Raw genomic sequence first — 72089 nt, 5'->3', positions numbered from 1 at the left:
CCATTTCAACCAGAAAGCCTCCTGGTAAGCTTCTTCTCATTCTCCAATGCTTCAAAAATCCCTCCTATACTTGGTTAACCAGAACTACATGCAGTTCTGGAGACGTGCCCTAACCGGAGTCTTTTTAAAAGCTGCAACATCACCTTTTGAACTTTGAGCTCAATAACTCAGCTAGTAAGAGCAAGCATTTGATAAGCATTTTGACCGCAGATTGGCCTAAGTAGTCACTTTCAATGAGCTATAAACTTGGACCTCAAAACTCTCTGCTCAGCAACGCTGTTAATGGTCTTCCCCTTAACCCTTTACTGCTTGCCTTTGGCCTAACAGGGTGCCATACTTCACATTTATCTGTGTTCAGCTCACTCTGCCATTTCAGTGTTCTTCTCTGCGAATAATCGACATTGCGCTGGATTCTTTGCCCTTTTTCTTCACTATCAACAGCTGCACCACTCGTGGTATCATTCAAAAACTTACTAAACCACCCAACTACATTTTTATCTCGATCATTTTAATATTTCAGAAATAGCAGATCCCTGCAGAGTGCCATGAATTACAGACCTCCTGCTCGATTTAGTCTCTTTAAACACTTTCTTTAATCGAGGGACTTCGTTAAATGTTTTAGTAAAATCAATGTAGACAACATCATCAGCTCTACCTGCATCTATGCCTTTCGTCACATTGTCAGAAAACTCAATCAAGTTGTGAAGATGGGACCTGCCCCGCACGAAGACATGATGGCTCTCTCTTAAGCCCTGGCTTTCAAAAGCTCATGTACCCAATCTTGAAGAAGTTTCCCGGCAAATTTTGTACAACTGACGTGAGACCTACCGGTCTACAGTTCTGAGGATTTTCCCTTTTTCCCTTATTACACAGAGGTTGAAAATTCTCCACTCACCGGTCTTCTGACTACGCGTCTTTGCCTAGGAAGGTTCTGAAGCTACTGGTAAAGACCAAAGCAATCTTGTCTCTTGCTTCACTCAAAGGCCAAGGTGTAAACCTCATCAAGCCTCAGGATGTTATTAACCTTAATACACATTAGAAGAACCCAATACTTCCTCCCCCATGACCTCCAAAATCCCTAACGTATTTTCTCTCTACTATCTACTGTCTACCAATCCACATCTTTTCCCTTTTGTAAATGATGAAGCAAAGCACTTATTATGTATTTCATTCATATTCTCCGGATCTAAGCCAATGTTCCCCTCTTTATCCCAGTTGTCCTCCTATCTGGAAAGATGCCGAGAGCCTTGGGATTTACCTTTATTCTACTTGCTAAGGTCATTGTGTGGTCCCTCTTGGCTTTCGTAGATTCCTTTCTTACTTCTTTTTCTGAATTCTGTATAATCTTCAAGTACCCCATTTGATCTTAACTTCAAAAACCTGATGTACGTTTACTTTTTATTCTTGACTAAATTCTTCCCTTCTGTGGGCAACCAAGTTTCTCTTCTATATCCATCCCTGTCCTTTGTTCTAACTGGAATATACATTTCCTGTACTCTCTACAATTAATCTTTAAAACAACTCTCCACATGTCTGATGCAGATTGACCCGATTTTTTTTCTGATTAACCTTTCTTAGCTCCTACCTAATGACCTCCTAATTTGCCCTACTCCTATTTAAAGATATCCCATCCTTATTTACAGCTATCTTGAAAGTGAGGGAGTTGTGGTCTCAGTCGTCTAGCCTCTCAACCAGTGAGTGGACAGTTGCCTGAATAGGCTCATTATCCAACACCAGGCAGTGGTACAATCCCATTTGTTTGATAGCACACTTTCTGGTCTTCAGTTCCCATCAAATGCACTCAGTATCTGAACCCTCCCCTGTGTGTGGTTGTCAAATTGTCCCTGATTAGTAGTCCAACTCGCACCTCTTTTACAAGCTTCTCTATCTTTTCAAAAACTTCAGAAACCTGGTAGATTAATGATGCATGCTTGCTAACTTCTCAACCAATATTATCTTACAGTTCCATGTACTGATCCATGTTCTGTGTTCATCACCTTTACCCATTATATCCCTGACATTCAAATACACTCCATTCAAATTATATGTCTCATCATACCGGTTAATTTGATTTTGTCTGTACATACTTCCATTGAGCTCTACCTTTCGTGTATACTCCTTCACTTACTGACCTTGTGCTTCGATTCCCCGCCCTCTGCAAAATCAAGTTTAACCCCCCCCCCCCCCGTTAGCATTAACAATCCTCCCAGCCACTATATTACTACCACTTCAGTTCAGCTGCAACAGGTCCCTCTTCGAAAGGTCCCCCCTTGCCCAGAAAAAAATTCTAATGATCCAAGTTTGAAATCCTGCTCACTGCACCAACACCCCTGTCAATCATTCATTTAGGTTATCATCCTATTCCTCCATGCACAAGTCCATGGCACTGGGAGTAGTCCAGAAATTACTACCTCGGAGGTCCTTCTCTTTATCGTATATCCTAACACTTTCTACTCAGTCTGTAGAACTTCTTCCAATTTTGACAATGGCATTGTTGCTAATATGCACCCCGACCTCTGGCTGTTAACTCTTCCCCTTGAGAATATCCTACAACCGCTCTGATGCATCTGGACCCAAGCACACCTGAGGCAACACAAGATCCTTGTATCACATTTGTGAACATGATACCTCCTGTCTGTCTCCACTAACTAGTTAGTAAACTGTCTCCATCACACTGCCTGACTTTATCCTTCCCTGCCACAGGGGAACCGCCAGCGTTTCCTTAGCTCATTTTGAAATTCTTAGAATAAGGTGCAGGTAAATGTCCCCAACAAGTGTTCGTGGACTAAGGCTGACTGTCCGAGAACCTTGCTTAAAAACATGCTACACTTTAGACATTAAAGATTAAGAGATCAGGCACAGTGGCCTAGTATTGGCTGCTGTACATAGAAGGTGACCGTACCAGTTTCCTTCCAGAGGCAAAGGTGAAATGAAAGGTGCGTTCACTTGCTGTAAGATTCTGTGATTTGTGGACACGAGTAACCGAAGAAAAGAGATGATATGAGGCAGGGGAGTTACCATGGTCAGGGTCAGGACCATATCCCTGACAGTTATGTCCTTCACCGAGAAAGTCCGAGTTCATGGCCATGGTCTAAATAACATTGCGAAGACACAGGAATCATTAAGAAATCACCCTGAAAGCACGTATCATGGGGCTTAAAGACAACATTTACCGTATTGTTATGAGACTAGCAGTATGATGAATTATTGGCCTCACAATCTGCCACATAATGAATTTGCACCTTATTTAGAGGCTGTTCTACATTGTTCTGCATTCTGTTAGTGTTTCCACTTATACTACCGCAATACCCTGCATTATTGTTTGACCCAGTATGTTAATAAACCAACAACAGGGGAGGCCTGTCTAGAACTGATATTCTGCAGCATTCAAGGGACAGTTTTGAGCAACGGAATTTGTGAGCCTCCAGGAACAAGTGATCATAACATTGTTAGTCTCGAAGTATTTTGGGGGAGTAGATCAGTGAAAACGAAAGCTCATAAATTTCAGAAAGAAACACTTTGTGAAGATGTGGCAAAGACGAAAGAAGGCTAACTAGAAGAAACTACATGACAATGTGTAAGCTGAGGGACATCCCTCCCCGTCCTTGCTTCTCCTATCATTTCGGATCTCCACTCCCCCTCCCACTTTCAAATTTCTAACTATCTCTTCGTTCAGTTAGTCCTGATGAAGGGTCTCGACCCGAAACGTCGACTGTACATCCTCCCGGAGGTGTTCCCTGGCCTGCTGCATTCTACCAGCTGTTTGTGTGTGTTGCTTAAATTTCCAGCATCTACAGATTTCCTCGTAAAGTGGAAATAAAAGTATCCTTGTCTGGATGACTGCCAGTGACCGGTCGATTTCCGCAGGGATTGATTTTGGTGACACTACGTTTTTCTGTATATAAATGATTTGGATTATAACAATATAACAAATACAGCACAGATACAGACCATCTCGGCCCTTCTAGTCCATGGTGAACGCTTACTCTCATCTCGCCCCACTGACCCGCACTCAACCCATAACCCTCCATTCCTTTCCTGTCCATATACATATCCAATTTTACTTTAAATGACAGTAACGAACCTGTCTCTACCACTTCTACTGGAAGCTAATTCCACACAGCTACTACTCTTTGAGTAAAGAAATTTCCCCTTGTGTTACCCTTAAACTTTTGCCCGTAATTCTCAACTCATGCTCTCTTGTTTGAATCTCCCCTACTCTCAATGTAAAAAGCCTATCCACGCCAATTCTATCTATGCCGCTCATAATTTTAAATACCTCTATCAAGTCCCTCCTCAACCTTCTACTCACCAAAGAATAAAGACCTAACTTGTTCAACCTTTCCCTGCAACTGAGGTGCTGAAACCCAGGTAACATTCTCGTAAGTCTTCTCTGTATTCTCTCTATTTTGTTGAGGCACACCATTAGTCACCGGCCTCCAATCTGACAAACAGTTATCCACCACTACTCCCTGGCATTTCCCATCCAACCTCTGTTGAATCCATTTTACTGCTTCAACATGAATACCTAATGATTGAACCTTCCTAACTAACCCTCCGTGTAGAACCTTGTAAAAGGCCTTACTGAAATCCATATAGACAACATCAACTGCTTTACCATCGTCAGCTTTCGTCATAACCCCTTCAAAAATTAAGTAAGGTTTATCAAACATGACCTTACAAGCACAAATCCATGCTGACTGTTCCTAGTCAGACCCTGTCTATCCAGTTAATTACAAATAATATAAGAATACTTTCCATTAATTTATCCACCACTGACGTCAGACTGACAGGCCTGTAATTGCTAGGTTTACACTTAGAACCCTTTTTAAACAATGGAACCAGATGAACAATACACCAATTCTTCGGCACCATCCCCGTTCCTAATGTCATTTGAAATATTTCTGTCAGTGCCTCTGCAATTCTTCTTACATTCTTTATATTCCTCAAGCACCTCATTTACTTCATGCTGCCTATGTTTATTGTAGGTATCTCTCTTTTTCCTAACCAAGTTTCCAATATCCCTTGAAACCCATGGCTGTCAAACTTTTAATCATTCCTTTCACCCTAACAGGAAAGAAACGATTCTGTACCCTCAAAATGTTACCTTTAAATGACCTCCATTTCTCTATAACATCCCTCCCATAAAACAAATTGTCGTAATCCACTCCTTTCACATTCTTTCGCATCTCCTCAAGGACAGACGGACATACTTTAGTGATCCCGAGGGAAATTGGTTTTCGTTCCTGCCGCACCAACCAATAATAGTGTAGAAATATAGCAATATAAAACAATAAATAACTAAATAATAATAAGAGCAAACGCGAGGAACTCTGCAGATGCTGGAAATGTCTGTCCATGGCCTCCTGTACTGTCAAGACTGATATGTCTATCCATGGCTTCCACTACTGTCAATATTAAGCCACACTCACGTTGGAGGAATAACATCTTATATACCAGCTATGTAGCCTCAAACTTGCTGGCATACACATTGCCTTCTCTAACTTCCGTTAAGGCCACTCCACCCATTCTTATCCCATCCCTGACAAATTTATTTGTTCGTTTTTTTCTCTCTCTCTGCCCATTACTTTGCCTGTTCTCCATCTCACTCAGTTGCTCCTCCCCTCCACCTTTCTTTCTCCCGAGGCCTCCCGTTCCGTGATCCTTTCCCTTCTCCAGCTCTGTATCACATTCGCCAATCACCTGTCCAGCTCTTAGCTTCATCCCACCCCCTCCGGTCTACTGCTATCATTTCGCATTTCCCCCTCCATCTACTATTTTCAAATCCCTTAGTATCTTTCTCTTCAGTTAGTCCTGACGAAGGGTCACGACCCGAAACGTCGACAGTGATTCTCCTTATGGATGCTGCCTGGCCTGCTGAGTTCCACCAGCATTTTGTGTGTGTTGTTTAAATAATAATATGTTAATCATGCCAAGTGGAAATAAGTCCAGGACCAGCCTATTTGCTCAGCGTGTCTGACACTCCGAGGTGGGTGTTGTAAAGATTGATGACCACAGGTAGGAATGACTTCCTATGACGCTCAGTGTTACATCTCGGAGGAATGAGTCTCTGGCTTAAAGTATTCCTGTGCCTAACCAGTATATTATGGAGTGGATGGGAGTCTTTGTCCAAGATGGCATGCAACTTGAACAGCATCGTCTTTACAGACCCCCGTCAGAGAGTCCATTTCCACCCCCACAACATCATTGGCCATACGAATGAGTTTGTTGATTCTGTTGGTGCCTGCTACCCTCAGCCTGCTGCCCCCGTACACAACAGAAAACATGATAGCACTGGCCAGGACAGCCTCGTAGAACATCCTCAGCATCGTCTGACAGATGTGAAAAGACCTCATTCTCATCAGGAAATAGAGACGGCTCTGACCCTTCTTGTAGACAGCCTCAGTGTTCTTTGACCAGTCCAGTTTATTGTCCATACTTATCCCCAGGTAGCTGTAATCCTTTGTAATCAGGTATTTGTAAAGTTAGCCTTTCTCCAATCTGAAATCTCAACCCTGGGTCGAGTCCTATTCTTCTCCATAATTATATTGAAACTGTAACTATATAGAATTATATAATTATGTGTTACGTATACAGGAAACAATACATATATGAGTTAGGCAAGAGTTTTTATAACAAACAACACGTTTATTAAACACTGAAAACAAAGCCCCCAAAAGTAAACAAACACTAACGTAACCGGAATCAGCTGCTGTGCGGCAGCTTAAACAGTTCTTAAAGCGATGTAGCTTCAAGCGATGTTGCAAAGACAGTTCTTTTAAGTAGGATTGCCACAAGTTCAAATTCTCATGGTTCATTTAAGGGAGAGACTTTTTAAGACGATTTAAATTCACTTTCACGTCGTTTTGCTTCGATCCCCGGCGTCGAACTTTTCCCACGAAGAATTTACGAAACGGAACGAAACGGCTTAAAGGCACTGACCTTTCCTTTATCACACTGTCGTCAATCTTCTGCATTCCCGCAGAGATTAACACGAGAACAGTCAACGAATACCTTTCGAATAAGGATTAATTAAGGTCGAAACCCGTTTCAACGTCGAAATAGATTCCCCTCGATCTTTAACTCCCGAACTCCGATCTTCAGTCTCCACTGATTTTCAAACTAGCAGTATTGTAAAGAAACTGCTGACAATGACCTTTTAAACTTTAGGCATTAGATAAAACTTCATCTTTCAACTAAACTGCGACATCACATTAAATCACGCAGTGGCATGAAGTCAACCTGGCAAATCCATTCACGAACTGCCCCTCCTCACAGGGTGGGGTCTTCCTTTTATAACCTGTAAAAAAAAACTGTCACATGATCTCTACTGGCGGGAAAATGACGTCACTCCACCAACACAAGACCATTACCTCAAGTCCAGCGTAGCTTCAACCCCAGTCCCGTGACAAGGGTACCACTGTCATGTGTCATGAGTACGTAACATATGAAATAGATGGATTTGTTGTTAAGTTTTAAGACGATATGTAGATTGGTGGAGGGGCAGGTAGTATTGAGTAAACAGGTAGGATACCAAAGCACTTAGGCAGGTTAGGAGAAAAGGGAAGGAAGTTGCAAATGCAATATAATGTTGGAAAATGCATTGTCTCGCATTTTGGTAGTGGTAGTAAATGTGCAGACTGTTTTTTAAAACGGGAAATAATCCAAAAACCTCAGAGACAAAGGGACTTCGGAGTCGTTGTTTGCAACACCCTAAAGGTTACCTTGGAGGTTGATTTTGTGGTGAGGAAGACAAATACAATGTGAACATTCATTTCAGCGGTGTAGATTACTAGAGCGGATATGTGATGCAGAGGTTTTATAAGGCACTGCTGAGGCCTCACCTTGAGTATTTTGTACAGTTTTGTGCTCTGCATCTCAGAAGCGATGTGCTGGCATTGGAAAGGGTCCAGGGGACATTCATAAGTATGATTCCAGGAATGAAAGGGTTATCATACAAAGAACATTTGATGGAATTTAGAAGGATTAGGGTCATTCTCATTGAAATCTGTCGAATGATGAAAGGCCGAGACGGAGTAGATGTTGAAAGAATGATTCCATGGTGGAAGACAGGAGAGAACAGACTCCGTATAGAGGGGTGTCAATACAAAACAGAAATATGGAGACATTTCCTTAGTCTGTGGGTGGTGAATATGAGGATATTCTTTTTGCCACATGCAGCTGCAGAGGCCAGGTCGTTGGGTGTATTGAAGGCAGAGGCTGATAGGGTCTTGTTTGCACTTGGCATCAAAGCTAATGGGGAAAACGTTTGGAAATGTGTTTGAGCAGGAGAAAGAAAGGACCGGTCAAAATTGAAGTTGGAGCAGACTTGATGGACCAAATGGCCTAGCCCTGCTCCTACGACTTCTATTTTTATGGTAAGCAGAAAGACAGTATGTGTACAGAAAGGATAAATCATGATTTACTAATACGTTGCAGGTCGATGAAGAGGAAGCAACAATTGATGATAACAATAAAGAGTTGATATCATTTACCTGGTCTTCAGAAGGATTTTGAGAAGGTACCCCAGAAAAGGCTAATATTGAAATCACAGGAGGTACAGATTCAGGGTGTGGGGAGCGAATGTGTTAAATCAGAAAGGGAAGAGTTATGGTGAGAGGATAATTTTCACACCCGGAAGGTGTTACAAGTGGGGTTCCACAAGTATCAGTTTTGGGGCTGCTGCTGTTTTTATTTACTTTACTGATTTGTATAAGCACAGAACTAATAAACTAGGTAAGTATGCAGATGACACAAAATTAGAGAAATGGGCTAATAACATTAAGGTAGCAGGATCAATACAGGTAGATCTATTAAAAATCCTTATGTGGGCAGATAAATGACAGGTGAAATTTAATGTAAGTAAAAATAAAATATTACTTTTGGGAAGTAGAAGTATTAAATGTAAATATACAATGGGGGTCTTGAATAAGAAAGTGCATTGTATGAGAAGGATTTGAGTCTCCTGGAAGACATCACTATCAACATCTAGGCAACGCACTGAAGCAATTAGGCAAGCTAATATAATGTTGGGCTATATAATTGGCTCAGAAGAGTTCAGAGCTAGAGACATCTCCTTAAGGTGTTTCATGCACTTGTGAGGCCACGGCTTGAGAATTGTGTACAATTCTGATCTGCATATTTTTAAGGGATGAGAAGGCACTGGAAAGAGATCGGAGAAGGGTGACTACTCTCATGCAGAACTGCAGGGTGTGAGCTATGGAGAAAGATTGAGATATTTAAATCTATTTGGCCTAAGTTGACATATAATGAGAGGAGATATGATAGATATTTTCAGAAACTTTTAAGGGTGGAGTTAAGTAGGATGCCAACTGCTACTTTAAAATTAATCCATAAACAAGAAAACGTGGAGACTGGTTAAAGGGAGATTTTACACGAACGTCAGAAAGCAATTGTTTGCAGAGGAATTTGACAGATACAAAATGAACTCAACACTCTCACACAGAAGCACAGTCTGACACGTACAGAATGAACTTCACACTCTCATACTGTAGCACAGACTGACTGGTACAGAATAAACCCCCCACACACAGTATCAGAATCAGGGTTATTTTAACTGGCATGCGACATTAAATTTGTTGACTTGAAATTAGTAGCTGCAGAGTGCAATACATAATTGTGAAGAGAGAAAAAAAGAAAATAATAGCAGTAAGGAATACAAAAATAATAATACTTAATAAAATGTTAAATCAATTACAGTAGAAATATCTTGAATGATTTAAAAACATGCAAAATCAGAAATACCGTTGAGTAAAAAAAGTGAGCTATGGTCCAAATATTTAAAGTCCGTGTAGGAATTGAATGACAGAGGGAAAGAAGATGGCTTTCAATCCATGAACGTGTGAGTTCAGGCTTCTGTACTTTCTTCCTGATGGTAACAGAGAAAGGGGCATGCTCTGGGTGCTGGAAGTCCTTCATAATGCACGTTGCCTTTCTGAGACACCGCTACCTCAAGATGTTCTGAGTGCTTTGTAGACTAGTACCCAAGATAGAGCTGACAAGATTTACAACGTTATGCAGATCTTTCGGTCCTGAATCGTATGACACTGTATTATACTTCTCACGTATGTGAAATATGTAAGTAATGAAGTCAATACAATTCGATATACACAAACACAAATGCAATAGAGAGACAGAGATCAGGATGGAAACGGTAAAAAAAAAGCACGTTGCTAACGTACAAACTCTCTCTCTCTCTCTCTCTCTCTCTCTCTCTCTCTCTCTCTCTCTCTCTCTCTCTCTCTCTCTCTCTCTCTCTCTCTCTCCCTCTCTCTCTCTCTCTCTCTCTCTCTCTCCTTCTCTCTCTATCTATCTATCTATATATCTCCCTCCCCGTCTCACTTCCATCAATTTACCTCACTTTGTCTTTTCTTTTTCTCGTTCACTTCCAGCCGCCATGCACCTATTTACTGCCAATTTCCAGTATTTTTATATTATTTAATAGACTACCCATTTATTTGCAGATCAAAATATTTATTCTCGATTTCTTTTGAACTTGGCCAGATTTGAGATACTCATTAAAGACTGTTACATCAGCAAAATAACACACATAATGCTGGAGGACCTATTGCTCATTATTACAAGGGGGTGATTCTTGTAACAGCGATGTAGATAAATTGAATGGACTCGCTCAATTTCAGTAACTATAATTTCAATGCAGCTCTATGGACAAGAAGGATGTAACTGAGTTTTTTTTTATATTTTTATTTCAAGAAGGGGAGATTTTTCCCAGTCCTGACACCGTTGCCACAAAAGAAAACAGGCTTAAGGTGCTGGGGAGTCGGTACAGAGGAGATGTCAGGGGTAGGTTTTTTACTCAGAGAGTGGTGAGTGTGTAGAATGGGCTGCCGGAGATGGTGGTGAAAGCGGATACCATAGGGTCTTTTAAGAGACTTTTGAATAGGTACATGGAGTTTAGAGAAATAGAGGGCTACGGGTAAGCCTAATAATTTCTACGGTACGGACATGTTCGGCACAAATCTACGGGTCGAAAGGTTTGTATGGTGCTGTAGGTTTTCTATGTATCTACATCACTCAGCAGAGTTCCTTGTGTTGCCCTGGATTGCCAACTTCGGATTTTCTTTTGTTTGTACGTTAGCAACGTGATTTTTTTTTTTACCGTTTCCATCCTGATCTCTGTCTCTCTATTGCATTTGTGTTTGTGTATATCGAATTGTATTGACTTCATTACTTACATATTTCACATACGTGAGAAGTAAAATTCATTACGTTATGTCTCTGTCTAAATGTGCAATGTGAAATTTATAGTAACTTATGATAAATAGTATGTACAATAGGATAGTCACTATAAAATAGAAATACATGTTTGCAATTGTTTGTGTGTGTGCGTGTGTGCGTGCGCGCGTGTGTGTGTGTGTGTGTGTGTGTGTGTGTGTGTGTGTGTGTGTGTGTGTGTGTGTGTGTGTGTGTGTGTGAGTGTGTGTGTGTGTGCGTGTGTGCGTGAGTGTCTCCAGAAAGAAGCTGATGGGCTGACGGACAGTTCAAAATGGAAACTGCAGGGACAGAGGTAGGGATCGGTCAGTGTCGTTGGTCTCCTTTCAGAGATGAAAAATTAGCAAACAAAAAGATGGAATCTGTAAGTGCAGCTGTATCTACGGGCCTATTTACACCAGAGACGCTGCTGAGGTATTTTGTTGTATTTGTCTCCAATCGCCCCAATATTTACCACAGAGAAAATGGTATTAAATTAAAATGTTTGTTCAAACAACTTTAACTAAGAAAGTCAGTGAGGTGTATAACCGTGTCTCTGGAGACAGATCCTCTGTATAAATCAGGGCCGCTTGGAATTCATCAGCTGTCTGCCGGAGCTGTGAATGCAGGAGCAGCAGAAATCACAGATTCTCACTGAAATGTTGTATCCGGTCATCTGGCGGATTGAAGACGTTTACTATCCTTTTATTTCAGCCTTTGGAATTCCCGGTAAGCCGCAGTGTCATCCGCCATGGGAGGATGTTGAAGTTTAATTCCAAAGCTGTGATTGATTATGCCGCTGGTTTAAACTGTCCCATTCCAGTGCCGGTATTCCGCATTTCAGGAATGGAATGGAAACACCCGGACTAGAGATGCTGGGATTTCTATCTAAAAACAAACCGCTGCAGGAATTCAGTATATCGCCGATTTATGTGGTACCTAGAGGGTCAGGGAACGTTCCTCCATCATTTTTGACTAATAGTGGGTTGTTTGTCTCTCTGCTTTTCGTCTTGTAGTAACTGCACTCTGTTTGCAAATATTGTGTTTATACAGCCCGAGGAGCTTATGCCAATTGATCGTCTGCATTTGAATGTGAGTGATTGTCTATTTAGGAGCAACAATCAAACCATCGACTCCAGTAACACTTTAGCAAATGTGAGGAGTTCCGTGTTGTAACACGAAACTATTGAGGATTTTTAGTAAATCACTTGCCGTATGACTGAACATAAAACAGTTAATGGACAACACAATGACTTCGTCGCAGAGTCAATTATCGCAACCGATATGGTGCTTCATAGTTATCAATAAATTGAAATGTATTCTATTTTATCTACATTTGACATTTGACTACGGCACTGAGTTGGAATTCCTCTCCCCTGATTCCCTGTGATGGATTCAGTGAGAAACACCACGTCAGTCTGTGAGGTTGTGTCAGAGCTGTATCTGTTCGAATCAGTCAATGTTCTCTTGTAAATTCAGTAAGGTGCTAAATGCCGGAATAGGAAACAAACTCGGGAAATCCTGGAAACACTAAGCCCCAAGCAGCTTGTATGGAAACATAAACCAGGTAACTCTCTTGTCAAGTGTCTCTCAGAGAACCGTTCTGAGGAAAGATACTTTAACTCTCTTTACTCATATTCTGTTATTTCCTGGATGAGTTTTTCAGGCATTTCCAGTTTTTGTTCCGTCCTTCGGCTGTTCTATCGCTGACAGGGTTCATCATGGAATTTGATGATTCTCTAATGGAAGAATCCCGCCATCAGCGTCCGGATTTATTCATTTTATCCCAACAAGATGCAGAAGGCGCCGGTAGAAAATGTTCCATCCAGTATTGATTGATGGACTGTGGTGGCCAGTGCTATCATGTGTGCTGTTGTGTGCTGTGGCAGCAGGCTGAGGGTAGCAGACACCAACAGAATCAACTCATTCATTCGTAAGGCCAGTGATATTACGGGGTTGGAGCTGGACTCTATGACGGTGGTGTCCGAAAAGAAGATGCTGTCCAAGTTGCATGTCATCTTGGACAATGACTCCCATCCACTCCATGATATACTGGATAGGCACAGGAGTACGTTCAGCCAGAGACTCATTCCACCGAGCTGTAACACTGAGCATCATAGGAAGTAATTCCTGCCTGTGGCCATCAAACTTTACAACTCCTCACTGGGAGTGTCAGACACTCTGAGCCAGTAGGCTGGTCCTGGACTTATTTCCACTTGGAATAATGTACTTATTATTATTTAATTATTTATGGTTTTATGTTGCTATATTTCTACACTATTCTTGCTCGGTGCGACTGTAACGAAACCTAACTTCCCTCGGGATCAATAAAGTATGTCTGTCTGTCTGTCTGTCTGATACTGAGGAGGTTTTTCCCCCTGTTTTACCTTTCCGCTGCCACTTTAAATTCTGGCCATCAGTGAGGAATCCGTATTCAGATCATATTGACTTCATTTTACTGTGTAAACTCCTTCTCTGTCTCCACCAACTCTCTCGACCCTCCCACCGTTAAATGCAACTGTGTTTACTTAGCTTTATTGCATTTTAGCTTCAAATAATTCGTTTGTAACTATTTTCCAGTTAAAGAAAAAGGTTGATAACTACGTTGCAGTTTGTTGAAGGTAATTTCATTATCAGTGATGCACCGCAGCACGCGATTACGTCACAGATGGTTTCACTTGTAGGTAAGTTCCGGTCTGGAATAACAAGAAGGCGTGGTCCTGCATTTGCAGGATCAACGCGAGAAAAGTTCCATTTCTACCGACTAATATACATCATAGTATCAAGCCGTAAATTCATATGGCAGTCAATATATTGAAGTAAAACTGTTAAAGCTGATTCCGTTAAAAGACATGACGGTTAATGAGGTTTATTTTCTTGGGCTATTGATAGCATTGCTGGAAAGTTTGTGTTGGAATCTTTTTAAAGCTGTTGATGGTGTAAGGAGATTCCGCCTGTATGTTGTAATTCAATGAGTCTTTAATGTAATAAAGTTTGTTGTAGTTTTACTGTTACAACTATTTATGGTGCAACTGTGATGCCAAGAAGGAAACAGATACCGTATATATATATATATATATTGTTAATCAACCATTTTCACCATACGTTAATGTGGAAGAGTGAACAGTAAACGGTTAATCGTACTGCGACTCTGTCTTCATTGGCGCCGGTTTATTAAGAGTTTCATCACACTGCACGAGAACACTACAGCAACAATAAAGTGGAAATATTGCAGTATCCCCTCAAACTGTCGCATTGGTACCTGCTCAGTATTTTCTCAACTTGCTGTTCCCTGCCTCTCTTCCAGCGAATTCAGTGGCAATTGTGGTCCTGTCCCGGGGAAAATGCGGTCTCTCCAAATGTGTCACATGCTACCTGGTGGGTATGGCAGCGGCCGATCTCCTGGTCGTTATCTCCGATCCGCTGCTGAGGTGGACTGCTGGCATTTACTTTTCCCGATCATTCCTGCGAATCACTCTTGTGTGCAGAGTCGGTTTCTGGCTAATTTCTGCGAGCACTGCGGCCTCAGTCTGGTTGACTGTCGCTTTCACCGTCGACCGATTTGTGACTATTTGCTGTGAGAAGCTGAAAACAACATATTGTACCGGGAGAACTGCGGCTCTCGTTATCGGAACAGTGAATGTACTGGCCTGTTTGGAGACTGTCCCCTGGGGCTTTATCTACCGGCCTAAATACATAATTGATGGTGTTCCCTGGGATTGTGTTCTTACACCGAGCTTCACAAACTCACCCTCATGGGTTGCATTTGACATGTTTCACCTCATTTTAACCCCTGGTCTCCCATTCTTTCTGATTTTGCTGTTCAATATCCTGACTGTGAGGCGGATTCTAGCAGCCAGTCGAGCCCGCAGGAGGCTCCGGGGTCAAAAGAGTGGAGAGAATAACAAGGACCGGGAGATGGAGAACAGACACAAATCCATCGTTTTGCTCTTCAGCATAACCGGTAGTTTCATATTGTTGTGGGGAACGTACGTGGTATTTTCTATCTATCAACGAATTTCAAAGAGTTTTGTTAATTCTGTCACGGATCCCCGTTACATCACACAACACACATCGGGAATGCTGCAGATTCTCAGTTCCTGCACCAATACGTGTATTTACGCACTGACTCAGAGCAAATTCCGAGAGGAACTAATGAATGCGGTGAAATACCCACTGAATTGGACTTTGATACTCATGAAACGTTACAAATATGTGGTGTAAAATATTACAATTCCGTTGCCTTCATGCTCGCTATTTCATCACGTGGGTAAATGGAAACAATATGATTTACAGAGTTAAAAACATACTGGAGATAATCTACAGATGTTCGAAAAACAAATTCAGCAGGCCAGGCAACATCAATAGAAAGGATTAGAATGTCAACGTTTATTGTCAAGTTGCCCCATCAGAGTCCCGTCAACTTTACTTATTTCCAGTTGTGTCTGTGTCTCTGTGTGTGTGTGTGTGTGTGTGTGTGTTGTTTTCGATGTTACAACACAGCTGTTTACACTGTCCCCGGCAGCAACACTGACCTCACCATCCCAGAGACATCTTTATTATACCTCACGTTACTGCTTGTTAAATTGAAGCTTGAAGCGAACCTGTTACCCGTGCTTCCCAGTTCTGACAAATTTGCCTGATATGAGCGTATATTTTCTTCTGAAGCAAACACTGATGCTCCCATCATAACCCCCCCCACATTCGTACACCCTTTCTTTATCCTCCTTCTCTATCTGTAGGTTTTCCTTCTCACTGCCAACTGAAACTATCTTCCTGTAAGAGAATGTACCTGTTTTACAATTGAAGACAAATTACCGTTACGTTCACATGTCTCTCTGTGAGAGAAAGTGAGACAGAGAAAGTGAGTGGGTGCAGGAAACAGAGCGAGGGGTGAGGGCGCGAAGGAGAGAACGAATGAGACATCGCGAGGAAAGGCGCAAAGCGGATGGTGCTATGGAGATGAAGCTACAGAGTGGGCGATCGAGAAGGCGTAAGGGATAGTGTGCAGGAGAGGGTGAGGGTGAGTGTGAAGGATTGCGACAGAAAGGGCAGCGTGAGCGGCAGAGCGCAAAAGAGTGTTGGCGTGAGGAGGGTGTGCGAAATATAGCACGTGAGGTAGGGCTTACGGGATAGGACACGAGGATGATGACGTGAGAGTGAGAAGAGGGATTGGGCATGTGGGAGAGGCAGAGAAAAATAATGAGAGAAAGCGAGATAGTGAAGCGAACAAGAAGTCGTGAGGGAGACGGAGAGAGAAAGAGGAAGAAAAAAAGAAAACAGGCTGTGTGAAATCCACTCTGTCACTGAGATCGACTTGTTTTGTGGGTGAAAAGTATTACTTTGGATTGCCTACAGCTACTACGCCAGATATTTTTTTTTGTTCCATATTAAAATTGTACGATTTCTAACAAATTGTGTGGTTTCAAGATGTGTGCAAGCTCCTTTGATTTCGATTGCATATGTAAGTACACCGAGCTGAATAAAAGAAAAATACAGTGAATGAATTATGAAACAATTTTTATTACAAAGAGGCTATTTGAAGGCACATTAATACGCAAGATGGAATGATATAAATCAAATAGAGCAAACACTTTAGCGGGGATGGGGCATGAGGACAGACAGAAGCATCTGTGGAAATGAGTGAGACAGCAGGATTGTGCGTTACCTCCATCATGTCAAGGACAGGGATGTCTCTGAGAAGATACGGGCCATTCTGAAAGGGCAGGGTGCACCCCCCAGGAATCGTGGTTCTTATCAGAACTAACAACAGAGAGAGACAAAGTCCTACAGATAATTTAAACAGTTAGGCTGAAAGTTAAGAAGTAAGATATCTGTGGTGATGATTTCAGATTTCAACATGCTTGCCAGGTAAGAGATGGTATGTTGGTACAGTTAAATGCGTGGCTAAATATCTGGCGCAGGAGGGAAGGCATCAGGAACACAGATCGTTGGGCTGTCTTCCAGGATAATTGGGACTGGTGTAAGGAGGATGGGTAACCGTGAAGAGGAAGTAATATTGTCACAGGGAAGCTTGCTGGAGCCACACTGTCGATTTTTATCATGTGGCATATGGAGGAAGTGATGGAATCCTGAACTATAGGTCAGTGAGTAACTTTAAACGGAAGGTAGAGTTGTAGTCGAGGAACCCTAATGAACACAGTGGCACCGAAGGGCACAAGTGAGTTAATTTCAGTGCAGGGTGTGGAAAAGTTAACGCAGATGTACTCAGAGCCTGGATTAATACATTAGTGATTCATCCAATACAAAGGTCTAGTTGAGAGAATGTCAGAACTGGTATCTAAACATTCCAGGATTCATCAGATTCAGGCAGTGCAGAGGGAGGTAAATGAGATTGGGGAGCTTCATTGCTCATTGGGCAGAACGTCACAGGGTTGAGCAAATCCCGGAGGCTCATCCAGTAAGACAATGTGGGTGGAACTCAGGAATAAGAAAGGTATATGATACGACTATACTTTTGGACTCCCAGTAGCCAGTGAGGGAGAGGAACAGATAAGTTGAGCTGATGTAGAAACAATGGAGTAGCCCAAATGGGTGAATAATCTCCCCAGAATGACTGGGAAAACACTTATCACCTGAGGATTGGATGGGGTATAATTTATTAGTTGTGTTCAGGAAGGTTTCCAGAAACAGTATGTTGATGGTCCACCAGTGAGGAGGACATAATTGGTATAGTAACGAGAAATGAGCAAGATGATTGAAATTTCATTGGGAATGATTTACGGATTATAATTCAGGAGGTTTTCAGACTGTTATTGAGAAGGGCAAGTCTGGAATTTCAGGTGGATCAATGTAAATTTGTGGAAGGAAAATTACAGCAGAATTGGGCAGGAATGATAGAGAGTAGTCTGGGAGCTGATGTTACTGGTTAAGTCCATATCTGACATGTGAGTGTCACTTTCAGTCAAGCTGATCAGTATTCAGGACTTCCCCATCCCTGTGAGCAAGGTGGAGAATGGCGATGTCGTTCAGGAACTTAGGGTGATGAGAACTACTGCATTTGTTTAAAATTGTAAGAGGAGTCAACTGTCAATACAAGGAAAATGAAATTACACAGGGCCTTGGAGGAACATACAGGAAGCAAGGAAGAAGTCACACTGTGATCAGGCGAGTGAAGAGTGAGCAGGAAATATCCTCATGCAGGAAAATCAATGAGAATACGAAGGTATCTTATGCACACACAGAAAACAACAGAGGAGTGGAGTGGGAAGGGGACATCACCACTCTAGCACAAAGGGGGGAGTTTTTGCCCAGAGCCAGAGTTAGCATGCGAGGTAGAAAATGGTGATAACCAAGGAGAAGGACAATAGGAAATCGTGATGAAAAAGGCGGTGTGGTGATATTCTCTGGCGTGTTGATATTAAAGAGGAGGTGCAGTTGGGACTATCAAACCACTTAGACGGGTAAAACCTTTGGAAGATTTAGTCCATTGTGGGACACAGACCACATGCCGTTAAATATGATTTAAACTACCGGAACCGTACTGCAGGAACAAAGATCTGAACAACATCTTACCCATACTTCAATAGAAGTGAACGGTCTGTCTCTGGTATAACCATTCCCTGTGTATACGACTGCTCAAAAACAGTCAACATTTGACTACAGGTAAAGTGAACTTTACAATAACTAGAGCTTCACTACTAGGGCACAGAACAATAAAATTCACAGCACTGTGCTGAGAGCACACGGATTTGTATACACCCAGCACTCTACACCACCGTTCAATTCTAGAACAATACGAGCAATTCAAGGATAGAGAACTGTACAACCGTGATAATGGTCTACAGTTCCTGGACAATATCTATCCCCTCATTTCCTTAGGATGTAACAGAGAATTGACAAACGAGAAGCTTGAATGATGTGTGCTTCAATTCCAAAAGATTTTTGAAAAGCTGCTGACATAAAGAGGAACAGAAATGTAGGAAGATCCTGAAAAGTTCTTTTAAGAACAGGATAGTGTGTAAGTGTAATTTCCCCAACATTGACTGGGATCGGCTTAGTGTAGTGGCTCCGAGGAATGGAATTTGTTGGCATGGTGACATATATATCCGTTTAACTCCAGTCTACTGCCTTCATCCCCTCCTTGCTTTTGTAAAAAAAAATCGCTATTTGTCATATTTGCCTGGAAATGCAGTGAAAGACAGCTTTATTCCCTTTTTTGTTTGAATCCTGTCTATTTGCTTTGATCACAAGGCAGTAAATCATTAGAATCGTCAATTCCGCGAAAACTTTATTGGAAAGCACAAATACAGAGATGGATCCAAGAATATTTCCATATCACTGAATATCCCTTGAAGTACAGTTAAAACCATCATCACAAAATGGAAAGACCGAGGCACAGCTGTAAAACTGCCAAGAGCAATCTGTCCTCAAAACTGGAAGATCGTGCAAACGAGGGGTCAAGTGATGGAGGGCACCAAGAGTCCAATAAAAACATGGAAGGTGTTACGAACTTCAGTACCGAGATGGGAGAGACTACACACACAACAGCCGTTGACTTGGTGCTTCACCAATGTTCTTGCTTTGTAATAACCTTTGCACTGAGGTGCTTGGAATGTTCTTTTATCTTCATGCTGTAGTTTTTGCCAGGACACTGTAATTGGACCTGATGTATTTTTAAGACAGTCAATTGAAGCACCGTGACTGACTAGAGTAATCTCCATTTAACTAATTATAGGAATTCTAAAACCAATTGACTGCAGCAGTGATGATTTGGTGTGTCATATTAAAGGCGGTGAATACTTCTACAATGAATAATTTTTGATTCATCACTTTGTAGATATGATTTTCATTTTGACACGAAATTGTCTTTCTGTTATTTTGTGTCTAAGATACCATATTAAACCATTGTGAATTTACGTTGTAAAAGAATAAGACATGGAAACTTCATAGGTGGGTATGAAGACTTTCTTTTAGGTGGTGTAAAAATTGGACCAATATTGCCCTTGATCCTGGTGCTGTATGTTCCCACACCTTTTTGTCTGCTGTCCAATGGAAAGTGTGAACAGAAGGAATGACAGGAGTGGGAAGGATCTTTGATTATGTTAAATGCTTTCCTGGGACAGCGGGAATTTCAAGCTGTGTCAAGGGAGGGGAGGAACATTTCTGTGACAGATTGGGCTTTGTTCACAATGCTGACAAGGTTGATCACGGATCCTTTGTATCAGAATCAGAATTGGGTTTATTATCACTGGCATATTTTGTGACATTTGAAAAGTGTTACCATCAGGTAGGAGGTACGGAAACCTAAACGTACACACTCAGTGATTTTCGAACAGCTTCTTACCCTCAGCCATTCTATTCCTATATGGTCATTGTACTCTTGGACACTACCGCACATTTCAAATATATATTATTTCCATTTTTATATGATTTCATCTGTTCAATATACACATACTGTAATTGATTTACCTGTGTATTATTATTTTCTTTTTTCTCCTTTCTACACTATTGTGTATTGCTTTGAACTGTTGCTGATGAGTTAACAAATTCCACGACACAATCCGGTTAAAATAAACCTGATTCTGATTCTACTTTGTTAACTTACCAGCATCAGTTCAATCCAATACACGATAGTATAGAAAGGAGAAAAAAAAACAAGTAAAACAATAGCTCTAAGTATATATGCATGTTTAAACGATGATATTTTGTACCAATACAGAAATAATATATTGTAAAAGAGAGGAGGATGTTCATGGAATCGATGTCCATTTAGGAAACGTATAGCAGAGGGGTAAAAGCTGTTCCTGAATCACTGTGTGTGCTCCTTCAGGCTTCTGTACTTCCTCCTTGCCCCTAAAATTTAGAAAAGGCAATGTCCGGGGTGATGAAAGTCCTTCATTGATGAAATCGCCTTTCTGATGCATTGCTGCCTGACTAGGTCTTGGATACTACAGAGGCAAACATGAAGCTAACTAATTTTACAACGTCTGTAAATTTCCTTTGGTGATGCAGCCTGTCCGAATACTCTTCACTGCACGTTTATAGAGGTTTTTGAGTGTTACCATTAGGTAGGAAGTACAGAAGCCTGAAGGCAAACATTCAGTGATTCAGGAACAGCTTCTTATCCACTGCCATCCGATTCCAAAATAGGCTTTGAAACGTTGGACACTACCTCACTTTTTCAATACATATTGTTTCTGTTCTTTCAGGCTTTTTTTTATCTATCCAATATATGTGTATTGCAATTGATTTACTTAGTTGTTGTTATTGTTATTATTATTATTATTATTATTATTATTATTATTATTATTATTATTATTATTATTATTATTATTATTATTATTATTATTATTACTGAACTGGGTGGCAGTGTGACATGCGAAGAGGACGTTAGGAGTATACAGGGAGACTTGGATAGGCTGGGTGAGTGGGCAGATACTTGGCCGATGTCATTCAATGTGAATAAATGTGAAGTTATCCACTTTGGAAGCAGGAACAAGAGGGCAGAGTATTGTCTGCACGGTGTAGAGTTAGGTAAGGGAGAAATGCAAAGAGACCTAGGAGTCCTAGTTCATCAGTCAATGAAGGTGAATGAGCAAGTGCAACAGGCAGTGAAGAGGGCAAATGGAATGTTGGCCTTTATTACAAGGGGAATTGAGTACAAGAGCAAGGATGTCCTTTTGCATTTGTACAGGGCTCTGGTGAGACCACACCTGGAATGTATTGTACAGTTTTGGTCTCCAGGTTTAAGGAAGGACATTCTGGTAATTGAGGAAATGCAGCGTAGATTCACTAGATTGATTCCTGGGATGGCAGGGCTGTCTTACGCAGAGAGATTGGAGAGATTGGGCTTGTACACACTGGAATTGAGGAGATTGAGAGGGGATCTGATTGAAACGTTTAAGATAATTAAAAGATTTGATAAGATTGAGGCAGGAAATATGTTCCAGATGTTGGGAGAGTCCAGTACCAGAGGGCATGGGTTAAGAATAAGAGGTCAGTTATTTAAAACAGAGTTGAGGAAAAACTTCTTCTCCCAGAGAGTTGTGGAGGTGTGGAATGCACTGCCTCGGAAGACGGTGGAGGCCAATTTTCTGGATGCTTTCAAGAAGGAGCTAGATAGATATCTGATGGATAGGGGAATCAAGGGATATGGGGACAAGGCAGGGACTGGGTTTTGATAGTGAATGATCAGCCATGATCTCAGAATGGCGGTGCAAACTCGAGGGGCCGAATGGTCTACTTCTGCACCTATTGTCTATTGCCTATTGTTGTTGTTGCCGTTGTTTTATTTTATTTTTCCTTCTTTTTATGCATTGCATTAAACTGATACTGCTAAGTTAACGAATTCCACGAGAAATGCTAGTGATAATAAACCTGATTCTGATTCTGATCTGTTAAGTTACCAGCAGCAGTTCAATTCAATACATGATAACATAAAAAAGAAAAATAAACAAGCAAAACAATAACAGTAATATATATGCATATTGAAATGATGAAATATAGTGCATATACAAAATATAATACATATAAAGGTGAGAGATTGTTCATGGATTCAATGTCAATTTATGAATCACATGGCAGAGAGGAAGAAGCTGTTTCTGAATCACTAAGTGTGCACATTTAGGCTTCTGGACTTTATTCCTTCCTTCCGGAAATTGAAGGGAGGAGGGCATGTCCTAGATGCTGGAAGTCCTTCATTATTGACGCCACCTTTCTGAATCACCGCTACTTAACGATGTCTTAGATACAACGGAGTCGACTACACAAGATGGAGCTGACTAATATTACAAACCTCTCGTAATTTCTTTGGTCCTGTGCAGTAACTGCCCCATTCCCAACAAAGAATGATGTAGACTGTCAGAATACACTTCACTGTACATTGACAGAGGTTTTTGAGAGAAACCACATCTCTTCAAACTCTAATGAAATATAGTCCCTGTCTTGTTATCTTTATAACTGCATTGTTATTTTGAGGCAAGGATAGACCCTCAGAAATCTTGACCCCCAAGAAATTGAATTTGCTCACTCTCGGCTATTCTGATGCCTCTGTGAGGACTGGTTCGTGTTCCCAAGTCTTACCCTTGTAATTGTTAATTCCTACCACATTCTTTCTTTTAGTTTGAAGATAATGATGGAAATGTACGGTCTAGTTCACATTTTAGGGATCTATACTGGGGAAAAGGTGCATTTTAGTTGATTCGACTGGATCTGGCAGAGGTGGAGTGAGAGAACCTGTATGACAGAACATGAACACATGAGTGTGATTGCAGATATCCAGAAGAAGCATGCTCCTTTTAGGGTGAAGGATAACCTGGCAAGTTTATGGAATCTTGGCCAATGAGAGATGCAAAGGTTCCACCAAGAAATAAAGGAAGCATACATTGGGTTTAGGAAGTCAGATTCGGACAAATCACTTCATAAGGATTAAAATTGTTAAGAATACTCTTAAGAGAGAAATCAGGTGGGCAAAACAATGTTATGTGATTGATCAGGCAGGTCAGGGAAATACCAAGAGGTTCTATAGCTATATTAATTGAACAGGGTGACTTGGGAGAGAGACGCCCCGTGGAGTTCAGCAGGGTTCCCGTATCTTGAGCCACAAGGAATGGTTGGGATCAATGAATTAACGTATGATAATTTCTACTTTGTGTTTACTGAGTACAATATCATGGTTGCTCAATGAATAAAGCAAACTAGTGGATTTGTTTTGGAGGACATTCAAATTACCAGCGAACTATTATTAGCAGACTTATGGTTAAGCTGGATGAGTTCTTATGAATTCTTTGGGTCTGCCCAGCTGCTTTGTGGAAGGAGAGGGAAAATTATGGAGGTCCTTCTGAAGATTTCCCCAAAAACTGAAAAGTGGCTAATGTTGTTCCATTGTTTAAAATGGACAAGCGTGGAATCTGCAGGTCAGTCAGCCAGACATCAGTAGTTGGAAAGGTACTGGAGGGAATTCTAAGGGACGGAAATCACCTGTATTTGGTTAGGCAGTTTCGGATTAGCAGAAGTCATCTTTGTTTTGTCTGTGGGAAGATGTGGTTGATGGATCTTCAGAGGTTTTTGAAGAGGTAAATAGAACTCTCAGAATGCAGGCTGGAGATCAGTGATATGGTGCAGTAGGAAAAGCTGTGAGCCTTGTCTTTTGTTACTTTAATAAAAAAATAACAAATGTTTACAAATCCACAGGGCCTGATCAGTACGTTCGGACATGGTGTTGATAGTGAAGAATGCTCACATACATTACAGTGAGTTCCTGATCATTTGGGGAAGAGGACCGCAGAGTGACAAATGGCTCTGTACAGATGTGAGAGAAATTTGTGAACCCTGTAGAATTTTCTCTATTACTGCATAAATATGATGTAAATATGATCAGGTATACATGTAAATCCTAAAACTAGATAAGGAGTAGCCAATTAAATAAATACCTCAAAAACATTATACTTTTTCATTTATTTATTGAAAAATGATCCAGTAGTCTGTGGTTCATTGAAGGTGATGCCAGTGTAAAAAATGTGGTGAAGAAATCCTCTGGCTTGAGCCCTTCATCAGTCAGGGCACTGAATACAGGAGTCAGGATGTATTGTTGCAGCTGTACAATATGTTGATGCGACTGTAGTTTGTTTTTTGCTCAGCAATGTGATTCTGCTGTAGAAAGTGCAGTAAAGACTCACAGGGAGTAACTGGGAAGAGTCTGGAAAGACTGAGTCTGCGTTCACGGAATGTAGAAAGCCGAGTGTAGAGTGTATAGAGGACTATAAACTCCTGAAGGGCATGACTATTTATGTGAATGGCTACCGTCTTTTGTACAACAAAGACCATCATAAAACTAGATGGAGTCGATTGGTGGTGAGATGAGAATGATTTAAAGGACATTTTGGGAGAATGTTTTTCGCACAAATGTGGTCTGTCCATGGAATGAGCTGTCAAAAGAAAGTGTAGTTATGAGACAGACTGCACCATCTTCATCTTGTACCTGGACCAGGCTGGAAAGTCAAGATGGGTTTATGCATCATCTGTACCTGGCACACACCAGATTATTTTATATTTATAATGTTGAAGATTTAACTGAACAGGTACATGGACAGGAAAGACTGAGGGTGATAGGAGTCTAATACAAGCTGATGTGCCCAGTTGAGATCATGCGCTTGGTCGGCGTGGATGTCGTGGTGATTCCAGTGCTCATCCACATGATCCGTAAATACCTGCTCACATAACATCCCCCAATGCAGTGTTCCAAATTGTAACGTTCCTCTGGGTAAAAGAGGAAAGTCTTCCTCAGAACACCCTTAAACCACACGTCCTCTCATTTAACCTCATCTTATACACTCATCTGCCTGGACTTAGAGAAAAAAAAGACTTCATCTCAACTGAATAATGTGTCATAAAGGGACGTGAGACTGGACCCAAATGCAGGACGCAGGCACTGAAGTACAAGGGGCAGGAAGGGTCAAGCTAAAGGATAGGACATGGTGTGGAGCCCATGGCGTGCAGAGATGGCATTGGCGTTCAGAGATGACCGTGGAGTTCAGTGAGTTCTTCCGGCTTGGCTACAGGCTAGAGTCTGGCTAGAGTCTGGCTAGAGTTCGGGGTCTCGAGAATTGGCTAGAGGCTGGGATCTCGAAACTTGGCTAGTGGCTGGGGTCCCGAGACTTGGCTAGAGGCTGGGGTCCCGAGAATTGGCTAGTGGCTGGGGTCCGGAGACTTGGCTAGAGGCTGGGGTCTCGAGAATTGGCTAGAGGCTGGGGTCCCGAGAATTGTCTAGAGCCTGGGGTCTCGAGACTTGGCGAGAGCCCGGGGTCTCGAGACTTGGCTAGAGGCCGGGGTCTCGAGACTTGGCGAGAGCTCGGGGTCTCGAGACTTTGCTAGAGCCCGGGGTCTCGAGACTTGTATAGATGTCGGGGTCTCGGGACTTGGCTAGAACCTGGGATCTCGAGGTTTGGCTAGAGGCTGGGGTCCCGAGACTTGGCTAGAGCTCGGGGTCTCGAGACTTGGCTAGAGGCTGGGGTCTCGAGAATTTGATAGATGTCGGTGTCTCGAGACTTGGCTAGAGCCTGGGATCTCGAGACTCGGCTAGAGGCTGTGGTCTCGAGACTTGGCTAGAGGCTGGGGTCTCGAGACTTGGCTAGAGCTGGGGTCTTGAGACTTGTCTAGAGCCTGGGTTCTCGAGACTTGGCAAGAGCTCGGGGTCTCGAGACTTTGCTAGGGGCTGGGATCTCGAGACTTGGCTAGGGGCTGGGGTTTCGAGACTTGGCTAGAGGCTGGGGTCTCGAGACTTTGCTAGAGCCCGGGGTCTCGAGACTTGGCTAGAGGCCGGGGTCTCGAGACTTGTAAAGATGTCGGGGTCTCGAGACTTGGCTACAGCCTGGGATCTCGAGACTTGACTAGAGGCTGTGGTCTCGAGACTTGGCTACAGCCTGGGGTCTCGAGAATGGGCTAGAGACTGGGGTCTCGAGTCTTGGCTAGAGGCTGTGGTCTCGCGACGGCTAGAGGCTGGGGTCTCGCGACTTGGCTAGAGGCCGGGGTCTCGAGACTTGTAAAGATGTCGGGGTCTCGAGACTTGGCTAGAGCCTGGGATCTCGAGACTTGGCTAGAGGCTGGGGTCTCGAGACGTGGCTAGAGGCTGGGGTCTCGAGACTTGGATAGAGGCTGGGGTTCCGAGACTTGTCTAGAGCCTGGCGTCTCAAGACTTGGCTAGTGCCCCGGGTCTCGAGACTTGTCTAGATGTCGGGGTCTCGAGACTTGGCTACAGACTGGGATCTCGAGACTTGACTAGAGGCTGTGGTCTCGAGACTTGGCTACAGCCTGGGGTCTCGAGAATGGGCTAGAGACTGGGGTCTCGAGTCTTGGCTAGAGGCTGTGGTCTCGCGACGGCTAGAGGCTGGGGTCTCGCGACTTGGCTAGAGGCTGGGGTCTCGAGACTTGGCTAGAGCCTGGGACCTCGAGACTTGGCTAGAGCCTGGGATCTCGAGACTTGGCCAGAGTCTGGGGTCTCGAGACGTGGCTAGAGGCTGGGGTCTCGAGACTTGGATAGAGGCTGGGGTTCCGAGACTTGTCTAGAGCCTGGCGTCTCAAGACTTGGCTAGTGCCCCGGGTCTCAAGACTTGTCTAGATGTCGGGGTCTCGAGTCTTGGCTACAGCCTGGGGTCTCGAGAATTGGCTAGAGACTGGGGTCTCGAGACTTGGCTAGAGGCTGGGGTCTCGAGACTTGGCTACAGCCTGGGATCTCGAGGCTTGACTAGAGGCTGAGGTCTCGAGACTTGGCGACAGCCTGAGGTCTCGAGACTTGGCGACAGCCTGGGGTCTCGAGCCTTGGCTAGAGCCTGGGGTCTCGAGACTTGGCTAGAGGCTGGGGTCCCGAGACTTGTCTAGAGCCTGGGGTTTCGAGACTTGGCTAGAGCCTGGGGTCTCGTGACTTGGCTGGAGGCTGGTGTCTCGAGACGTCTAGATGCTGGGGTCTCGAGTCTTGGCTAGAGGCTGGGGTCTAGAGCAGGAGTCTTGAGGCTTGCTTGTGGCTGAGGTCGAGGCTGGGGTCTTGAGGCTTGGCTGGAGGATGGATTTTTGAGGCTTGGCTTGCGGCAGGGGTCTAGAGACATGGCTTGAGGATGGGTTTCTGAGGCAGGAGTCAATGCTTGCTTGAGGCTGAGAGCTTGAGGCCTGGCTAGAGGCTGTGGTCTAGAAGCTTGGCTTGAGGGTTGGTTCTTGAGGCAGTAGTCGAGGCTTGCTTGAGGCTGAGGTCTGGAGGTTTGGCTAGCGGCAGGGATCTAAAGGCTTGGCTTGAGGATTGGTTCTTGGAAAGAACATTCTGTTCTTTGCAGACAGAATATTAAAATAAATGGTAAGTCTGTCGGTACTATGGAAGTTCCGAGAAATCAGGGTTCCGTGACAATTCTAATTCAAAACTGTTGTGCAAGGTGAAAATGTTGTTGAGCAGGCCTGTGCTGTATTGTCATTCAACAACAGAGGGATTGTGTTTAAGAGCCATGAGGCATTGTTACAGACATAAAACAACGGACAGACGCCACTTGGAGTACTGTGTTCAGTCCTGGTCACCTCACTACAGGAAGGAAGTGGATACTATAGAGTGCAGAGGAGATTTACAAGAATGTTGTTAGGATTGGAGGACGTACCTTACAAGAATAGTTCGGGTTTACTTGACTTTCCCTCCTTGGATCGACAGAGGATGGGAGAAGACTTGACAGAGGTGTATGAAATGATGAGGGACATTAACCGTGTGAATAGCCAGAGGCTTTTTTCCCAGGGCTGTAAAAGCTATCACGAGGGAATATAATCTTAGGGTGCTTGTAAATAGTTATCGAGGGGATGTTAGGGGAAAGAATGTCAGTCAGAGTGGTGGGTGCCTGCTATGCACTGCTGGCCGCAGTGGTGGTAGCGTGTGAAATAGGATTTTTATGATATTTTAGACAGGTTCGTGGAACATAGATAAATAGGAGACTGTGCGCTAGGGAATTCCTCGGCAGTTTTTTGAGTAGGTTACATGGTCGGCACAACATTGTGGGTCGCAAAGCTGTAAATTTCGATGTTGCATGTTCTGTGAGTCTTCACCGCTATTCCTGGCACCCTTGCATCTGGCAAGTCCGATGGCTGGTGAGTCAGTGTCCTGCTGAAATCTGCAGCATGTGCGAATGCAGCATGGCTCAATGGAAGAAGGCAGAGAGTGGTAGTGGAGGATTGCTTCTCTGAGAGGCGGCCTGTGACTAGTGGTGTGCCAGAGGTATCAGTGCTAAATCCATTGTTATTTGTCATTTATATCAATGATCTCCACGATAATGTGGTAAATTTGATCAGCAAATTTGCTAATGATGCAAATATTGCAGCTGCAGTGGTCAGTGAAGTTTTCAAAGCTTGCAGCGGGATTTAGACCAGCCGGAAAAATGGAGTGAAAATGGCAGATAGAGTTTAATACAGATAAGTGTGAGGTATCGCACTTTGGAAGGACAAACCAAGGTCGAACATACAAGGGAAATGGTAGGGCACTGAGGAGTGCACTCGAACAAAGAATCTGCGAATAGAGATACAAAATTCCCTAAGAGTGGCGTCACAGGTAGATAGGGTCTTAAAGTGAGCTTTTGCTACATTGGCCTTTATAAAGTATTGAGTATAAGAGATGGGATGTTATGGTGAGTTACATAAGCCACTAGTGAGGCTGAGTTTGGAGTATTGTGTGCAGTTTTGGTCACCGAAGTACAGGGAGGATATTAATAAGCTGAAAGAGTGCAGAGAAGGTTTACAAGGATGTTGCCGGGACATGAGAAACTCGGTTGCAGAGAAAGGTTGAGTAGGTAAGGACTTTGTTCACTGGATTGTAGAAGAATGAGGGGATACTTGATAGATATATATATAAAATTATGATGGGTATAGATATAGTGAATGCAAGCTGCTTTTTTCCACTAAGGCTAGGGGAGAAAAAAAACTAGAGAACATGGGCTCAGCGTGAAGGGAGAAAAGGATAAAGGGACATGGGCGGGCTTCTTCACACGGAGAGTGCAGGGAATGTGTAATGAGCTGCCAGATGAAGTAGTAAATGCGGGTTCACTTTTAACATTTAAGAAAAACCTGGACAAGTATATGGGTGAGCGGTCTATGGAGGGATCTCGTCCAAGTGCAGGTGAGTGGGACTAGGCAGAAAAATGTTTAAGCACAGCCAAGAAGTGAGAAAAGGCCAGTGTCTGTGCTGTAATATTCTATCGTTCTATGGTGCTGTGGCTCTATGGAAGACAAAAGAACACTACAAGAAATTCCATGAAAAAGGTTATTGAAAAGCAAGTAAATTGTTGAAGCGAAAGTGCAACAGTTCTCTGTGCAGTCTGAACGATCTGAGCACTGATGCATACAACTGCTCCCAAGTTGTCAAACGTCTCATGGTGACCTCCATCACTTGTCTCCGTCTTGCATGATCTCTCAGTCTTTTGAGGATCGCCTGCTCTTGGCGGATTTACAGCTGTGTCATATTATTTCCAGCAATTTATGTCCCAGAACTGATCCCTGTGACACATCACATTTTATAGCCCTCCAGTCTCAAAAACAAAGTATCAAGTTATTTCTTTTGCTGTTCTTTCATATAATTGGCAATTACGTGTGCTGTGGCTTATCTATATATAATCCTGACCAGGTGCATGTTAACAAGTTTCTATCCATCGTCATTGGAACAATGATACATCAGTTGCACATTTAAGATGAAAGCAGTTGTACGGAGTAGGCGCTAATCTTGCTGTTCAAGTTAGCGGTGAAACGGCAGGACAGTAGCATCTGGAAATTCCTCCTCCTGGATGGTTAGTTACGCCATCAAACTGAGCAGTAATGTGCACTAATATAGGTGCCTTTGAGCTAGATAATCGCAGTCATCTGACTGCAGGGAACTCCCATTTGATAGTTCTCGAACTGAATTCTACGCAGAGAGGAGGAATTTAAAATATGGGTGCCTTGGGAATGACCGGGACACGCTGCAACATTACCACTCTGGTCAGTTTCGAGGCTCCAGAGAAAACGTTGTCATCATGGTCGTGGTGCAGTTATGACTTCGTCAGTTTGGCCTGCAGTGTTATCATCATCTCTGTTCAGAGAAGCAACGAAAACATTACAGTGTCAGTGACGTGTTCTGAATGTGCAGACTATTCAGCACATTGAGGACAAGAGCTCGTGCCCGTTTTGACTTTGCAGCATTACACTCAACATGCCTGTTCGTGCCTGCAGTTTCAGTCCAGGAACTGGAAGTCCGAGTCAAAAGTCTGAGTGCGACTGGTGGAGATTTTCGGCAGATTCATCAATCTGTGTTTCAGAACCCTCCCCATCTGCACAAAAATCTTCTTTGGAATATTTACTACTATTGGAGCAATAATTACAATTATTGCAAAACCTTTAATAATAACGTGTCCTGTTTTCATTTTATACCAGAATGCGGGATATTTTAACAATTATACATACTATGCTATTCAGAGTATGCGAGATCAGAAACGGAGGCAACTGTCTAAGGCAGTATGTGATGTCGAATCGATTTTTTATATGTTCCCCGGTGTGTTCCATTATCTGCATCACTGAATGCAAGCTACACCTCTTTTCATTATTTAACTTCTTTATCCACTACTCCACTGAACGATGTGATTTTTTATTTTTATTTCTTTTGCAGATAGACCAAATAAACTAGATGTAAGGCACTCCTTCCCACCACTAGCCTGCAGGTTCCACCTGAACATGCTTTAGCCCCGGCTTACTGATGTATACTGTATGTGGTCAAAGAACTTGTAGCACAATCACAGATTGGCTCTTTTGCCTGCCTGCTGCCCGATTTCGATACACCTTATCTGCCCTATAGAGGATCTTGCAGTGAGAGGGGAGAGGTCCAGTTCTGGTGGTTCATGTGAGTATTCACGACAGAGGTAGAATGAGGAAAGAGGTTCTGCTAAGGGAATTTGAGCAACAAGGGACAAAATTAAAATGCAGAACAAAGTTGGTAATCTTTGCATTGTAACCAGAGCCACATGAAAATTGGCATAGGTTCAGGAAGATTAGAGAGTTAAATGCAAGTTCATGAAGATGATTACAGAATAAAGGGAGATCATGGTCACTTGGGGAAGCTGCCGCAGAGTGGCCAATGAATTACAATACAGATATGCACTTCTGAGGAGGCTGAAGAGAGCTGGATTATGCACATCCGTACTCACACCATCCAACCGATACGCTGTCGGGAGTAGATTCTTAACAAAACGAACTTCACGGATGGTGGAAGTTACAAGAATGAACGTGTTTGGTCTGACAGTTAATACGGGGAGATGACTGCAAGCTAACTGGGAGAGGTGCGCCAGTATTTGAACAAATTCAAGATTCCAACACTGTCCCAAGGACAGTCCTAAGTGCGGATGAAAAATAGAGCAGAGTTGGACATCACAACTCCAGCAACACAGTCACACCAAAATGATGGTAAAATTGAAAGTGCCAATCCGTTCTTCAAGAAAGAGGAGATGTAGAAGAAAGGATATTATAGGCCATTTCATCCGTCCTCAGTGGTTGTGAAGATGTCGGAGCAGATTTTTAATCATACTTGGAGGAATTCAATAAAAACAGGCCGAAGTAAAATTGGCTTCCTTAACGGAAAATCTTGCTGGACAAATCTGTTGGACTACTTTGAAGAGACAAAATAGACAAAGAAGAACCAGTAGATATTGTTTACTTGGAATTTCAGAAGGCTTTCCAAAGAAACACACAAAAACTATTGGAGGAACTCAGCAGATCAGGCAGAATCTATGAAATAATGTAAACCGTCGACATTTTGGGCCCAGGCTCTTCTTCAGGACTGGGAAGAAGGTGGGAAGACACCTCAATGAAAAGGAAGTCAGAGAATAAAAAAACGAGTTAGAAGCTGATGTGTGAAGCTGGGGGGGGACGGATGCAGGTCAAAGTCTGAAGAAGAAAAAAATCAGAGAGGGCAGAAGAGTAGACAAACGGAGGCAGCCAGGGGGATGCAGTAGGCAGGTGAGAAGCATTGAGTGGTAACAGAGGAAAGGGGAGGGGAATTTGTTCCATGAAAGATGAAACTGACATTCCTGTCATCAGATTGCAGGGTACCCAGATGGAAAGAGCATTCTATGATTGGCAGGGAACAAAGAATTTGACTAAAGTGAGTTTCTTTGGTTTGGCTGCCAGTGACCAGAGGTGTTCTACAGAGGTCTATGTTGAGACGGCTTCTTTTTACATTATATGTCAATGATTTGGATGATGGAATTGATGGCTTTGCGACCTAGTTTGCGGACTACACAAAGGGAGATGGAGGGGCAGGTAGGGCTGAGGAAGCAGAGTGGCTGCAGAAGTACTGAGACAGATATGCAGAATGGGCAAAGAACAGAAGATTAAATATGACATCAGGAAGTGTATTGTCATGCACTTCAGTAGATGAAAAATGAAAGCACAATTTTCGAAATGGAGAAAAAATTCAGAAATCAGAACTGGACATGGGATTCCTTGTGCAGGATTCTCTTAAGATTAAATTTCAGATTGACAATCATATAGAGTTGGTTAAGATGCACTTACATATGCACATGAATGCATGGGGATAGCAGGGAAATGGAAATTCTGTCGACAAAAACAATTATCTTAGCTGAGCCTTAAATTAGTAGCTCAATTACTTCAGCACAGCATTGTGGTCAGACGGGACTGTTGCCATGTCTTACTGTAGTGTATTCTGAGTCACCATCTCAACAATAAATTTAATGGGACCAACAGCAAATATCATTAGTTCCCAACATTCTGGACTCCGTAGGAGTGCGGGTGGGAGAATGTGTTTTTGAAAGGAACTGGGTGGAGCAAAAATGAAGATATTGAAGTCAAACGATACCATGTGCCAGTAATGTTCCAGTGGAATTGAAAATTTCAAAAGTCACTTCAATTTTCAGTACTGAAAAATAAAACAGTTAACTGCCAAATGCTTCATTTTACATCTGCTGCTGGCAAGATGCTGGAGTCTGCGATCAGCACAAAATAAAAAGTCATTTAGAAAAGAAAACGACATAATCAAATCAACATAGTTTGGTTGACACAACTACTGGAGTTATTCTAGGATGTGACCCATGGTGTTAATAGAGTGAATCTGTAACTGTAGTGTTTGAACCTTTAGAAGGTGCCACAGGAAGGCTGGTGCACATGACCAGAGGACACCTTAGTGGAGTCACCCGATTGATGACTGAATTTCATGTAAAAGACAACAATCAAACTGTCTCGCCACTTTAATATTGCTGAGAACTTGGATACCAAAATCTTTTTGGTCAACAACACTGTTAAGGATCCTACGCTTAACTGCGGTACAGCCTCCTTAAATATGCCCCCTCCAGAAGCAACACCTCACATTTATCTGAGTAAAACTCTTATTAGCCCATATCTGCAGCTGAAATGTAACTAAACTAGAGCCTTCTGTACTCTTTGTAGGTTATCTTCACTACATACAACTCCACCAATCTTGGTTTGATTGATAAATATATTAATCAGCGCATCTACATTTTCGGTTAGATTAGATTCAACTTTTTTGTCTTTGTGCCAAGTACGGACACAAAGCCAATGAAATGCAGTGAGCATCTAACCAGATACGCAAAGAATAGTGCTATTTACAAAATAGTTGTTAATAAAAAGTAAGTGACAGCACACAAATATAAAAGTACTGAGACAGGAGAGTATGGATGCAATAAGGTTTAGCGCTGTGATGTGAGGTTCAGCAGGGTCACAGCCACAGCAAAGAAGCTCTTCCTGATCCTGCTTGCGAGGGTGCAGAAGCCCCTGTAGCGCCTACCGGATGGGAGGAGAGCAAAATGTCCATGGTTAGGGTGAGATGCATCCTTGATAATGCTTTTCGCCCTACCCAGGCACCGTTTTTGGTAGATGTTCTCAATGGTGGGCAATTGGGTGCCGACAATCCGCTGGAGAGTTTTCACCACAAGCTGGAGAGCTTTGATCCGACAATACACATTTATATATATATCACAAACAACAGATGTCTCAGCAGTGATCACTTCAAAACATGACTAATTACAGACGTCCAGCTTGAACAAGTCCCTTCAGCCACTACACTCTGCCTTCCATGCACAAACCACGTCTGACTCTAAGCAGCCAATTAGCCACAGACACCTTGCATCGTAATCTTCTGGATTAGACTCCCATGTGGGACATTGTAAAACACCTGCATGAAATCTATGTAAACAACATGCTGTGCTCTACCCTCATCGGTATCTCCCAACCACATGTCAATAAACTCAATCAAGTTGGTAAGGCACGACCTGCCTTTGAATAAAACTAAACGGGTTATCCCTAATTTGGAAACCTTGGGTTTCCAAATGTTCCTATATCCTATCCTTCAGAATATTCTCCAGCAATTTCCTTACAACTGCTGTGAGTCTCACCGGTGTATAGTTCCTAGGATATTCCCCTGATCCTTTCTTAAACGGAAGTACATTAGCCATTTGCCTGTGACTGAGTAGGACACAAATAGACTGGTCAGGGGCCGAGCAATTTTGTCTCTAGCCTCCTTCAATAGCTTGGGGTAAAGCTCATCAGACCCGGGGGACATCCAACTTAATACTAATGAGCAGACCCTGCACTTCGTCGAAAATGACCTTTTTTTCATTATTAAGTGTAATCATGAACAATAGCCAGATCAGAAATGCTGATCAAGTCAAGTAGTTCCCAAAGAGAACTCTGAAAGGCTAATCAGATAGTTCACTGCTGCTCAGCGATAGAATACAATAATATCATATGCACAATTAAGAAACATTAACAAATTGTAGAAATACTGGAGTCCATTATTGGAGTCCATTATTGGAGTCCACATATTGATTTTCGAAAGAATCCCGGATACGTCCATCGAATATTGCCCAATTTAAATCCTTTAAACTAAGATGGTACCAGTTCATATAAGGGAAATTGGAACGATCACACCACCCACCATTGCAAAAATCCTATTATTTTTACTCATTTCCTTGATCTGAATACATATCTGTTACTCAATATCACGGTAGCTATTTGGAATCTGCAGTACAATCCCACCAATATGATTGCACCCTTTCTATTCCCGAGTTCTCCGAAAATCGACTCAGCGTCTGACCCCTCCTTTATGTCTACCCGGTGTGTAGCTGTGATATTTTTTCTAATTATCATTCCAAAAATCCCACCTCTTTTACCTCCTTCCTAACTTTTCTAAAACTTCAAAACCTGGTACGTTATACATCCATTCTGCACATCTCTCTACCAAATTTCTGAAATTGACAGAACATTGTAGTTCCATGATCTAAGTTCCTCATAGTTACCCATGACAACTCTAACATTAGAATAAACTCACTTCAAACTCTCAGACTAATCATACCTGTTCATTTGATTTTCCCTATCAATCCCTTCCCTGACATCGACCCTTCTCTCCAGTCCTTCACATGCCGATCTGGTGCACCATTCCGTTTCCGCGTGTATCAGTTTAAAATCACCGTCCCCCTGCACCCAGCACCGCCAAGTTGCGTTCGCAAATTTTCTGCCTAGGATATTAGTTCCTCTCTAGTTCAGCTGCAACCCGTCCCTGTTGTACAGGCCTTCCATTCCCCAGAACACCCTGCCAGCTTGCACCTTCTCCTCAGCCACTCATTTAACTGCGCCATCATCGCGTTCCTTCCCGCACTAGCCCGTGGCACTGGGAGTAAACTGCAGATTACTACCATGGAGGTCTTTCTTTTCTGACACTTTCCGAAATCTTTATCCTCAGTCTGGCATCTCTTCTCATTTTTTGACAATGTAATTGGTGCCTATTTGCCTCGTGACCTTTGGCTGTACATCCTTCCCCTTGACAATATCCTGAGCTTTAGCTATACACCCTATACCCTCTCACCCGGGAGGTAACACCCCATCCTGGTGTCTCTTTTGCGACAACAGTATCTGCTTTCTGTCCCCACGAACTACTGAGTCTCTAATCACAAACACAGTGCCTGACGTTTCCCTTCCGTTGGTGCCTCAGAGTCGGCCACAGTGTCACCGCTGCTTCTGTGCTCTGATGGATCATCAACCCCACCCAAAGAGGTAAACTTGTTACTGAGGAGAATGGCCACAGGGGAACCATCAGGATGTTTTAGTCTCGTTTTAATCTTAAAGAATTTCGTAGAATCGGGTACGGACAAAAGTCACCGATAGAGTCAGTGGAATCGGCCAGACTGTCTGAGGAAGTTGCTTAAAAACTGTGATGCTCTGACATTAATGTACTCAGACAGAAAGTCACCGACTTTGTGTTGGGTGGTGGGAATGAAAGGTTACACCATTGGTTTCCTTCCATCGATCAAAGGCAAACTGGATGGTACATTGATTGGCCACTAGATATTGTCCTTTGTGTACATGGGTGACAACAGGAGGAATGAGGTGATGGGAGACCGGGAAATTTCCGTGGTCAGGAACAGGGCCATCTCCACGACTGTTATGTCCTTCTGAGACGGAGCCCGAGTTCACGGTTAGAATGCAAATCTTGCTCTTGAATGAGGAGCAACAAGTGTCAGTACCAGATTCCAGGAGCATCACTCGCCGATCCCGGGACCAGTGCAGTTGCTCCACTGCAGTTGGGTAGCAATGTTTTACTGCAAACGCGATTACACACGTAGAGTGCGGTTCTGCCAGTGTGTCCTGTCCTGGGGCTGAGGTGGAACTTGACTCATCCCTAATTCCTGATCAGTCCACTAGGGAACAGCACTTTGGTCGTGGAGGGTCTTGGGTGATCATGTTACATTGGCACCAGGTGCTTACATCCCGCACGCAACATGTACAAATGACCAGAACTCGTTGCTTTGCTGATCTCATGGTCCCATTACCCACGGTCATCAAACTCGCAGCTTCTGCCTATTCATCATTCACAAGGTCACACTTCAGCTCCCGTGCAACCAACATCTTATAAAACGTGATGGACAGGGGCTGAATTACCCTCTGAAATATTGACAGTTCGTTGCCGTTCAGATATGAATTAATATTGTCATGGTATTCGTCTTGCGTGACTTCATTTTCTTGGAGGATAGGAAGGTACAGAGTAATGCAAAAGTTTGGGCAACCCTGGTCAAAATATCTGTCACTGTCAATAGTCAAGTGAGTAGAATATAAAGGTTGTCAACCATAAGAATGATACTGGGGGCAATCTCCCACTACCTAAAAGTGCTCCTCACAGCATGCGCCTCAAATAACTTCTGACAACTAAGTCCAATTCCGGTCCTTCTTGTGTGGCTTCGCCTCTAGGCTCGGCAGAACTGTTTCTACTGACGGGACAAGGGGCGAAGGCGGGTCCTGGCGCCTTAAAACCAGTGCTTCGGGTAGATGGAGCTCGTCAGCCTGGGAAGGCTGTCCATCTGAGAGAGAGAAAACTCTGATTCGAAACCTCCATCGCCTTGAGACCATACCCTCTCATGGGAAAAGCTTCGGGAATAAACACTGAGGACAAACCCGGAGCAGGAGTCTCTAAGGCAGTCTGATGTTGTCTTCGAGCTTGTTCTGGAACGCCTACGACGACACTGGTACCAAGCTGTATCGGCCCTTGCCCTTCCCTTGGACAACATTAGTGTCGTGGAGAGGGGATACTAGCTGCATCGGCAGCTGCCTGTCATCCATACAACCTTGCCCAGTCTGCGCCTTGGAGAGGGCGCAGATCCATGGTCCAGCGAGACTAACGGATGCTACGCAGTAGATAAACTGATCTCCAAAAGTCATAAAGTCTCCATGGTTTCTCTATTTGTGAATCAACCGCCTCTTCCTCTGTCTCTTCAGTTCTCTTTCCCAGCCCCCAACAAATTCGATTTGAAACCCTCCCCGATAGCGTTAGCAATCCGCCGAGCCAGAATATTGGTCTCCCTGGGATTCAAGTGCAACTCTTATTTTTGTACAGGTCACACCTAGCCCAAAAGCTGTCCCTATGAACCAAAAATATGAATCCCTGCCCCCTGCTCCAATCCCTCAGCCACGCATTTATCCTTCACCTCACTCTATTCCAATACTCACCGTCACGTGGCACAGGCAGCAATACAGAAATTATTATGTTTGTGTTCCTGTTTCTCAACTTCCGTCCTAACTCCCTGTAGTATGCTTTCAAGGATATCGCCCCTTTTTCTACCTATGTCGTTTGTACCAATGTGTACCACAACCTCTGGCTGTTCCCCTTCCCACTTCAGGGTATGGTGGACACGATCAGAAACATCCCTGACCCTAGCACTTGGTAGGCAAACTACCATACATGCTTCTGTGATGAGTTCATATAATCGCCTGTCAGACACCCGAACTATGCAGTCCTCTGTCACTGTTGCAATTTTCTTCCTTTCCCTACACTTCTGAGCAACAGGGTCATACTCTGTGCCAAAGGCGCGGCCACTGTTGCTTCCCTCAGGTAGGCGTCCCCCCAACAGTACACAAACAGGAGTAATTATTATTAAGGAGTACAGACATAGGGGTAGTCTCTAGCATTGACTTTTGTTCTGCCCTCTCGTGACTGCTACCCACTTATCTGTCTCCCGAAGCCCCAGTGCGGCTACCTGCCTATAGGTCCTTTCTATCACCTCGTCACTCTCCCTGACCAGACGAAGGTCACCGAGATGCATCTCCAACGTCGTTCCTAAGTAGCTGCAGCTCGACGCACCAGGCATTATTGTGGCCATTGCGGAGGCTGGGAATCTCCCGGAATTCCCACATCTGACAATGAGCACAGAACACCGGCCTCACACACATCCTTCCTGTCTGTATTCTACACAGGCAACCTATCTGGCCTCGACCCATTATCTCCAAAGCCCCGTTGAGCCAATGCCTTCATAAACTTTCGTCCGCTGCCTAACGCCCGCTCTGTAAAACTGTCTCTTTTTAAACTCTTCTTGCTGTTCGTCCTGGCTGACGTCCACGCGCTTGCTCAGTTGTGCCCCATGAAACCGCAGAAGAAATCAGCTCAGGGTGATGAGAAATAAATATTTTGTGTGTTTAACAATGTGTTTAACATGTGTGATGTCTTGGATGTTGAATTTGGGCAGGGTCTTGGAGGATCATACAGAAGCAAGAAACGCATCACACTGTTAATCAGGAAAGTGAAAAGTGACCAGGAAGTGTGCTCATTGAGGAGCTCAAAGAGAATCCGAAGGGAATACTTTGCATTCACTGCCGTTCTCTAAGGAAAATGACACGGAGGACATTGTGATCAGAAATGGGGTATGCTGATATGCTCCGTCGTATTGATACTAAAGAGGAGGTGCTGTAAAGAGAAGGTCTCTCAAACCAGTTAGATGGGTGAATTCTTTAGGGGATTTAGTCCATTGTGGGGTACAGAACATATGAAGTTATATATGATGCTTAATCTGCCGGCTCAATACTGTAAGGACACAGGTCATAACATCTGCCGCATACTGCAAGGGGAAGGGGAGTGACTGTCTCTGGCATAAACATGCCCTGCATATATGACTGCTCATGAAAAGTCGTCAGTTGAATACAGGGGCAGACTACTTTACAATATCGAGGCCTTCACTATCAGGATACAGAACAATAAAACTCTCATCACTACACAGTGAGTACACGGACCTGTACACAACCAGCACTGTACTCCACCGTTAAACACTTGTATCAACCCAACACTTCCGAGACATGTACAACCCTGGTAATGGACTGCAATTCATGGACATTATCTATCTTTCCCTCCCAATGGGCATCTTTCAGGATGTAACAGATACTTGATAAAGGAGAACCTTGAATGATGTGTGCGTTTCAATTTCCAAATGTTTTTGAATGTTCTCGGTAGAAAGAGAAACTGTATTGTAGGCCGGTTATGATGAAAAATCAACAAATTAGTATGTGACTGTAATTTCCCCAATATTGTCCAAGTTTCTCTTTGTGTGGATACACACAGGAACTGAATTTGTTAGCATCCTTGAAAGATTTACCAGCATTTACAGCCTATGTTATGTAAGTTTCTGTGGATTTAGTATGTTATCTAAAACTTTAATAAAATAATTAAAAATCTACTTTATGTAGATCTGTAGTGGAGACCAGCCTGCCTGGTCTGGTTTGGAAACACCAGTGACCTTGAATGGTGTAGCACATGAATAGTTGTGGATGCAGCCAGTTCATCAAAGGTAAAGCCGCCACCCCACCTGCCCACCCTTCACCCCCCCCCCCCACATCACTGAGCACTTCTACAAGGAATGTTGTCACAGGAAAGCAGTATCCGTATTCAAGGACTAAATCGTTCAGGTCACATAGCACCAGTTTTGGAAATGGCTATTACCCGTCAACGATCAGGCTTTCACAGCAGAATGTGTAATTTCACTCACCACTGCAATGAACTCACGTTCAGGGACTCCACGATTTCTATTATTGATAGTTACGTCGTATTTATTATCATTATATTTTTTTGTTTATTTACAGTATATGTGCCTTTGTAGTCTTTTGTACTTGGTGTTTGTCCAGTTGATGTGTGCATTTTTTTCAATGATCACATTGTGTTTCTTTTTATTTACTGTGTATGCCTTCATGAAAATGTATATGGTGACATTCACAATTTGAGTTTAAATTGATTTTCAGCATTGAACGTCACAAAAAATGTCTTGTGAGGATAGGTGAAATAAAATAGGGCTTTTCTCTTTGGGATGGGGGGAGCAAGATGAGAGGTGACCTGAAGGAGCTCTCCGAAATGATAGGAGCCCTCAATCGAGTAGGCATCCAAATAATTTTTCCCAAGATGGATGTCGTGAAAACAAAGAGCCATAATTTTAAGGTAATTGGAGAAAATTGTAAGTGGTTGCTTTCTAAGGGAAAATTTTAAACACTGGGGATGGCAGTAAAGGCAGATGTACTAGGGACACTTAAGAGACCTTGCATTGGGGCATGACACTTGCAACTGAGAAATCTCACTGGGAGACCATTTTGACAACAGTCATCTCCAAAGAAGGACAAAATCTTGGGGGAATTTGCTAAACTAAGGGCAAGCCATTGAGAACTATGTTAGGCCGGACCGGAGGAGAGAAAAGACAGGGAGAAGCTGCAACGCACACCTGACCCGTGAAAGTTTAATTGAAGCTGAGTATTCGAAATTGAAAAGGTTTTCGTCAGTGGGAAAGACAAGAATCCAATTCTAAGAATATTGAATTATCAGCCATGTTGCAAATGCAGTCGAAATGGTAAAGGAACAATAAGAAAAGTTTAGGAAGTGGAAATCAGATAAAACCCTTGATGGATATTCAGCAATATGCAAGTTAAACAGAGAATCAGCAGTGCTGAATGAAGGTGGGGGTGGTGACATGACTTTGCTGACAAAGACTGCGGAGAATAACAAATCATATTGCACATGCATTATAACCACAAATTGTACCACGGAGAAAGCAGGAAATGTAGACAACTCAGTGGTGTGGGCGTGAGTATATGCCTGGAGCAAGAGAAAACAGTCAAATAACCAAATGATAACAGAGTCAAGGGATATGGGGAGAAGGCAGGAACGGGATAATGATTGTGGATGATTAGCCAAGGTCACATTGAATGGCGGTGCTGGCTCGAAGGGCCGAATGGTCTACTCCTGCACTTATTGTCTATTGACTAATTCACATCAGTATTCATCAAACAGGTAGTGAAGGAGGAAAAAAAGATCAGGAGGGATATGCTGATATTCCTGAGAAAAACGATAACCAGTTGGTGGGAGAGTCAGGACTCTAAAAGAACAAGAAGGTGTAAAAATCACCAGGACTGTACCGGATCATTTCATGTTATTGGGGGTGTGATGCAAGATTGCAGATTGCTGGGACCTTCACAGAGATCTCTGTAGTCTATTTTTAATTACACGTGTTGCTATAGTGGACCGAATGGGCGAATTTATTCGCTCACTTAACAAAGGTTATAGTGACAAGCTAGGAAGCTACATAGTTGAAACCAACTTTGGTGCAGTTTTTGACAGTGAGAATGAATCATAATTGCTTCATCAGAACACAGACCGGGCAGTGAAATGGCAGATGAAGTGTTGTAATCTGGGAAATCAAATCTCAGTGGTTTTCTTCACTATAATCTCATTATTGTAGTCGATGGAATGGCAGTTATGCCACTGACATGCTCTGCCTTCGCATGTGAGAGATGCCAAAGTGCTGAGGGAATAAATGGGAAAATGGACACTGCACAGAACGTCCCTTGTTCGCCGGAAGATTTCCCGGTCCGGGCTATTTGCACACTAGATTGTACGATATTCCAAATGAACTCTTCAATCCGTTTGTTCCATTCAAATATTTTCTTGTATTTCCAGTTTTCATTTGAAGCAGGATAACAGCCTCGCCTTTGGGGAATCGAACCCCTCTCTCCTGCGTGACAGGCAGGGATATTGTGTAGGCCTCCGTTATTCTCAATAGACCATGGGTATGCGCCTTGGAAAGTTTCTAGGGCGCAAGCCTGAGCTGGGTTTTTTTAATGTAAGACAGGCAGATGCCCATGCTGCAAGTCTCCCCTCTCCAAGCCACCGATGTTGTCCAAGGAAAGGGCATCAGTGCGGGGATAGTAACAGCTGAACTACGAGGAATAAACAAGTGCAATGAATCCGTCGCATGGATTTCAGTGTACATTGGGGCTCATAAAGTCATTTCGATGTAGCTTGTTGAGTGTAGAGCTGGCAATTTTTACCCAGTCATTGTGTGACTGGAGGAGTCTCAGGATTCTTCAGCGATTCGGTCATTTACACTGTTCAAGGACTGGCCAAAAGGTAGGGATCCCATTAAAGCCTAACTGCGTGTTGTTTGAACGTATTTTTATCATCAGGATTTGTTTCCCATTTACTTATACGTGAAGCAGAATACCATTTGTAGCTCTTTTAATCTCTCGGGACGATTCTTTCTTTAGTCGGATCCCAGGATCCGTATTTTTCCAGTCTGCCGGAACGCCGCGACATCCCTGGTCGGAGCAGGAAATGCAACAGAATGAGGAATGATCGTTTTGAAAACAGCTCTGATACTGATAAATGAGTTACAGAATCTTAGAGCACAAGAGCCCATTCAGTAACCGAATTCCATTAACAACGTTGGGCAATGGTGTTATGGTAGTGTGCATAGCTGCTTCCCAAGCAGTTGACCCGGGTTCCCGGATATTGCAGGTTGTACACGTTTCAACAAAAAAAAACTCTTACAGATCATTATGCACACTGAACTCCTGGAGCCAAGTAGTGAATTCACTCTAATTCCTGGTCAACTTGCTGTGAATGTGAGGGATTTTATTAATTATCATTCACTCTAATTGATCAGATGGTGGTCCGTCATGTAGGATGAAATCAACTGGACATCAACTGAATGATCGAGGACCCCAAATTAAATGAAAACACATTGGATCCGGGAAGTCCGTTCGTTCCAAGGATTCTGATTGTGGAAATGCTCACTTTGTGGTCAAATCGAGCAGACAGATTTCTGACCAAAGATACACCGCACTCTGGATAGTCTCTCCTTCTCCTCTGCAATCCGGTAGTCGGCACAAATCCAGAAAACACGTATCACAGTCTCATGGATAGCTTCAGTCTCGCTGTTATGTCTATTGAATGGTTTCGTAGTACGATAGGATGGACGTTTGACCTCACCATCCATCTCGGTATGAAGCTGCACCTTATTATTTACCTGCGCCGTGCTTTCCCTGTCGCTGTTACACTTTATTCTGCATTTTGTTATTGCTTCACCGTGTTCTCTCCCAACACACTGTGTAATGGTTTGATCTCTATGAACAGTGAGAATGAGAAGCGTTTCACTGTATTTCGGTATATCTGACTGAAACACGTAGAACAGATTCAATTCTCACTGAGCCGGTTGCGGCAGCAGTAGGGAGCGCCGGCCTCCGGACAGCGCAGATTTTCCGAGCTGGTAATGAAAAACAGCAGAAAAATAAGAGCTGAGATCGCAGAGTGAGAGCAGTGAGAGAGGGATTCTCTGAACTCCCGTCCAAGGGAAGATTCAGACTTCTTCAGGATGGCATCTATATAAGAGACTTCACAGTGTAGTATTCGAATCAGAAACGAGAAAATATGCAGATGCTGGAAATCCAGGCAACACACACACACAAACTGCTGGAGGAATTCAGCAGGCCAGGCTGCATCATGATCCTGAAGAAAGGTTTCAACCGTATACCCTATTCCTTAGATGCTATTGTACGTTTCCTCTTGTGTTAGACAGAAAAAAAAAACTACCTGATCACTCGTGTTCCTGGGTGGGCTCGAACATCCAAACGTTGTGTTAACCGCCGAACGAGCTCACTGATTGCGCCACAGGCACAATAATTTAATGAAGTACGAATAAGTCATCAATTTCAATTGAAATGCGTTTTCCTTTTAAACGATGCATAATGTGCTACATTTGTGCTTTAAAAGACGAGGATGGATAAGCGCTGTCGAATATAGCAGAGGAGGGAATTTAGAATGCGAATGGAATATTGGGCCTTACAATGCGCTCAGAGGAGTTCACATCTAGAGACGATCTCCTTACGCTATAAAATGAACGTCAGGCCACACATTGAGTGCAGTGTAGAGTTTTGATCATATTTTATTAGGGACGTAAAGGCACTGGAAAGAGTTCGGAAAATCGTCACTAGACTAATTACAACACTGCAGGGTATGAGCTATGCAGAAAGATTAAATCTTTTTAGCCTGAAGTTGACGAGGGATGAGAGGAGATACAATAAATGTCATTCAGAATCATTAAGGGTGGGAGGTAAGTTGGATGCCAGCTAATACTTCAAAGCTAATCCATCAACAAGGTAAATGGGGACCACAAGTAGATAGTGGTTAACGGGAGATTTCAGATTAACATCGGGGAAGCAATTTTGTACACAATTATTTAACAGGTACAAAATGAGCCCACACGCTCACATTGTATCATAGATGGAAAGGTAGAGAATGAAGCACATACGCTCACACTGTACTTAGAGACAGACAGGTACAAAATGAGCCTCACACTCTCTCATTGATACCAGGCACTAACAGGTACAGAATGAACCCCAGAGTCTCACACTGCAGCAGGCAGGACCAGGAGATACAGGGTGAACATCACAATCCTGCAATATACGCATCTGTTTTTTGTTTGTTTTTTCCGCCTACTTGTCGATTTAGCTATCTGTCAGTGCCTATCGGCCTCTTTCCTCTCTGTCTCCTGCATCTAATGTTTTTACCTCACGCTTGTCTTTCTCGCGTTAATTTCCAGTCACCTCGCATCTATTCACCAGCATTTTGTGTGCGTTGTTGTTTGAACTTCCAGCATCTGCAGATTTCCTAGTGTTTACTCCCTATTTCGAGTATTTATTTTTTTATTAATTAATCGGTCTGCCCCTTTCTTTGCCGATTGAAATATTTCTTCTCAATTTATTTTCACATTTGTCAGATCTGAGATGTCCATTAAAGACTGTTGCATCAGCAACATCACACACACAATGCTGGAAGAACTCAGCAAACTTCGTTTTCTTGTTTTGGATTGTCGGCATCCGCAGATTTTTCTCGTGTGTTGTACAGTAGCAACGTGTTCAATTGACTGTTTTCATCTTGACCTCGGTCTCCCTATTGTGTCTTTGCTCGAATCTCTATTTGTATGTTTTGAATTAAATTGACTTCATTTCATCCTTCATATACATCAGGTGTACAAATATTTACGTTGTATCTCCGTCTGAATCTGTCAATGTGCAATTTATAGTAATTTATAATAAATAGTATGCACAACAGCACAGTCACCATAACATAGAAATTACAACTGTACAATTGTGTTGTCTGTGTGTGCGTGTGTGTGCGTGCGTGTGTGTGTGTGTGTGTGTGTGTGTGTGTGTGTGTGTGTGTGTGTGTGTGAGAGAGAGAGAGAGAGAGAGCAGTTTGAAGCTGATGGACTAAAGGGCAATTCAAAACAGCAAGGACAAATGTAGGGATCGGACAGTGCCGCTCGTCTCCGTTCAGATGTAAATAATTAGCTGCTCCGTGACAAATCTAATTTTTTGAAATTAAATCGGTCAGTCTTATTTCCACAAGAGACACTGCCGAGGTAAAGCCAAATTATTTTGATGCATTTGTTTCCAATCGCCCCAATATTTGCATTAGAGACAATGGTATTGAATTAAAGTGTTTGCTCAAACAACGGTAGCTAAATAAGTTAGTGAGGTATATAACCTTATCTCTGGTGACAGATCCTCTGTATAAATTAGGGCCGTTTAGAATGCATCTCCTATTTTGTTGCGGTTGTGAATACAGGAGCAGCAGAGATCGCAGATTCTCAGTGAACTGGTTTATCCGGTCATCTTGCGGATAGGAGCAGTTTACTACCCTTTTATTTCAGCCTTTGGAATTCCCGGTAAGCCGATGTGTCAGCTGAACTGAGTGGATTTTGAAGTTTAACTCCAATGTGATTGATTCTGCCGCTGATTTGAACTGTCACATTCTAGTCCCGGTATTCTGCATTTCAAGAATGGAGTGGAAACACCGGGAGTATAGATGCTGGGAATTAGATCTAAAAAACATACTGCTGCAGGAATTCAGCGGATCTGCCAATTTCTGTGGGACTGAGCGTGTCACGCAGCATTCCTCCAGCGGTTCGTGATCAATAAAGGGACGTTCGGTTCTCGGTGCGTTCGGTCTTGTAGCAGCTGCACTGCATTTGCAAATATAGTCTTTATATAGCCCGCGGAGATTACACCAAATGATTCTCTGCATTTGTATGTGAGCGGTCTTCTGAGTGTAAAACTCACTTCGCCTAGCGGGGTGATAACCCCCGGGCCGGTTAATCTTGTTTGGGTGGATGCTGCGCGATGTGTCCCCTGTTACAATTCAGTACGGAAATCACAAACAATACACAATATACGATTAAACGATTAGGCTTTACTTTGACTATATGATTAGTAGAGAAACAAAATATAAAAGAAAAAACTCGCAAATCTTATTAAACTGTTTGTGCACAAAGTAGTTGGAGCTCACTCATGGGTCGATTGATCCCAATTTACCTCCTTCGGCCAATCGCTCCGAATCTCTCTCTCTCTCTCTCTCTCTCTCTCTCTCTCTCTCTCTCTCTCTCTCTCTCTCTCTCTCTCTCTCTCTCTCTCTCTCTCTCTCTCTCTCTCTCTCTCTCTCTCTCTCTCTCTCTCTCTCTCTCTCTCTCTCTCTCTCTCTCTCTCTCTCTCTCTCTCTCTCTCTCTCTCTCTCTCTCTCTCTCTCTCTCTCTCTCTCTCTCTCTCTCTCCCCCTCTCCCTCTCTCCCTCTCTCCCTCTCTCTCATGATGGACAACTCAATTAAACCGTTGTTGAGTCAATTAAAACACCGACGTGGCACTTCATAGTTCTAAGTACTGTGGATGTTTTTTTTATATTATATCTACATCTGACATTGTTACAGACAGCTGATCACGGCTCCGAGTTTGCTGCTGGACGTTGACTTCCTCTTCCCTGTGATGTGTTCAGTGGGAGGCATCATGTCTGTCTGTGAGGTTGTGTCAGACTGCGCTATATCTGTTGGAATCAGTGAATGTCCTGTTGTAAAGTCAGTGAGGTGGCAAATACTGGAATAGGATACAAACTCGAAAATGCTGGAAACACAAAGAACGCAGCTTGTATGGAAAGAGAAACCAGTTAACACCAGTGTCAGGGGTCTCTCTGAGAACAGGTCTGAGGAGAAATATTTTAACTGTTTTTCCACATATTCTGTTTTACCTGGATGAGCGTTTCCAGCATTTCCTGTTTTTGTTCCGTCCTTCGGCTTTTCTGTCGCTGACAGTGATTGCCATGGAAGTTGATGATTGTCTAATAGACGAATCACACCGTGAGCGTCCGGATTTATTTATTTCATTCAGACAAGATGCGGAAGTTGCCGGTAAAAAAGTTCCATCCATTATTGACTCCGTGGAGGTTGCTCTCCAGTTTTAGAACTCCGCTGCCACTTCACATTTCTGCCATCTGTAAGGAATCCGTATTCAGATCATATTGACTTTATTTTAGTGTGTAAAGCACTTCCCTGTCTCCGCCAGCACTGCGCCCTCTCTCGACACTCCCATCGCTAAACGCAACAATAAGTGGAAATATTACAGAATCGACTCAAACTGCTGAATTGGCTTCTGCTCAGTATTTTCTCAACTTGCTGTTTCCTGTCTCTCTTCCAGCGAACTTGGTGGCGATTGTGATCCTGTCCCGGGGAAAGTTCGGTCTCTCAAGATGTATCACTCGCTACCTGGTGGGAATGGCAGCGGCCGATCTCCTGGTCGTTATCTCGGATCCGCTGCTCTGGTGGACTGTTCAGTTTTATTTTCCCGGATCATTCCTGCGAATCACTCCTGTGTGCAGACTCGGTCAATGGTCTGTGTTAGCTAGCGCTGCGATCTCTGTCTGGCTGACTGTCGCTTTCACCATCGATCGATTTGTGGCTATTTGCTGCGAGAAACTGAAAACAAAATATTGCACCGAGAGGAAGGCGGCAGTGGTGATCGGGACAGTGAGTGTGCTGGCCTGTTTGGAGACTGTCCCCTGGGGCTTTGTATGCGGGCCTAGAGAAATAATTGATGGTGTTCCCTGGGATTGTGTTCATACACCGAGTTTCAAAAACTCTCCCGCATGGGCGGCTTTTGACCAGTTTGACTTCATTTTAACCCCTTGTGTCCCATTCTTTCTGATGTTCCTCTTGAATATTCTGACTGTCAGACGGATTCTAGTGGCCAGTCGAGCCCGCAGGGGGCTCCGGGGACAAAAGAGTGGAGAGAATGACAAGGACCGGGAGATGGAGAACCGACACAAATCCACCGTTCTGCTGTTCAGCATAACCGGTAGTTTCATGTTGTTGTGGGGAGTAATGGTGGTATTTTATATCTATAGACGCATTTCAATCAGTTTTGTTTATTCTGACACGGATCCCCGTTACATCATTCAGCATACATCCGAAATGCTGCAGATTCTCAGTTCCTGCACCAACACGTGTATTTACGCGCTGACTCAGAGCAAATTCCGTGATGAACTAAAGAATGCGGTGAAATATCCACTGAATCGGAATTTCAAGCTAATGAAACGTTAGAAATAAATGCTGTAAAGTGTTATAATTCAGCTGCCTTTATACTCCCTATTCTATCCCCCCACTTGTGGGTAAATGGAAACAATGAGATGAACAGAGTAACAAAATAGATGCGAGACAATCTGCAGATGCTCGAAATACAAAACAACACAAACAAAATCAGATCCTGGTGAAAGGTGTGAGCCCGAATCATCGACTGTTTGCTCTTTTCCTCACAAACAAATGCTGGAGGAACTCAGCAGGCCAGATATCATCTACGGAAAACAGTAAACTGTCGACGTTTCGGGCTGAGACCCTTCATCAGAGTCCTGTCAGTTGTTTACTCTGTTCCACTTTGTGTGCGTTACCTCACCTCACGTCCCGCACCGTTAAATTGAAGCTTGAGGCGAACCCGTTATCCCTGCTTACCGGTTCTGTCAAAACTGCCTGATTTTGGAGTATATTTTCGGCTGTATCAACAACTCCTGCTCCTGTCATAACATGTCCTTTCCTTCACCATATTTTTCTCCTCTTTCTCTACCTGCGGGTTCTCCTTCTTACTGCCATCTTGACTATTTGTCTGTCACAGAATTTAACTTTTTTTTTACAATTGAAGACAAAGTACCGTTAGGTTCAAGTCGCTTTGTCAGAGATAGAGAGATCGAGGAAATGAGCGCGAGCAGCAGATAGTCCAAGAGCGCTCGAGGGAGAGCACGTGTGAGAGACAGTGCATGGAGATGGCGCTAGAGGAGCGCAACGCAGAGGCAGAGAATGAAAGGGAGAAAGAGAGAGAGACAGATAGTAAAGCGAATGAGACATCGTGAGGGAGACAGGGAGAGAGAGAACAGTCTGCGTGACGATGTCGAATCCATGTTTCCTGTCCAACACATCTCACGTTGGCTGTTTTAGGTGGATGATAAGTATTATTTTGAATTACGTACTGCTACCACAGTAGACATTTCTCTTTTCTTGTGTATTAAAATCGAAGTTATTTGTTTCAAAACGTTTTCAGACACTTTGTTTGCGAATGCATATGTAAATACCCTGAATTTAAAAAAAAAATAATACAATGGATGCATTTTAAAACATTTTTCATTACAAAAAGGCTATTAGAACGCACATGAATATACAGGGTGGGAAGGGAACGAATCACATGTAGCGCTTTAGCTGGGGGAGGTGGACGCTTTCCGGAATATCTGTGGAAATGAGTGCAGGATTGCGCATTACCTCAATCATGCCAGGCTTAAGGACTTCTCTGGGAAAACACAGATAAATCTGAAAGTGCAGGGTGAACAGCCACAGGTCGTTGTCCTTTTAAGAACTAACAATAGAGAAACAAGATCCTGCAAACACAATTTAGGGAGTTGGGCAGAACATTTAGAAGTAGGAACTTTGCGGTGGGGATTTCAGGATTATCCCAGTGCCGCACGCTTGCGAGGTAAGAGATAGTAAATTGGTGCAGTTGACTGTGTGGCTAACAATCTGGTGCAGGACGGAGGGCATCAGGCACACTGATCTTTGGACTGTCTTCCAGGATAAGTGGGACTGGTGTAGGGAGGATGGGTTATACTGAAGCGGAACTGATATTCTCACAGGGATGCTTGTTGGAGCCGCCCTGGTGATTTTTAAGATGTGGCGTTGGGGTGTTGGGATCCTGAGCTACGGGTCAGTAAAGCAGAAGGTAGAGATGAGATCCAAGAATCCCAAAAGGATGTTAAGATGGAGCCACGTTAATGACTGCAGTGGCACCGAGGAGCAGAAGTGTGTGTGTGTATGTTTTTTTTTACAGTGCAGTGTGCAGAATAGTTAATGCAGACGTAAGTAGAGTCTGGCTGGATCAATGCATGGTACAGTGATTCATCCATTACAGAGATGTGGTTGACAGAAGCGCAGGACTGATGTCGAAACATTCAGGATTCATATGATTCAGACAGTGCAGGGGGAGCTAAAACAGGGTGAGAAGCTGCACAGCTGAACACACACACACACACAGGATTGATGTCATCCAAGAGGCCATCTAGTATGACAATGTAGGTAGAACTTAGGAATACGAATGTTGCAATCACTGTGATGGCGCAATACTGCAGGTCCCCTAATAGCCAGTTAGAAAGACGAACATATACGTCATCAGGTTATGTGGTAATGTAAAAGCAATAGAGTAGCTGTAGTGGGTGAATAATCTCCACAGGATGACTACAACTCGCTTACCACCTGAGGCTTCGATGGTGCATTATTTGTTAACTGTGTTCAGGAAGGTTTCCAGCAACAATATATAAGTGATCCACCAGGGAAGGGAACATACTTGGCACAGTATTGGGAAATGAGCCTGGCAAGATGATAGGAGTTTACTTGGAAAAGATTTACAGACTGTAATTCTGCAGGATTTTAGTTGGTTATTGATAAGGATAAGTCTGGACCTACAGATGGATGAATGTAAATTTGTGGAAGGCAAATTACAGTAGAATTGGGCAGGAATTATAGAGAGCAGTCTGAGAGCTGATGTTACTGCTTGTTACTGGATGTATCTGATGTTAGCTGATGTCTGATATGCGAGGGTCACTTATGGTCGACCTCGTGAGGATTCAGGAGTTCCCTGTCACTGTGAAGAACGTAGATAAGCACGGGGACATTCATGAACTTAGATATAACCATATAACCATATAACAATTACAGCATGGAAACAGGCCATCTCGGCCCTTCTAGTTCGTGCCGAACGCTTACTCCCACCTTGTCCCACTGGCCCGCACTCATTCCTTGCCTGTTCATATGCCTATCCAATTTTATTTGAAATGACAATACCGAAACTGCCTCTACCACTTCTACTAAAAGCTCGTTCCACACGGCTACCACTCTCTGAGTAAAGAAATTCCAACTCGTGTAACCCTTAAACTTTAGCCCCTTAACTCATTTCCTGTTGTTTGAATCTCCCCCACTCTCAATGGAAAAATCCTATCCACGTCAACTCTATCTATCCCCCTCATAATTTTAAATGCCTCTAGCAAGTCCCCCTCAAACTTGCACGCTCCAAAGAATAAGTTGATGAGAAATATTGTACTTTTTTAAAGAAGTAATATGCGACAAATATAAGGTATAGAAAAGCTGAATTTGGATAGAGCATTGGAGAAACTTATAGGAAGCAAGAAACAAGTCAGTCTGGGAATCAGGAAAGTGAACTTTGAACAGGAAATGTCCTCTCTGAGGCGGATCAAGAAGAATCTCAAGGCATTTTATGCATGCACTAAAAATAATAGCATACTGGGGAGAGGACAGGACCTCTCAAGGACAAAGGTGTTTATACCTAGAGACAGTTAGCAGACGAGGTAGAAAATGAACACATTGCATTCATTGGCTTTCAAGTAGAAGGACAAGGAGAAAGCGACATCAGAAAAGTGGTATGGTGATATTTTCTGGCGTGTTGATACTAAACAGGAGACGATTTTGGGTTTCTCAGATCATTTAGATAGATAAATCCTTTGGGGAATTCAGTACACAGCCCGCATTCTGTTAACTATGATGTTTAAATTGTCGGCACCGTACTGTAATGACACAGATCTTAGCAACATCTGGCCCGTAGTGCAAGGCGAAGGGGAGTGTCTATCTCTGGTATAAACATGATCTGCATTATCTCCCGCCAAGGTTGTGTCCTTCCTGCCGGCATGAACATCCAACTCACTGACCTCCGTTGATCCCCCGGCCCCCCATCCTTACCCCCATCCCTATCCATTATTTTAGTCTGGTTCTCTTTCTCTCTCTTTTTCCCCCCTCACTATAATCTCTCCCCCCAGCCCTACCTTTCTTTCTCTTTTATTTCCCATAATTCTCCACCTTCCCCCTTGTCCATTTCCCTCCAGCCTAACACTTCCCAGCTCTCTACTTTATCCCTCCCCTACTTCTTATCCCCCATCGGCCATCCCATGTTACTTCACTCCTGATGAAGGGTTTCGGCCCGAAACGTCATTATTACCTCCTCCCATAGATGCTGTCTGGCATGCTGAGTTCTGCCAGCATTTTGGGTTTGTTATAATAACTGGACCTTTATTACCAGGACACAGAACAATAAATCTCTCAGCACTATGCAGTGAGCACAAGGACGTGTACACCTCCAGCACTCCACCGTTGAACAGTAGCATAAATCCGACACTTGAAGGACAGACACCTGTACAATGCTGATAATGGACTGCAGTTCATGGACACTATCTAACCTTTCCCGCCCACGGGGCATTTTTAGGGGAATATATAAAAAAAGATCAATAAATGATATTTGCTTCAGTTTCCAAAGACTTTAGAAATGCCTCCGGCAGAAAAGGGCACAGCAATGTAAGCAGGTTATAGAAAGTTGTAAAAGCAACAGAGCAGTGTGTCACTAAGTTTCCCAATATTTACTGAGATTTTCTTAATGTGTAGACTCAGAGGATTGGAATTTGTTGGCATCCTGGAAAGATTAACCAGCATTTACAGACTATTGTCACAGGAAAGCAGCATCCATCATCAAAGGGACCATCATCCAGGTGACGCACACTTCTCGATGCTGCCATAGAGAATTAGAGGAGCTTCAGGTCCCACAGTAGCAGGGTAAGGAATAGCTATTAACCCTCAATGTTCAGGCTTTTAAAGCAGAGGAGATTATTTCACTCAAAACAACAATGAATTTTCATTCCGGGGCTCCACAAATCATTTCAGTGATAGTTACTTCGAATTTATTATCAATTATTTTCTTTGTTTATTTACACAATTTATTCTCTTTGTTGCCTTTTCTACATTGGTGTTTTGTCCGTCTTTGTTATGTGCAGTTTTTCATTGATTCCTTTGCGTTTCTTTGTAATTACTGTGACATTTGCACTTTGACAGCAGATTTTCTTTCAACATTCAACTTCACAGAAACTCTGTTGTGAGGAAGAACGACAAAGATCAAAATCTAAGAATATTGAATGATCAGAGATGTTGCAAATGCTGTCAAAATGAAAAGGAACCCTGAGGAAAATTTAGGAAGTGGAAATTTGACAATGCCATTGATGAATGTGTAGCAATAATCAAATTAAACAAGGAATCTGCAGTGCTGAATGATGGTGGCGGATGTGAAACGATTTTGCTGAGAAAGACTGGTGATAATTCCAATCATCCTGTGCATACATTCAAAAACGCAAGGGCACCACAGAGAAAGCAGGAATGTTGACAACTCATTGGGGGAGGAGTGAAAGCATGTCTGTAGCCAGAGAAAGTTGTCAGATCACCAAATAAGTAGATCACACCAGTATTCATCAAACAGAAAGTGGTGGAGCAAAGAATGATGAAGAAGGATACGCTGATATTCCAATGATAACAAGCTGGTGGGAGTATCAGGATTCTCAAATAACACGATAATGGAAATATCACCAGGACTCAATAGGATCATCACCTTGAAAGAGTGAGGGAAGATTGCAGATTGCTGGGGTTTTCACAGAGATCATTGTAATTTATTTTTTGTTACACATGTTTCTGCAAAGGGCTGCAAAGCAGACAACATTGCTTGCCAGTTTAACAAGAGTTATAGTAACACACTACGAAAGTAAACAGTTGACACAAAAAATAGTGCAGTTCTGAATAGTGGAGAAGAATGCCAAGGGAATTGGCAGAACACAGGCCTGCAGGCAATGTGGGCAGAAAATGGCAGATGAAGTGTTGTTCTCTAGAAAGTCAAATGTCTGAGGTTTTCTACAGAATCCCTCTCTCTATTGGAGTAGCTGTAACGACAGTTATGCCAGTGACATGCTCTGCCTCAGGATGTGGGAAATCAGGGATTCTGTCAGTGTCCCTGATACTTCACATGAGGGAAGTGTACAGGCTACAGCTCCTGACTGATCTTGGGAAAGAAATGGACGTGGAGATCAACCAACCAAGGATCATCTAGGACACTGAAAACAGATCATTAGTAAGATAGTCACACCTAAGATGCAGGTTAATGATAAGTTCGGGGAATGCTGGTGATAGGGGGAATAATTAGACAGTATAGGGTCGCCCCGTGGCTGTTCTCCTGATAACAACTACATGGTCTGAACACAGATGGGTAATGACACAACAGCAGCAGCCAAGGTGTTGACACTAACAGTGTCTCTGATGCCCAGAAGGGAAGGCAGAGGACAGGCAGGACAGTAGTTGAGAGAAGACTCAAAATTCAATGTCTTTTAAAGAAATACCAAGATGGTGTGCTGCCTCCTGAGTAGCAAGAACATAAATGAATATGTGTGGCTGCTGAAAATTCTCAGGTGCTGGAGGTGCATATTACCTGTTAAAAAGTGTTTTGAGCTCCTACATAGCGACTATAGGAAGTTCGGAAAGACCTCAAAAAACACAGCTTCGAGTAGTAATCTCCAGATGACACCCACTACCACATATTGGAATGATGTTTCAGCTGAATATGACTGAGAGACTGATGCACGGGACAGGATTCCTTCAGTGGTAGGAAGACCTGAACACAAGACATGGATTTCCCTTGAACTGGACGGGGACCAATATGCTGCAGATCTGCTCGATATAGAGTAAATGGGAGTGGCAGTCAGTGTGATCCTGCGCAGGAGATAATACTATCACTAATGAGATTAGTCTACAGGATAGATTGGAACACAGATAATGGGGAGTAATGTCAATTGGTTTAAACAGCAAACGCTAAGTACACTGCAGATGCTGTGGTCAAATCAAGACGTACAAAAAAGCTGGATGAACTCAGCAGGTCGGGCAGCATCCGTTGAAAGAAGCAGTCAACGTTTCAGGTCGAGTCCCTTCGTCAGTACTAAAGAAGGATGGGGCAGGGGCCCTATAAAGAAGGTGGGGGTGGGTAGAAAACCAGTCAAAGGAAAGATCAAGGGGTGGGGGGGAAGCAGGGAGGGAATAGGCAGGAGAGGGGAAGAAGGAATCTAAGGGGTAAGCACTATGGGCAGTAGAAGAAGGCGGAGTCATGACAGGTGATAGACAGCTGGAAGAGGAGACAGAGTGAAGGTGGGATGGGGGAAGGGAGAGTGAGGGAATTACCGGAAGTTGTGCAATTCGATGTTCATACCAAGGGGTTGCAGACGACCCAGACGGTATATGAGATGTTGTTCCTCCAACCGAAGTTTGGCCTCATCATGGCAGTAGAGGAGGCCATGTATGGACATATCCGAATGGGGATGTGAAGGAGAGTTAAAGTGAGTGGCAACCGGGAGATCCTGTCTGTTGTGGCGGACGGAGCGTAGGTGCTCGACGAAGCTGTCCCCCAATCTGCGCCGGGTCTCGCTGATGTAGAGGAGGCCGCACCGGGAGCACCGGATTCAATAGATTAGTGGAGGGTTAGTAGATTAATGGAGAAAATATGCTAACATCCGATTGATGACTGAATTTCATGTAAAAGACAACAATCAAACTGCCTCGCCACTGTAATATTGCTGGGAACTTTGATACTTCTTGATCAGCAAAACTGTTAAGGATCCTACGCTTAATTGAGTACAGCCTCCTTGAACATGGCCCCTCAAGAAACAACGCCTTACATTTATCTGACAAAAACTCTTATCAGCCATTTCTCAGCCGATATCTCCAACTGAAATGTAATTAAACTAGAGCATTCTGTGCTCTTTGTCAGTCATCTTCACTGTATACAACTCCACCAATCTTGGTTTTATTGATAAATATATTAACCAGCGCATCCACATTTTAGATTAGATTAGATTAGATTAGATTTAACATTATTGTTGCTGTGCTGAAAACAGATACAAAGCCAATGAAATGCAGTTAGCATCTAACCAGATAAACAAAGAATAGTGCTATTTACAAAATAACTGCTAATAAAAAGTAAGTTATACAGCACACAAAAATAAAAGTACTGAGACAGGGCAGTATGGATGCAATACCGTTTAGCGCTGTGATGTGAGGTTCAGAAGGGTCACAACCTCAGAGAAGAAGCTCTTCCTGATCCTGCTGGTACGGATGCGGAGGCCCCTACCGGATTGGAGTAGAGCAAAAACTCCATTGTTATGGTAAGATGCATCCTTGATAATGCTTTTAGCCCTGCACAGGCAACGTGTTTGGTAGATTTTCTCAATGGTGGGCAATTGGGTGCCGATAATCCGCTGGACAGTTTTCACCACAAGCTGGAGAGCTTTGCGGTCCGATACGACTATATACATTTATATATATATATATATATATATATATATATCACAAACAACAGGTGTCTCAGCAGAGATCCCTGCGAAACACGACTAAATAGAGAATACCAGCTTGAAAAAGTCCCTTCAGACACTGCACTCCGCCTTCTATGCACAAAACAGTTCTAACTCTAAGCAGCCAATTAACCGCAGACACCTTGCATCGTAATCTTCTGGATTAGCCTCCCATGTGGGACTTTGTAAAACGCCTGCATGAAATCCATGTAAACACCATGCTTTGCTCTACCCTCATCAGTATCTCCCATCCGCATGTCAATAAACTCAATCAAGTTGGTAAGGCATGACCTGCCTTTCAAAAAGTTTCTACTGGTTCTTCCTAATTAGACCTTGGGTTTCCAAATGTTCCAAACGGAAGTACATTAACCATTCGCCATCTCAACGGGACCTCGCCTGTGGCTGGGTAAGACACAAATTGACTGTTCAGGGGCCGGGCAATTATGTCTCTAGCCTCCTTCAATAACCTGCGGTAAATCTTATCCGACCCCGGGGACATCCACCTTAATACTAATGAGCAGACCAGGCACTTCGTCGACCACGACCTTTTTTTTATTATTAAGTGTAATCGTGAACAACAGCCAGATCAGAAATCTTGATCAAGTCAACTAGTTCCCAAAGAAAACTCTGAAATGCCAATCAGAGAGTTCACTGCTGCTCAGCGATAGGACACAGTAATATCATATGCACAATTAAGAAACATTAAGAAAATTGTAAAAATACTGGAGTCACGATAATCATGATCATTACTGCTGCAGAGAGACATTTAAACACATACTATCCTCCATAATTTAAAGAGATCGAAGGATAAGATTGCAGGGTGACAAAACGTGGCAGGAGCACATGGAACTAAAAACGAATCCCTACCTGCAGAAAACAACACCTGTAAATGCCCAACATAATTATACATTCAGCACTGATTTCATGATGTTCCATGTCAATATTCTTGGTAAATAATGAAGCAAAGTACTCATTAAGTATCTCACTCACATTTTCTGCAGAAAAGCAAATGTTCTCCTTTTATTCGAGTAGCCCTGCCCTCTCCCTAGTTATCCTCGAATTTTTGATGTATAATTAGAATGCCTTGGGGTTCACTTAAATCCTATTTGCCAAGGTATTTTCATGGCCGCACCTGGCTTTCCTAATTCCTTTCTTTAGTTTATTTTTCTCGTTTCGTTATACTCGCCATATGCTTCGTTTGATCCTACTCTTCGACACTCAAAATAATTTTCCTTTTATCCTCTTGTATATAATCAATACCGGCCTTGACATCCAATGTTCAGTTACCTTTCCATCCCTCTACCTCTTTGTAACAGAAACATACCTTTCCTGTACTCTGTGCAATTAGCCTTTAAAAACCTTTCCTTGAGAGAGAAAAGTTGTTCCCAATTAACTGCTCTTAGTTCTTGCCTTATGCCATCGTAATTTTCGCTACTCCAATTTAAAACTGTCCACATTGACCACACCTATCCTTATCTATCGCTATCCTGAACGATAAAGAGATATGATTACTGATGCCTAACTGTTCGTCCACAGTAAGAACAATTATCTGACCTGGCTCATTACCCAACACCAGATCTAGCATGTCTCTTCCTCTTATTAGACTGCGCACATATTGATTCAAGAAACACTCCAAGAAGCATGTAACAAATTTTGCCCAATTTAAATCGCTTACACGAAGATGGTACCAGTTCATATAAGTGAAGTTGGACTGACTACACCACCCACCATTGCAAAAGTCCTATTATTTTAACACATTTCCTTAATCTACACATATATGTTACTCAATGCCACGGTAGCTATTTGGAGTCTGTAGCACAATCCCACCAATATGATTACATCTTTTCTATTCCCGAGTTCTCCGAGAACCGACTCAGTGTCTGAAACCTCCTTGATGTCTACCCGGTGTGTAGCTGTGATATTTTCTCTAATTATCAGTGCAACAACTCACCCCTCTTTTACCTCCTTCCGAACTTTTCTAAAACTTCAAAAACCTGGTACATTAATCACACAGACTGCACATCTCTCTACTAAATTTTTGTAATTGATAGGACATTGTAGTTCTATGCTCTAAGTTCCTCATAGTTACCCATGACAACACTAACATTAAAATAAACTCACTTCAAACTCTCAGTCAACTCATGCCTGTTAATTTGATTTTCCCTATCAATTCCTTCCCTGACATCGACCTTTCTCTCCAATCCTTCACAAGACGATCTGGTGCTCCATTTCGTTGCCACTTGCTTCACAAGAATAAAATCACCCTCCCTCCTGCACTCAGCCTCACATCCCCCACCAGGACCACCAAGCTGCGTTCGCAAACTTTCTGGATGGATATTGGTTCCTCTCCAGTTCAGCTGCAACCCGTTCCTATTGTACAGGCCATCCATTCCTAAGAAAACCCGACCAACTTGCACTATACTCTCAGCCACTCATTTATCTGCGTCATCATGCCATTCCTACCTACACTAGCCAGTGGTACTAGGAGTAATCCGCAGATTACTACCATAGAGGTCCTTCTTTTCAGTATCTTTCCGTAATCTATATCCTCAGTCTGGGATCTCTTCTCATTTTTTGGCAATTTTATTGGCGCCTATTTGCCTAGTGAACTCTGGCTGTTCATTCTTTCCCTTGACAATATCCTTCAGCTGTAGCAATACAGCCTAGACCCTCGGACCCGGGAGACAACACCCATCCAGGTGTCTCTTTTGCGGCCACAGGATCTGCTTCTGTCCCCTCGAACTACTGAGTCCCTAATCAGAAACACATGCCTGACGTTTCCCTTCTGCTGTGTCTCAGAGTCGGCCACAGTGCCACTGCTTCTTCTGTGCCCTAATGGATGATCACCCCACAAAGAGGTAAATTGGTTGCTGAAGCGAATGGCCACAAGGGAACCATCAGGATTTTTTTGTCTCGTTTTAATCTTAAAGAATTTCGTAGAATCGGGGATGGACAAAAGTCACCGACAGAGTGGGTGGACTTGGGCTGACTGTCTCAGGACGTTGCTTAAAAACTGTGATGCTCTGACATTGATGTATTCAGATGGAAGGTCACAGGCTTTATGTAGGGTGCTGGGAATGAAAGGTGACGGCACTGGTTTCGTTGCACAGATCAAAGGCAAACTGGATGGTACGTTGATTGGCCACTAGATACTGTCCTTTATGTACATTGCTGACAACAGGAGGAATGAGGCGTATAGAGATCGGGGAGTTTCCGTGGTCAGGATCAGGGCCTTATCCACGAAAGTTTCTGAGACAGAGGCCGATTTCACGGTCAGAATGCAAATTTTGCTCTTGGATGAGGATCAAAAAGAGTCAGTAGCAGATTCCAGGAGCATCAGTCACCGATCTCGGAACCAGTGCAATTGCTCCACTGCAGTTGGGTAGCAATGCTTTACTGCAAACGCGATTACACACGTATTGTGGGGTTCTGTCAGTATGTGCTTTCCTGTGGCTGAGGTGGAACTCTCGGTGGGACTCGATTTATTCCTGATTCCTGATCAGTCCACTGAGGAACAGCGCCTTGTTCGTGGAGAGTCTTCGGTGAACATTTTACTTTGGCACCAGGTGCTTAGATCCCGCACGCAACATGTACAAATGACCAGAACTCGATGCTTTGCTGATCGCAGGGTCCCATTACCCACGGTCACTAAAACTCGCAGCCTCTGTCTATTCATCATGCACAAGGTCACAATTCAGCCACTGCAGAACTACCATCTTATAAACCATGATGGACAGGATCTGATTTCTCAAATATTTACAGATTGTTGCCGTTCAGATATGAATTCATATTGTAATGGTATTCGTCTTGGGTGGCTTCATTTTCTTGGAGGATATAAGGTACAGAGGAATGCAAACTTTTGGGCACCCCTGGTCAAAATTTCTGTTACTGTCAATAGTCAAGTGAGTAGAACATAAATGTTGTCAGGCCGAGGAGTGGTAGCGGAGACAATCTCCCACTGCCTAAAAGTGCTCTTCACGGCATGCGCTTCAAATAGCCTCTGACAACCAAGTCCAACTCCTGGCCTTCTCGTGTGGCTTAGCCTCTAGACCCGGCGGAACTGTTTCTACTGACAGGACAAGGGGCGAAGGCGGGTCTTGGTGCCTTGACACCAGTGCGTCGGGTAGATAGAGTTCGTCAGCTTGGCAAGGCTGTCCATTTAAGAGAGGGAAAAGTCTGATTTCAAACCTTCACTGACTTGCGGTCATACCTACTCGTGGGAAAGGAATAGAGAGTACACCCTGAAGACAACTATGGAGCTGGAGTCCCCAAGGCAGTCCGATGTTGCCTTCAACCTCGTTCTGGAAATCCTGTGACGAAACTGGTGCCAAGTTGCCCTTGTCCGGCCTTGAAAACATGAGTGGCGTGGAGAGGGAAGATTCGCTGCATGGGCAGCTGCCTTTCCTCCATACAACCTTGCCCAGTTGCGCCCTCTCCAGGGCGCAGATCCATGATCTCGCGAAACTAACGGATGACACGCAGTAGATAAACTGATACCCAAAAGTCATAGATTTACCGATGAAATAATCTTTTCAACATTTTAAGCAAGATTAGTGTGTTATATTTGTTTTGCACAATTTTTGATTGAAAATTAAGTAAAGAAGTGCAATGGGAAGTTTGGGCACCGAATGAGCTTTGAGCTTCTCAGACTTTAATTAGCTTGTTATGGATATGTGTTGTTCGCATTCATCGTTAGGAAAGGCAAGGTGATTCAAATTTCAAAGCTTTATAATTTCCCTGACTCCTCAAACCCCGCCCCAACAATCAGCAGCTATGGGCTCCTCCGGGCAGCTTAATGGCACTCTGAAAATTAAAATAAATGATGCCCACAAAGTAGTAGAAGGCAATAAGAAGATAGCAAAGTGTTTTCAGGTAGCCGTTTCCTCACATCAGAAAGTAATTAAGAAATAGCAGTTACCAGGAGCGGTGGAAGTCAAGGTTAGTTCTCGAAGTGCAAAAAAACTTTCTAAGAGAAAGGCTCGTATGATTGCTAGAAAGGCAAACCAAAATCCACGTTTGACTACAAAAGACCTTCAGAAAGTTTTAGCACACTCTGGAGTGGTGGTGCACTATTCTACTGTGCAGCGACACCTGCACAAGTATGAACTTCTTGGAACAGTCATTAGAAGAAAACCTTTCTTGCGTCCTCAGCACACAAGTCAGCGTCATCAGTTTGCAAAGGAACATCTAAACAAGCTGATGCATTTTAGAAACAAGTCCTGTGACTGATGAAGTTGAAATGGAAGTTTGGTCGCAATGAGCAAAAGCATGTTTGCAGAAACAATGGTGAAGAATTTATTGAAAATAACACGTTTCTAGCTTTTAAGCACGAGGGTGGACCGATCATCCTTTGGGCTTGAGTCACGGGGGACATTTCACTGTTAGAGGGAAGAATGATTTCAATTAATTCGTCGCAAATTCTGGAAGCAAACATCACACCATTTTCTTACAAACACTGAAGGTGAAAACAGGATGGCTTCAACAACAGGATAATGATCTTAAACACACCTCAAAATCCACAATGGACTACCTCAAGATGCGCAAGCTGAAGGTTTGGCCATGGTCCTCACAGTACCCCGACCTAAAATTCATGGAAAATCTGTGGATAGACTTCAAAAGAGCAGAGCATGCCAGGCGGCAAAATAGTTCCACAGAACGAGAAGCCTTTTGCAAGGAAGAATGGGCGAAAATTCCCCAAACATGAATGGAAAGACTCTTAGCTTGCTACAGAAAACATTTACAATCCGTGATAATTGCCAAAGGGGGTGTTATTAAGTACTGGGTGTCATAGTACACTAGTCATTGAAGGTGGGCATGCAGGTACAACAGGAGGTGAAAAAGGCAAATGGTATGTTGGCATTCATAGCAAAAGGATTTGAGTACAGGGGCAGGGAGGTCCTACTGCAGCTGTACAAGGACTTGGTGAAACCACACCGAGAGTATTGTGTGCAGTTTTGGTCCCCTAATCTGAAGAAAACTATTCTTGCCACAGAGGGAGTACAACAAAGGTCACCAGATTGATTACTAGGATGGCAGGACTTTCATATGAAGAAAGGCTAGATCGACGAGGGTTATACTCACTAGAACTTAGAAGACTGAGGGGGGATCTTACTGAAACGTATAAAATTCTAAAGGGATTCGACAGGCTAGATGCAGCAAGATTGTTCCCGATGTTGGGGAAGTCCGGAACGAGGGGTCACAGTTTAAGGATAAAGGGAAACCCTTTTAGGACCGAGATGAGGAAAAAACTCCTTCACACAAAGAGTGGTGAATCTGTGGAATTCTCTGCCACAGTAAACAGTTGAGGCCGGTTCATTGGTATATTTAAGAGGAAGTTAGATATGGCCCTTGAGGCTAAAGGGATCAGCGGGTATGGAGAAAAAGCAGGTACAGGGTTCAGAGAGGGATGATCAGCCATGATCATACTGAATAGCGGTGCAGGCTCGAAGGGCCGAATGGCCACTCCTGCACCGATTTTCTATGTTTCTACTGACCATGCAGGGTGTCCAAACCTTGTTTTCGGCCCTTTTCCTTTTTTTGTGTACTTAAAATGGTAAAGATGGAAATAGAAAAACAGGTAATATTGCTTAAAATATGAAAGACGTGTCATCTTTAACATTATGCCTTTTGGAATTCAGGTCATCTTTTACTCTCTTAGCTATTCACGGTAACAGAAACTTTGACCCGGGGTGCCCAAACTTTTGTATGCCAATGTAAAAGTGATATTTGAGATTTTCAAGGTTCATGAAGTTCAAAGATGAATAATGGGAAACTCTTCTGTTTAAATCTCGAGGTACAAGTCTATGGGGAAGTCAAGCGACGCGGGTGGAGAATCTAAGAAAGGACAGGATACATAATACATGGTTGAATATGAAGAAGTACAGAGGTACCCTGTAAAATATGAGAACAGGTCTCGGAATATAGCGGCTTAGTTCAGTCGGTCAGTTAAGAATCGATAGAAACTTGACTTCATTGTCTGAAAGCACTAAATGCCAGAGCAGGCAGCTCAATTGGAACTATAGAAACACAAGTCTGGCCCAACCTGATCCGTTGTGTACAGTCCTCTCAATACACCACAGGAAGATACAAACATACCAACATTAAAATTAGTAGGAGGGAGATCCACTTTATTATGCATTCTGTTGATTCACAGGATATGGAAATCATCTCTATTCACAGTCTTTTTTTTTCTCTGTACCTCAGTACAGAATCTCTTTACCCATGGTCACTGGAACTGTTACTTAGACTCTAATAGTATAAAATAGTAATCAGTTGTTTACAAATATATTGTGGGCCGATGGGAGCATTTCCGATTCAATGACCTTTCAGGTACTAATCCAGTATGACCAGCTTCATTCAAACTGTCATTCTGTAGAATAAATATCAGCGGAGGTAGTTCAATATAGTTGTGAAAAGTATAGCTTCAACAAGAATGCAGCTAATTGTATAGGAGTATTCCATTGCAGAGCTATGGAAAATAACGCCCAATAAATGTATGATCTTCATATCATAGACTGACAGGTCCAGATTGAATTCCACACACTCACAGACTGAGAGGTACAGAATGAATCCCACCCTCTCACACTGTACCAGACACTGAACAGGTACAGAATAAACCTCAAATACTCCCCTCGCCTTCTCCCCGTGTGTGTGTGTGTGTGTGTGTGTGTGTGTGTGTGTGTGTGTGTGTGTGTGTGTGTGTGTCTGTGTGTGTGTGTCTGTGTGTGTGTGTGTGTGCGTGTGTGTGTGTGTGTGTTTGTTTGTTATTTTGTGATCGGTCAGAATCGGCAGAATCCGGTTTATTAACGAATAATTAACCAACATAAAAATGAAATCTTCAAATGAGGCTGCTCCCGGACAAAGGTCTTTCAATGTAATTAAAGCTGCGGCATTATTGCTACCCGATGAGACACTGCTAAGGTAATACCCAAGAATTGTAATATATTTGTCTTCAATCGCCTTAATATTTACATCAGAGAAGCAGATGCGAAATACTGGGAACTCAGCAGGCCAGGCAGCATCTAAGGAAAAGAGTACGGTTCCTTCAGAATTTTGTGTGTATTGCTTGCATTTCCTGCATCTGCAGTTTTTCTTTTGTTTGTGATTTACATCAGAGATTGGCGTTAAGTTAAACTGTTTGTTCAAGCGACTGTATCTAAGAAAGTTACTCAGGGGTGTAAACGGATCTCTGGAGACTGATCCTCTGTATAAATCAGGGCCGCTTTGACTGCATCAGCTCAAAGAGACTGCTGGAGATGTGAATTCAGGAGCAAGAGAATCGCAGATTCTCACTTGAAATGGGGTATCCAGTCATATGGCGGATAGAAGCCGCTTACTATCCTTTTATTTCAGCCTTTGGAATTCCCGGTAAGCCGCACTGTCAGCTGCCATTGGTGGGAGTTGAAGTTTAATTCCAATGTTGTGATTGGAACTAAACGGCTTAGGCAGTGTTCACCCAGTCGTTTGTGATCAATAATGGGATGTTCGGGTCTTTGTGCTTTTAGTGTTGTAGCAGCTGCATTGCATTCGCAAATATTGTGGTTATTCAGCCAGCGGAGATGATACCCATCGAGTGTCTGCATTTGTTTGTGAGCGATGTTCTGAGTTAGGTGCAACAATCAAACTATGGACTGGCAGGAACATTGTAGCAAATGTGAGGAGCTCTGTGTTTTAACACGAAACTACTGTAGAATTTTAATTAATATCTGCGATTTGACTGTATAAAGCATTTAATAGACAACGCACAGAATTCCTGCTGAGTCAATTAACACATCAGACGTCGAGTTTCATAGTTGTCAATACTGCGAACCGCATTCAATTAGGTATATCTAAATCTGACACCGTTACAGACATCTGACTACGGCGCCGACTTTGCTGCTGGATGTCGAATTCCTCTCCCCTGTGATGGATTCAGTGGGAGGCGTCATGTCTGCCTGTGAAGCTGTGCCTGATTGCGCTGTCTCTGTTGGAATAATTCAATGTTCAGTTATAACGTCAGTGAGGTGGCAAATGCAGGAATAGAAAATAAACTCGGGGAATGCAGAAAGTGTTAAATCCCAAGCAGCTTGTATGGAAACAGAAACCAGTTAATACTCGTGTCAGGGGTGCCTCTGGGAACAGTTCTGAGGAAAGATGATACTTTAACAGTTTTTCCAATATTGTGTTTTGCCTTGTTGAGCATTTCCAGCATTTCCTGTTTTTGTTCCGTCCTTCATCTGTTCTGTCATGACAACGATGGCCATTTAATTTGATTATTGTCTGATGGAAGAACCCCGCCATCAGCGTCCGGAAATATACATTTCATCCAGTCGACACGCGGTGATAGAAAATGTTCCATCCAGTATTGATTCTGAGCAGGTAGTTAGAAAGTTTTAGCTTTCCGCTGCCTCTTCACACTTCTGTCATGAGTACGGAATCAGAATTCAGATCATTTTGACTTTATTGTACTGTGTAAACTCCTTCTCTGTCTCCGACAGCTGTGCACCCTCTCTCGACCCTCCCACCGTTAAAAGTAACAATAATTGTAAATATTACAGGATCCCCTCAAACTGCTGCGTTGGTTTCAGTTCAGTATTTTTTTCTCAACTTGCTCTCCCCTTCTCTCTTCCAGCGAACTTGCTGGCGATTGTGATCCTGTCCCGGGGAAAGTGCGGTCTCTCCAAATGTGTCACTCGTTACCTGGTAGGAATGGCAGCGGCCGATCTCCTGGTCGTTATCTTGGATCCGCTGCTCAGGATGACTGTTAAGATTTATTTTCCCCGATCATTCATGCGAATCACTCCTGTGTGCAAAGTCGTCAGGTGGTTGGCCTCTGCCACCACTGCGAGCTCAGTCTGGCTGACTGTCGCTTTCACTATCGATCGATTTGTTGCTATTTGCTGTGAGAAGTTGAAAACAAAATATTGCACCGAGAGAATAGCGGCTGTGGTTATCGGGTCGGTCAGTGTGCTGACCTGTTTGGAGACTTTTCCGTGGCTCTTTGTATTGGGGCCTGCAGAAATAATTGATGGTATTCCCTGGGAGTGTGTTTATACACTGAGCTACAAAAACTCTCCCTCAGGGTTGATATTTGCGATATTTCATCGCATTTTTAACCCATGTTGCCCAATTGTTCTGATGTTGCTGTTCAATATTCTGACGGTCAGGCGGATTCTAGCGGCCAGTCGAGCCCGCAGGGGGCTCCGGGGACAAAAGAATGGAGAGAATGACAAGGACCGGGAGATGGAGAACAGACGCAAATCCATCGTTTTGCTCTTCAGCATAACCGGCAGTTTCATATTGTTGTGGGGAACTTATGTGGTATGTTTTATCTATAGACGGAGTTTTGGTGATTCTGTCACGAATGCTCTTTATCTTGCAAACCGCATAGCGGAAATGCTGCAGATTTCTAGTTCTTGCACCAACACGTGTATTTACGCCCTGATACAAACCAAATTCCAAGAGGAACTGAAAAATGCGGTGAAATACCCAGTGAATCAGATTTTGAAATTCATGAAACGTTAGAAATAAATGCTGTAAAGTATTACAATTCAGCTGCCTTCATGCTCGCTGTTCTATCCCCAATTTGTGGGTTAATAGAGACAATATGATGAGCAGAGTTTAAAAATAAACCTAATTTACCAATGCGAGAAATAGAACAAAAACACACACAAAATCAGTTCCTAAAGAAGGGGCTCGGCTGAACCCTCGACTGTTTACTCTTTTCCTCACACAAAATCCTGGTGGAACTCAGCAGACCAGTCAGCATCTATGGAAAAGAATAAACTGGAGTTTACTACCTTCTTAGTACTACCTTAGTACTACCTTCTTGTAAGAAAATGTTAAATGTTTTAAATGTTGAAAAAGTACCATCATCCGGGAGCTGTAGCTGGCGGGTACCATTTCGGGTTCTCACCTTTAACTGTCGTTTTTTTTTCTTTGGGGCGCTTTTCTGTTTTGTTGGATGTTTGCGAAGATAAAGCATCTCAGAATGAATGTTGTTTTTATTCCTCTGACATTGATTTGGAATCTTTGCACCTTTAAACCTTCACTTATTTCTCTGTGAGTGATACAGAAATAAGAAAGCGAGCACGAGCAGGAGACAGCGCAATGATGAGGGCGCGAATGAGTGCGCGAATGAGATCGCGAGAAAGAGGGCGCGAGGGAGAACACGTGAGGAAGAGGAGATGACGCTGGAGTGAGCGCGAAAGAGAGTGCATGAAGGATAGGGTACGAGGGAGGGTGAGCGCGAGAGAGTGTGATAGAAGGAGACATAGCGAGAAAAAAAAACAAATGAGATATCGCGAGGGAGAGGAGAGACAGGTAACGAGAGGGGAGGAGAGTGCAAGAAAGAAGGGGAGTGAGGGAGATGATGTGAGAATGAACGTGGAGTGCGTTCGTGAGGGAGAGTGAAATAGAGAATTAGGGCGAGAGAGAGAGATAGTGAAGTGAATGAGACATGGTGAAGGAGAGTGGGTGGGAAAGAGAAGACGCTGGGTGATACGGTAGGATGTGTGATTCCCTTTCAGCACTAAGATCGTCTTGTTCAGTGGATGATAAGTATTATTTTGAATTATATACTGCGACTACTGTAGATATTTGTTTTTTTTTTCTGTATTAAAATCATACGAGTTCCAATAAAGTATCTTGTTTCAATACGGGTGCTGGCTCATTTGTTTGCGAATGCGTATGTAAGTAAACTAAGCTGAATCAAAATGGATGAATGAAATAAATAAAAATAATAATTGTAAAGTGGCTATTAGAAAGCACATGTGTACACTCGTTATGGAAGGAGATGAAGGTAGCGAACACCTTAGCCGCGGTGGGGCAGGTTGGAAAGGTTGTCTGGGGGCTCAGACAGGAATATCTGTGGAAATGAGTGAGATTGCAGGATGGTGCGATACCTCCATCATGGCAGACCCAAAGATGTCTCAGCGAAGACTGCGGCCATTCTGAAAGTGCAGGGAAATCTGCCACGAAGCGGCTGCTTACTCTTTATTAGACTTCATTAGTATGGCCGGTATTCCATTGAGTGCTGATCCTTAGCCGCAGACTCCAGGTAGAATGACGAGGTCCTATGGAAGCTGTTTCGACAGGGCCTCTCGAACGAGATAAAGGATGAATTGGCCGCGAGGGACGACACGGACTGTCTAGACTCTCTGATCACACTAGACATTCGATTAGATTATCGACTTCAGGTGCGTCAGAGAGAGAGAGAGAGACCAGTCGCCCTGCTCCACGGGAAAACCCACAGTCCACCTTACCAGACTCAGCCAGCCAACTTTTCCCAGCCGCTCCCAGTGTGGCTCCTGCTACGACAGTCCCCATTCCCCTGGGGGAGGAAGAGAAGCAGCTGTGATGGAACCGTTTTTCCCCAGCCGAACGAATTCGGAGGTGGACAGCTGGGGATTGCTACTACTGTAGCCAGCCAGGACAATTCCGGGATACCAGCCCTCAGCGGCTAAAAGGCAGGGCTCTCCAGAGAGAAATGGAGCTCTGGGAAGCGAATGATACTCCCTTCAGCACCCCAGACTCGAATGCAGATCCTGGCAGCCGTGTATTACTAACAACAGTTTGTCTCTATCCGTTTTAGTGGATTCCGGTGCTGAGGTCAATCTGCTGGACAAAGAGATAGCCACCCAGGCAGGAATACCTCGCGAGCCGCTAACCGCCCCACTAGAGACCAAGGCCCTAGACAGAAACTGCTGGCTCGGATGACCCACCGTATGCCACCCCTGACCTTGATCCGCTCTGACAACCATCGGGAGTATCGACGATTCCGTCTCATGCAATCGGCTCAAACCCAGGTAGTTTTAGGGTATCCATGGCTGACCCAACACAATACCCATCTCGGCCGGTCTGCCGGGTGGATAGGCGAATGGAGTCCAACTTGTAACGCCAACTGTCTGCGGTAGGCCCCATCTCCCAGAGAAGCTACAGCGACCCCGCCTGTTTTGGAACCCCTCGAATGTCCCGCGTTCCCACAGAGAACCATTACTTGGGACAGGTGTTCAGTAAACAACGGACCCTTGCCCTGCCTCCGCACCGCCCATATGATGGTGCCATCGACCTTCTCTCCGGGGACCCGCTACCTACCAGTCGCCTTTTTAAACTATCCCGACCGGAGAGAGCGTCCATGAAGAAATACATTAGCGAGTCCTTCGAGGCGGGCATTATCAGTTCTTCATCATCCCCGCTCGGCGCCGGTTTCTTTTTTGTAGAAAAGAAAAACTTTGTCCTTCGCCCTTCTATCGACTACCGAGGCCTGAATAATATAACAGTTAAGAACAAGTACCCTCTACCCCTCATTAGTTCGGCATTTGAACCACTGCATGGACCCACCATCTTCTCAAAGTTGGACCTTCGCAACGCCTAGCATTTAGTCAGGATGAGGGAGGGGGACGAATGGAAGACGGCCTTGAATACACGTCTGGGCCACTTTGAATATTTGGTCATGCCTTTTGGCCTCACCAATGCTCCTGCCGTTTTCCAGACCCTGATCAATGACGTAATGAGGGACTTTATCAATCGGTCGTATTTGTTTACCTTGATGATATCCTGATATTTTCTAGCAGCCCCCAAGAACACGTAAACCATGTCCGTCAAGTCCTCCAGAGACTGTGGAAACACCAGTTATTTGCAACGGCGGAAGAAAACGAGTTCCACGTCTCTTCGGTCAGCTTCCTAGGCAATATCATTGAAAGCGGGCAGGTAAAAACAGACCCCGAGAAGATCCGGACAGTGGAGGAATTGCCTAGACCCACGACACGCAAACAACTTCAAACATTCCTGGGGTTTGCAAACTTCTACCGCAGATTCATCAGAGTCTGCAGTCGAGTGGCGCCCCCACCCTTACCTGGATTACCTCGCCTACCATACCGTTTTGCAGAACTCCGAAGCGGTCTGAGCATTCACCAACCTGAGGAGGCATTTCACCACCGCTCCCATCCTGGTCCATCTGGACTCATCCCCTCTATTCATCGTTGAGGTGGACGCCTCTGACTCCGGGGTAGGAGCGGTCCTATCCCAAAGAGCAAGTTCGGACGAAAAGCTTCACCTCCCTGCTGTCCACTCTCGCCGACTGTCCCCTGCAGTGAAATTACGACATGGGGAATCGGGAACAGCTGGCGGTCAGATTAGCACTGGACGAATGGAGGCACTGTTTGGCGGAAGCAGAACACCCGTTTGTGTTGCGGACTGATCATAAGAATCTGGGGTATAGTCAGACAGCCAAACGATTGAACTCCCACCAGTACCGTTGG

Source organism: Hypanus sabinus, chromosome 31 (assembly GCF_030144855.1).
Source record: "Hypanus sabinus isolate sHypSab1 chromosome 31, sHypSab1.hap1, whole genome shotgun sequence".
Lineage (NCBI taxonomy): Eukaryota > Metazoa > Chordata > Chondrichthyes > Myliobatiformes > Dasyatidae > Hypanus > Hypanus sabinus.
The sequence above is the reverse complement of the archived record's forward strand: the minus strand, read 5'-3'. Positions refer to the sequence as shown.